The 72089-nt window shown below is 45.8% G+C and overlaps 2 protein-coding genes across 2 annotated transcripts; both read left to right on the top strand.

Moving 5' to 3' along the window:
• Nucleotides 1-34419: 34419 nt before the first annotated feature.
• Nucleotides 34420-41710, top strand: LOC123060949 (proline-rich receptor-like protein kinase PERK15). The gene is made up of 8 exons (XM_044483811.1): nucleotides 34420-34742; nucleotides 35620-36087; nucleotides 36491-36865; nucleotides 37994-38206; nucleotides 39484-39855; nucleotides 40010-40253; nucleotides 40337-40484; nucleotides 41142-41710. Exons 1-8 carry the CDS (start codon nucleotides 34703-34705, stop codon nucleotides 41514-41516), a joined length of 2235 nt encoding a protein of 744 aa, XP_044339746.1. The 5' UTR covers nucleotides 34420-34702; the 3' UTR covers nucleotides 41517-41710.
• A 142-nt stretch (nucleotides 41711-41852) lies between these two features.
• On the top strand, nucleotides 41853-44971 carry LOC123060948 (receptor-like protein kinase ANXUR1). Its single transcript, XM_044483810.1, has one exon. The coding sequence runs from the start codon at nucleotides 42170-42172 to the stop codon at nucleotides 44813-44815; it is 2646 nt and encodes an 881-aa protein (XP_044339745.1). The 5' UTR covers nucleotides 41853-42169; the 3' UTR covers nucleotides 44816-44971.
• The last annotated feature ends 27118 nt before the right edge of the window (nucleotides 44972-72089 follow it).

Raw genomic sequence — 72089 nt, 5'->3', positions numbered from 1 at the left:
TTGTTAGAAGTTTTTTTGTTTTTTAGTTATAGAAATAGTTATAAAAAAGTTAGAAATTTTTCTTTTTTTTAGTTATAGAAATATTAGAAATGTTATACAAATGTTAGTTATATATATATAGAAATGTTATAATTTTTTTTTCTGTTTTTTAGTTATGGAAATATTAGAAATGTTATAGAAATGTTAGTTATATAGCATTGTTAGAAATGTTATATGAATGTTAGTTATATAGAAATGTTAGAAATTTTAGTTATCAAAATCCAATCATTAAAAAATGTTACTTTTTGCGGGCATATAGCTAGTATTTGTTCTCGACGATGCCCGGCCCACATCCTCGCCGTCGACCCGTCCGCGACGACGTCCGGCTGACCCATGTCCAGGACTGGGCTCCGCCGGGCTGGCAGTGGGAGGTGCTGCCTGGAGGGGCGCGCCGCTTGATGAGGAACCCGGCCCCGGGTCCCGTTGTTGACCCTGATCTCGTTCGGTGGCGTTCGCATGGGCCAGTTTCGGTGCGGAGGGAGCCGGCCCCGCCGGAGGTGGTACATCGCCGTGTCAGGGAGGAGGACGAGCACGTCCATCGCTACATGGCTGCGTTAGAGGGCGGCAGGTTCTCCAATACCTGGCAGTTTCTTCAGGGATCTCACTTCAGCTATGATCCTGTGAGGGTTCCTTCTCTTTGGGTGTCCACCACCCGCGCCGCATTAACCACGAGTGTCCTAGATTCTTCTATAGTATTCGATCTTTATTAGCTACCTAGCCAGTGATGTATTCGATATATAATATTCGAGACGATGTATTCGAGATTATATATTATTCGAGACGATGTATTCGAGATTATATCTATTATTCGAGACGATATATTCGAGATTATATCTATTATTCGAGACGATGTATTTGAGATTATATCTATTATTCGAGACGATGTATTCGAGATTATATCTATTATTCGAGACGACGTATTCGAGATTATATTCGATGATGCTTATTATGTACTATGATTGATTCAGTTTTTCCTTATTAATTGATTGCATCCATGCATTGTAATTTGAATATATTTCTTTTTGATTAGTTAAACAAAACCTATGGCGGACAATACCGGCAGAGAGGGAGAAGAGGCCCTGTTCAATATCATACGCAATCCTCGCGGGCCAGATGATGATCAGAATGAAGAAGATTATGACGGCTCCGAATATCTAAACAACACCGGGGAGGGTGATATGATATTCGATCGCGACGACCGAATTGATGAAGTCATGAACTATGAACATGACGAAGAAAATGTTGATCTTGAAACAACAAATACCGGCGAGGTATATATATTTATATAAGCAGGCATCTGGTGATCATCACATGTTTTAAATGACTTGAAGATATATTAATGAATCGATCTTTCTTCTTTCAGCCATCCGGATCGAGCAAATCTTCAGGTAACAAGACGAAACGAGGCCCGAACAAAAAGTTGAAGGAGTGCGTAAAGTACAATATCAAGGCAATCAGACCTAATGGCGAACCATTCACGCCTAAGAAGATTGCGGACAAGTTCATTTGTCAGTGCGGAGTTCTTGTGAAGGACCAACTCCTGATCTCCCTTCAAGAATGGAGAGAGCCAGCAAAGCCACGTCCAGGTGTTACTTTTGTCGACGACAGACAAAAACATTTGCTTTGGGAAACGCTCATGGAACATTTCACCCTACCAGATCATTTCACAGATGCAGATGTGGAGAAAGTCAAGGACGCTGCTCTTAGGAAGATGGCGGTTGCATTCAAGAACCACAAGATTCGTGAATGGGCCAAGTACGTCAAGGAGGAAGGAAGACTCCAGTATTCGAGGGAACACTAGAGAACCAAAGTGCTCATTGGGACGATTTCGTGAAATTCAAGGATTCGGAATTATCTAAGGAACGGTCGAGAATAAACAAGGCCAATGCCGCAAAAAAAGATAAGTTCCATAAGCTGGGGCCAGGTGGCTATGCGGTGGGAATGCCTAAGTGGGATAAGTCTGAAAAAGAGATGCTAGATGCAGGTGTCACTCCAGAAACATTGAGCTGGCCCCCCCAGGTGCAGGACTCGGTTCTATGCGCATGGGGGGGAGTTGGACCCGAAGACAGGCAAAGTTTCGAAGAAGGCATGTCTAGACGGAGCCGAAGATAAGCTACTTGTTGCAATAGAAGAGGCTCGATCCGGGTTGTTCGAGCCCAACAGAGAGAACGACGAGCTTACGCGTGCCCTGGGAAATCCTGAACACCCGAGAAGAACACGAGGCATGGACGCTATTCCGTGGTATGAGGGGTTTTCGGACTGGAACGCCGACTATAGAACCCGTGCGAGAAAGAAGATTGCGGAGGAGAAGAAGAGGAAGATGGAGGAGGAGCAGAGGAAGCTAGACTATGAATACCTTCAAGGCCTAGAATCAGCGCACGCGGACTTGGCAGTCAAATTCCAGCGGCAACAGGAGCAGATCGACTCACTTAGCCAGCAAAGGGGGTCTCAGCAGCTAGCGGATGATCCACCATTGGATAGCACCATCCCATCCATGCCGAGAAGCAGCGTGGGTTCCGCCCCGGGCGACGCATTGCTGGATAGCTACCTAGTGGATGACATCATGGAGAACACTAACTGCGAGCTACACTTCAAAATGAAGAACATATCCATGAAGGTGGCGGACGCCCTTGCTTTTACAAATCCCCCCGAGGCAACCTTCCATTGCAACTTGATTCCAGCGGGCTATGCTCGTGTCTTGATTGATGAGGTGGTGGACCAATATTCGGGGCTAGAGCTTGACATTCCTGGAGGTGACGATGAGCACACACAAGGAGAGGCCAACCATCATATCATCCTATGGAGAAAGGATTGCATCATCTTTCGAAGGCCACCGACACCGCGTCATCCGACTCCTCGTTGCAGTCCGCCACCGAGTCAGCAGACTCCCGCTCCTCCAAGTCCACCAACGCATCAGGCCACTCCTCCTCCAAGTCTGGCACAGCTTCAGGCCACTACTCCTCCTCCAAGTCCGGCAAAGCGTCAGGCCACTCCTCCTCCAAGTCTGGCACAACTTCAGGCCACTCCTCCTCCAAGTCCGGCACAGCTTCAGGCCACTCCTCCTCCTCCAACTCAGCCACGTCAGCCGTCTTCGCCGCCTCAGCAATCACGGAGGAGAGCCGCCTCAGCTATGGTGCGTAGTGGTACAAGTCGAGGTAGTATTGGAGGTACAGGCGGAGGCAAGCGATTTCAATATGGTCCAAGCCTCGCGCCTCTTCCGCAGAGGCCTTACGACAAGTCCGAGGAGGAAAACGTAGCCATATCGAAGGCTAAGGTGGAAGCCCATTTTGCACCAAAACCGCCACCGCCGCCAAGGGAGAAAGTGCCTGTGGAAAAGATTGACCACTTCATTCGTATGGCTAGAGCACCAGCTCCCAAGCCTGTTGACACAGACTATGAGCGCCACATCAAGAAGTTAAATTGAGCACGTCTACAGAAAGAGGCGAGCTCGAGCTCGAGCAAATCAGCTAGCAAAAGGAGCGGTAAAACCGTTCCCCAGCTGGGAGAACAGGCGGCGCAATCAATCCCACCGCTTGTTGTGCCAACAACACATGAGAGTAGGCGCGCCCAATATTATTGTGGGCAAACCATTAATGTTCCCGGGGTGGGCGATGTGGTAATAACCGAGGAGCATATTGCGCAGGCTGAATCGATTGGAATCACTGTTGGACAACTCCTCGATATCGAGCCCATGTCTCCGACTAGAGAGGAGGAAATAAAATGGAAATATGCTCGGGGCCAACCTTTGGTCGAGCCAGAGGAGGTCAATAAGCTCCCAACGAGAATGTATGAATTGCATCAATGGTACATGGACATTACCAAGATTTCCAATCGAGAGTCCCTCATGGTGAATGTCAACAAGGAGCATTACTACCATGAGAAAGTTGTGACCGTTGAGTATTCAGAACTATTTCAGCTATACAATAAAGACGCACTCGACAAATCTATCATCAGTTGCTATTGTCTGTAAGTGATTTCTTTCTGTAATTTAAGTCTCAAGCTAGCTATACTGATCATTTTGATCAATCATTACCTGTAATTATCCTCACTATATTCTTTTCTGTGGTATTATGCAGGATGAAGATTTATGAAATGAAAAAAGGTGGACGCTATGGCATTGGGTTCGTTGACCCAAATACCATTAATGAATACACATGGAAAATAGATCCATATCACGCAAAAAGTGTAGAGGAAAGCATGCTACAGTTCTTCAAGGAACTCAAATACAATGAAGATATACTACTTCCTTACAACTTCCAGTGAGTCACACTGTCTTGTACTACAAATTCTGTTTTTCCCTACTAGCTAGCTACATGTTTTTGCTTACATATGCCCGCTTAATTAAGAAATGCAAACGTGTGTGCATGCAGATTTCACTGGATCTTGTTAATCATTAAAGTTGATGAAGGAACAGTTGAAGTACTAGACTCACTACTTAAGAAAGCAAGTGACTACACCATCGTGAAGGGGATAGTCAATAGGTAATTTCAATCATTATTAACTATATCTCGGCCTATTTAATTAGTTCGTCATTTCCTGATAACAACTATTTAATAACCCATTTATTGATTTTCTTTGTCGGCGGGCAGGGCTTGGGCAAAGTTCATCAGGGCCACTCCAGGCCCATGGAAACGAAATCTGAAATGGTATCGACCCAAGGTAAGTAATTAAGTAGTACTAGCTAGCTGCCATCTCTTTAATTATCATGGTTGATTAATTATTATCTGATCAAATTCCATTCTCGTAAAGGCCCTGAAGCAGGCGCCGAGGAATGATCTATGTGCATACTACGTTTGCGAAAACATTCGCATGATGGCGTCCGAACGGAGCAAATCTCAGAGACAGGAGTGGGTACGATATCGATTGTCAGAATACTATTCACAATTTTTACACCATTATCGATATCTAGTCACACAACTAATACACATGCATATTGATCTCCTTTTTAACAGTTCAAAGAGGTGCGGGACAAGCTCCTAGCACAGGACCGCACAGAAGCAATTCAAGAGGAAATAGCGGGATTTTTGCTCGACCAGGTCATAGATCCCAAAGGAGAATACTATTACCCGCTACCGACCCCATGAACCACTTCCAATTGTTATCGTGCTCCGAACGCACCAATTAGCTAGACTAATGCCACTGGCTCCGAAGGCACCAATTAGGAGAAATTGTATATATATACACATGTGTGTATATATGTGTGAATTAATTAATGGTGGTTGTGAGACATTCGATGATATATATATATATATATATATATATATATATATATTATGATCGGTTCTACTAGAAATTCTATTTATATATATGCATAACGTGTACAATATGTATATCATAAAATACCAGCAAACGAAAAATAATTAAATGGAAAACACAAAATTAAATAAAAAGAAATCATAAACCCAAAACTTCCCCAATCTTTTAATACTGGTTGGTGACACAAACCCGTACTAAAGGGCTCCCTGCCCCCGAAGCTGGCTCGTGCCACGTGGTTGCCCTTTAGCAACGGTTCATGCTGAACCGGTACTAAAGGGGGGGCCTTTAGTGCCTACACTTTAGCGCCGGTTACGAAACCGGTACTAAAGGGCCTTACGAACTGGTGCTATTGCCCGGTTCTGCACTAGTGCATCTCTGAAGCACCGTCATGATCACCATCGTCATCGGCGCAACACCTTGATCTCCATCATAGCATCGTTGTCGTCTCGCCAATCTTTATGCTTCTACGACTATCGCTACCGCTTAGTGATAAAGTAAAGCATTACAGGGCGATTGCATTACATACAATAAAGAGACAACCATATGGCTCCTGTCAGTTGCCGATAACTCGGTTACAAAACATGATCATCTCATACAATAAAATATAGCATCATGCCTTGACCATATCACGTTACAACATGCCCTGCAAAAGCAAGTTAGACGTCCTCTAGTTTGTTGTTGCAAGTTTTACGTGGCTGCTACGGGCTTAGCAAGAACCGTTCTTACCTACGCATCAAAACCACAACGATAGTTTGTCAAGTTGATGCTATTTTAACCTTCGCAAGGACCGGGCGTAGCCACACTCGGTTCAACTAAAGTTGGAGAAACTGACACCCGCCAGCCACCTGTGTGCAAAGCACGTCGGTAGAACCAGTCTCGCGTAAGCGTACGCGTAATGTCGGTCCGGGCCGCTTCATCCAACAATACCGCCGAACCAAAGTATGACATGCTGGTAAGCAGTGTGACTTATATCGCACACGACTCACTTGTGTTCTACTCGTGCATATGACATCTACGCATAAAACCAGGCTCGGATGCCACTGTTGGGGAACGAAGTAATTTCAAAAAAATTCCTACGCACACGCAATATCATGGTGATGCATAGCAACGAGAGGGGAGAGTGTTGTCTACGTACTCTCATAGATCGAAAGCGGAAGCGTTAGCACAACGCGGTTGATGTAGTCGTGCGTCTTCACGATCTGACCGATCAAGTACCAAATGCACGGCACCTCCGAGTTCAGCACACGTTCAGCCCGATGACGTTCCTCGAACTCCAATCCAGCCGAGTGTTGAGGGAGAGTTTCGTCAGCACGACGACGTGGTGACGATGATGATGTTCTACCGACGTAGGGCTTCGCCTAAGCACCGCTATAGTATTATCGAGGTGGACTATGGTGGAGGGGGGCGCCGCACATGGCTAAAAGATCAAACGATCAATTGTTGTCTATGGGGTGCCCCCTGCCCCCGTATATAAAGGAGCAAGGGGAGGAGGTGGCCGGCCAGGGAGAGGCGCGCCAAGGGGGAGTTCCTACTCCCACCGAGAGTAGGATTCCCCCCTTCCAAGTAGTAGGAGTAGGAGTCAAGGAAAGGGAAGAGAGAAGAGAAGGAAGGAGCGGGCGCAGCCCCTCCCCCTAGTCCAATTCGGACTAGGCCTTGGGGGGCGCCCAACCTCTCCTCTCTCTTTCCCCTAAAGCCCAATAAGGCCCATATACTCCCCGGCGAATTCCCGTAACTCTCCGGTACTCCGAACAATACCCGAATCATTCGGAACCTTTCCGATGTCCGAATATAGTCGTCCAATATATCGATCTTTACGTCTCGGCCATTTCGAGACTCCTCGTCATGTCCCCGATGTCATCCGGGACTCCGAACTACCTTCGGTATATCAAAACACCTAAACTCATAATATAACTGTCATCGAAACGTTAAGCGTGCGCACCCTACGGGTTCGAGAACTATGTAGACATGACCAAGACATGTCTCTGGTCAATAAACAATAGCGGAACCTGGATGCTCATATTGGCTCCCACATATTCTACGAAGATCTTTATCGGTCAGACCGCATAACAACATACGTTGTTCCCTTTGTCATTGGTATGTTACTTGCCCGAGATTCGATCATCGGTATCTCAATACCTAGTTCAATCTCGTTACCGGCAAGTCTCTTTACTCGTTCTGTAATACATCATCCCGCAACTAACTCATTAGTTGCAATGCTTGCAAGGCTTAAGTGATGTGCATTACCGAGAGGGCCCAAAGATACCTCTCCGACAATCGGAGTGACAAATCCTAATCTCGAAATACGCCAACCCAACAAGTACCTTCGGAGACACTTGTAGAGCACCTTTACAATCACCCAGTTACTTGTGACGTTTGGTAGCACACAATGTGTTCCTCCAGTAACCGGGAGTTGCATAATCTCATAGTCATAGGAACATGTATAAGTTATGAAAATAGCAATAGCAATATACTAAATGATCGAGTGCTAAGATAACGGAATGGGTCAAGTCAATCACATCATTCTCCTAATGATGTGGTCCCGTTATCAAATGACAACTCATGTCTATGGCTAGGAAACATAACCATGTTTGATCAACAAGCTAGTCAAGTAGAGGCATACTGGTGACACTCTGTTTGTCTATGTATTCGCACAAGTATTATGTTTCCGGTTAATACAATTCTAGCATGAATAATAAACATTTATCATGAAATAAGGAAATAAATAATAACTTTATTATTTCCTCTAGGGCATATTTCCATCACCCTTTGGCCAGGAGATGTTGGGCAGCTTACTCACCATGGCTCCTCCGCACTCCGCGTGCTGGCCATCCACCACCTTCGGCTTCACGTTGAAAAATTTGAGCCACAACCTGAAGTGGGGATGAATGCGGAGGAAGGCCTCGCACACGATGATAAATGACGAGATGTTGAGGAAGGAATTTGGGGACAGATCATGGAAATCTATCCCGTAATAATACATTAGCCCGCGAACGAAGGGGTGGAGTGGAAACCCTAGCCCGCGGAAGAAATGGGGGATGAGTACTACCCTCTCGCTGGGCTCCGGGGTGGGGTCGACTTGTCCCTCGGCCGGCAGACGGTGGGCGATCTCCTTCGCCAAGTATCCGGCTGCACGAAGCTCAGTAATGTCCTCCTCCTTGACGGAGGAGACCATCCACTTACCCTGACCTCCGGATCCGGACATGGTTGGGCGCTAGCTCAAGTGGAAAGGAGACAAAGAACTTGGGTGCTGGAGCTCGATTGGAAAGGCGGAGGTAGAGAGAAGGCTTGGGGGAAGAAGAAGGAAACCTTATCCCCTTATAAATGCAGTAAATATTAAACTCCCCCCACTCGCCTCGGAACTCGCCTATTCCCAAGAAATGTATAAACAGGCACGGTTGGGTTACCCATGCTCGTATTGATGAGAATCCCACAATAAGGGGACACGATCTCTGCTTTGACAAGACGTGCCAATGACAACCGCGTCTCGAAACATGGAACGGCGAACACAAAATGGTCCGAAAATATGACCAGTCAGATGTGATGTCATGTTGTAAAAAAACTGTCAGCAGATTAGATTCGTGCAAGTATTATATTCTCTCTGCAGTTGTGTGTAGTATGTGTTACAGGTCCGGATACAATCATCGTGTCCGAAGACTAACTTGGAGTTTGGAAAATGGGGAACCCGCCTTGCAATGTCGAAGACAATTTGTGCGTCGGACTCCTCGTCATTGAAGCCAGGTTCAGGGGCTACTAAGGGAGTCCTGGACTAAGGGGTCCTCGGGCATCCGACCTGTTATCCATGGGCCGGACTGATGGTCTGTGAAGACATGAAGACCGAAGACCATACTCGTGTCCGGATTGGACTCTCCTTGGCGTGGAAGGCAAGCTCGGCGACCAACTATGAAGATTCATTCTAATGTAACCGACTCCATGTAACCCTAGATCCCCCCCCCTCTGGTGTCTATATAAACCGGAGTGGTTAGTCCAGAAAGGACATACTCATTACCATAGTCATATAGGCTAGACTTCTAGGGTTTAGCCATTATGATCTCAAGGTAGATCAACTCTTATAATACTCAGATTCATCAAGATCAATCAAGCAGGAAGTAGGGTATTACCTCCATAGAGAGGGCCTGAACCTGGGTAAACATCGTGTCCCCCGTCTCCTGTTACCATCGATCCTAGACGCACAGTTCGGGACCCCTTACCCGAGATCGGCCGGTTTTGACACTGACAATCATGTTTACCCTATCTGTTTAACTATAGATTTTTGTCCTCCGATTTCAACTGTTGTACAGTTCTTTCAATTTGGGCCCATATTTGCATGTTACCATATTTTCTTTAACAATCCTACCATTTTCTACATAATATCCCTCGCAATGCAACAAATTATGTAGTGCATGATTTTTCCCTTTACATAGATCAAGGCTCTACGGATGTCATACTGCAAGCAAACCATGGATTTACAATCGTTGCTACTATAAGACTTGGTGAATGTGGTGACTCCTATTTTGGCACTGGCTTTTGGAATGAAATTGCAAAGTTTTATGTACTGAAAGCTGGCACTAAAATTGCACTGCACATAAAAGGCCTGGTCATGAGATATATGCTAACTTCCCCGACAAAATCATCCATCCAGACTTTGTTCGAAGTAAGTTTTCTTTTCAACTATTTGCATATGTTGACTTACCCAACAATGTCCGAATTGTGTAGTATTTAAGCAAACAATTGTTATTCCCTTTTCTTACTATATTCCTACCTAATAACTTCTAGTTACCAATACACTTTTCTATTGCCCTATTTTAACTAAATATTCCCTGTACTCCCATTTCTATCAGAAAGAGACGCTGACAAGGAGACTCCAAAGGTGGAGAATGGGGCTGCCAACAAGCGGAGGCGGAGCGAGCTAGAACCGCAAGCGACTCCAGCAGGCCTAGACTTAATCGGCAGCCTCCCCAATGATATGTTGAGAGTCATCATCTCCCTCCTCCCAATCAAATATGGGGCGCGGACAACCCTCCTTTCCCGATGGTGGCGCCCCCTATGGAACTCCAACCCTCTCGACCTCATCGACACCCACGAGCTCTGCCATGGCTATCGCAAAATCTTGGATGTGTTCTCCAAGATCCTCAGTAGTCACCTTGGCCCAACCAAAGGCCTTAGAATGGGCAAGTTCTGTTCCAACGGCAAGGACCGAGCCAAGCTTGACGACTGGTTCCGATCCCACACCCTAGATTAGCTTGAGGAGCTCACTTTTGATGATGGGCATATGCAGTCGCTGCCAACGTCCGCACTCCGCCTCGCGCCTAGGCTGCGCATCGCCAAGTTCGGAACTGCCATTTCCCGCCCCTTAATGACGTGCCCGCTCTTATTCTACCACGACTGAAGCACCTCGAGCTCGTCGTCGTCTGCCTCTCAAAGGGTGACATGGAGCGCCTGCTCCGTGGCTGTACTGCACTTGAGTACCTTCGTCTTCAGGAGATCAATGGGTTGAGTACCTTCCACATCACCTCCATGACTCTCCGTACTATTTATGTGTGTTGCTGGTGCGGCAGGAAGACATCACAAGATGTGTACCACGGTATGGTCATCTAGGACACACCTGCACTTGAGAGATTACTTGTAGTTGGTCAAGAAGGTCCAACAAGAATCAATGTCATTTATGCGCCAAAATTGACAGTGGTGGGCACTCGTCTGACAAATACTCCGAACGTGTTAATGGATCCACACCCGTTCAGGTACAACAACCGCCTTCTACCTCTCCTTCTACAAATTAATATTATTTCTAATTTTGAAGATGTTTGTTTGTTTGTCATTCAGAAAATGATTCTGACAAGCTTGACCCTGAAACTGCGCACAATGAAGGTCTTGGAACTAGAATCTATCGGGCCCGACCTGGAGCAAGTTGTCAGTTTCCTAAGATGCTTTCCGTGCCTAGAGAAGCTATATATCGAGGTGATGTTCCTTTCCTATTAAATGTTAACCATAAGGGAGTTCAATTTGTGACACCTTTTTCCAAGTTTACAATGACAATGTACTACGATTTCTGAAGGTTCTTTTGGAGGATTTTAGTACATACATGCCCCCCCCATATTGGTTGCTTGATCCATATGGTTACAATCAATAAGCATTTCTCCTTTGGATTCATCTGTACTGGTTTTCTTAGGGAACTTTTCATCCACTCCAACCTCTTGTAAAGAAGGCTACATTTTTCTGAATGTAATCAAATACCCATGTTAATCATGTCAGATCAAAGATGGCATGTTAGTGCATTTCACAAATCCTGCAAACCAAATATCTAGACCTGTAGTAATGTTCAAAACTGCATGTAGGCACTAACACGTTTTCTTCTTTTGCAAATAAGATTAGGCCCAGTGGTGGATAATGTGATATAATATAACAATCATGTCAAATGCCTAGATCTGCATCTCTCAGAAATTGCTTTGAACTCCTACCGAGGGACCTTACCGGAGATTATATTCGCCAGGTTCTTTGTTCTCAGAGCAAGGGTGCTGAAGGAAATGAGGTTTGCCCTATATTTATTTCGCAAAAATGAATGGTTTGTTGATCAGCGCCGGCGCCTGCGGCAGAATGGAGTAGGCTCCAAAAATGCTGAATTTAATTTTGGAACTTTAGATGACAGAGTAATCAAAAGTCATCGTGTCAACCCCATACATGACTTCTCAGTGGCTGGCCCCTTTGCAAAAATTGTGAGGTTTCGAAGCCAGACTTAGAAGCAGTGATATTAGTTTGAACCTCTCTGATATCCATTTTTAGCGGATCAGCACGAGCGTTTGCAGTTGATGAGCTGAATTTCATTTCTAATATCAGTTTGAACCTTGTAATCTTCGAATTTGAGCCATATAACTCTGGAATTTGAACCTTGTAACATTTCAAGCTTTTGTGGTACAATCATTGAAATGGCATCGTATGAGACTCGTATATTTCTAGCACTATTTTGACCTTAATATGCAATGGTCTTAGGTTTTATTAACCATTCTCGAATCAGTTTACCTTGTCGATCTCACAACACACGATCTGTATAGCTAACTCGACTGTGATCTTTGACATTATTGCACACAGTTGGTTTCTTCCACCATGTGCATTGTAGAGCGCATAATTAATTATCGCACTCGAGTGTCTCATCACCCTTCTGTGTAACTATGACCTCATCACCTGTGACAGCTTGGTTTTTGCCCTTTCTTATTTGTTTGAGTTTTCATTTGAAATTTTTTGAAACTTGGAGTTTTTGAATCTTTTCATATGGACTTAAACACTTGGGCATCCTTGGCTTTCACCCAAGTGCTTCACTTCCCTCCTAAATCATCATTTCACTTCTGACCCACACCAAAATAATCTTTGGAATATTTTTCTTAAATGAAAGATATTCATTTTCTCTCAAAAACCCTAAGCCAGATCTGTTTGCTTCAAAGCAACCCCAATTTTTATGGCTCGGAAAATTCTGAGATAATTCACAAATATTCTAGGAACCCTAGGGCACCTCCCTAAGCTATTTCATCACTTTTTGGAATATTTTTCCTACAGAAAATCTTTTCTGTTCTGGACAGAAATGGTGGTTTCTACAGCAACTACCATTTTACTTACTCCTTTTGACCTGAACTTTCTTGTGCTTATTTACCTTAGTAACTCGAAGCTAGCCTCCAAAGCACAGCTCCAAACTCCCAGCCATTTGACCACAGTAACATCACAAAGTTACTGACCAGAAACTTACCTGGCCTGTAAAATCTTCTCTACTGCACCTGGATCCAAACCAAACCATGGTAAACTTCAAAACCACCATGCACAACATGCCAGACATGATTTTTGGACGAAGGCTGGCCTGAGGGGAGAGTTCGCGCGGTGACCACGCGTGACCACGATGCCAGGCATGCGTGTCGACGCGCTCTGGGTGCCGCCGAACACTCTGTTCGCGCGTGCTCGCTTCCCCCGCCTGCCCAACCTTGCCAAACTTCGCCACCATCATCGTCTCAACGCCCTTAACTCCTCCTTGGCACTCGCCGACGCCGGAGTTCGCCGCAGCGAGCATGGGCAAGGTTCGGCCAGCCCAACAGTGCGGAGCGCACTGTGCTCGTCGCCACCCTCTTGATCCTGTGCTCGTCTCCGCTCGCCAACGGTGGCCGCGTGACCTCCGTTGCCTTCTCTCCCTCTCACTGACGCTGCTCGTCACCGGGCGCCATGGACAGGTGTCCACCGGCGGAGCCCGAAGCACCCTCGTCGCTCGCCTATAAATAGAGCCCTCCCCAGCCTCCTCGAGCATCACCCAACACTCACACACACTCCACGATCGAGTAGGAAGCCGTAGGCCGGCCGGGCAGGCCTCGGACCGCCGTCCTCGAGCTCGAGCTCGCCGACGATCCCCTCTGGTCGCCGCAGTAGCTCCAGCCCCTCCCGGGCCTGGGCGACCCCTCCAGGGCCTCCGCCTCTCTCCGGTGAGGCCGTCTCGCCCGCTTGGAGCCCCTGGAGTGGCCTCTGCCTGCCGTCTTCCTCAACTCTGACGACCTCCTCGTTCTGCCTCCGCTTGCGAGCTAGATTCCGACGCCGTCCGACCACCCCTAGCCACGCTACAGGTACAGACAGGTGCGCCTTGACCCCCTCTCTAAACCCCTCCCTCTCATTTTGGACAAGGAGCCCTCGTCGCCGGCAAGAGCTCCGGCGAAGCCGCGGCCGTCTCTGTTTCTCTCTCCCTCTTCCCCCACCTGACTAGCGGGGCCCGCTAGTTAGCCACTCAGTACGCGTGTGAAGCGGTACGAGTGGTGGTGCCCTAGGCTTTACGCCTTCGACGTCACCCCCCAGTCTTTTTCTTTTATTCAAATTCATTTGAATTTACAGAACACTTCAAATGGCTATAACTTTTTAACCATAAGTCCCAATGAATTGATTCTTTTTGCATTGTGTTCTTTGAAAAGAAATCTAGCAGCTCACCAAAGATGAGATTTTTCTGAGCTGTTTAGAATTTCTCGTGATTTTCAGAAGTGTTCTTGATATTTTCTTTTTGTGTTCAAAATTATTTTCAGAAGGTGAGGCTTATCTTGAGGATCACCAGGAGGCTTGTGAACCTCATCTACACTAAGGCAAGCCACAGCAACATTTTCATGATGCCATTGCAATATTTGTGATTTTCTTACTTGAATGAAATGATTAATCCATGCATTTAAATAATTATTGAGTTATTTGTATTCTGTTAAATATTGGTTAGTTGTTATGCATGATTTACAGAATAGTTGAAACTAGCTTAAGTGGGTAAAGCAAGTTAAGATTTATTTGAGGTGATGTTAGAAATAATTTTGTTATGCATGTTAGTAATTATTTAAAGCTTTGTGTTTGCCTTCTTTATTTGAAAAAAAATTGTTAGAAAATATTCTGTTAAATACTTGTTTAAACATATTATTTATCTTACAGAAAGTTTGAACCCAACTTATGGATAAAGAAATTAAAAGTTGTTGATAGTAAAAAATCTTTTTGTCATGCATATGAAAAATATATCGGAGTTACTTGCTTGCGTAAGAAATTAATAATACTTGGTACAAAATGTTTTGGTTAAGTTGTGAGCCATTTTGAGCAAGTAAAGTAATATGAGTGGTTGATTCTTATGCTTGATGTGTATATGGATGACATCGGTCATTTTATCATTATAGGATGCATGTGTTGTTTTACATTTCATGGCATGCTATGACACCAGTCATTTTAGTTTAAAGTTGGACCTGAATATAATTCAACTTGAATATACCGTTGACTGGGTCATGGTGCCGCTGAATCGAGTTTTTTTCCAGTGCAACCACATTTGCCTTTATGGGAAGGCCTTGATGCGATCCATTGACACGGCCTCTGGTCGGTGCCTCCATCTAGGGAAGATTATGTCGTGCTTGCCCTGGCCCGGTAAGCAGACATAATCTTGTGTGCTCGTTGATAAGATTATGGTACCGAGTCCCCGAGTGGGAGTATTTTGACCACGACGGTGGTCGGGGTGTCTTTGGTAGACACGGGGCCACCCAGGACCAGCCTGTTGGGGATTTGAGACGGAGTGGCCGGGAGAGTGTTGTGGCAATGGAGCGGTTTCATCGGAATGTCGTTGGTCCACCCAAATGGGAGTATGAGGCCATGGGTTCTGTGGTGTGGGTACAGTGTGCTACCTCTGCAGAGTGTATAAACTATCGATAGCCGAGTCCACGGTCACGGAAACCTCGTAGTAGGTCCCACCATGAGTCAAAGATTAGTAAAATTTGCACACTAAGCTGTAAACTTTGCATTGTTGAGGATGGCAGAAAGGCCATCGAGGAAGTCAGGACCAGATTTTGGTCATGGTTGTGATCGCCGTAAGGATCACGAGTCTTTTTGCTAAAGACCATGTTGGTGGTGTATTTATGGTACCACTTTGGTAGTGTGTTGTGATCTGAGGATGATCACGGTTGGTATGTTGTCCTAAGGGACGTTCGAGTATGATCACAGCATGTTGACGTATAGTGTTGCATCTTTAATAATTGGTTAAATATCATGATATTGTTTGTCATTATGATTATGCCTGTTGTGAGCTTGCAAGTACATTCAATGTACTGACCTGGCGTGTCATGCCAGATTTCAGGAAAGTATCGTTGGAGAGGAGCGCTGTTCGAGTCTAGATCGTGTCCACATCGGTGTCCCTGTGATATGGAGCTTCCGTTACGACGTTATTCCGCTGCCACATAGTTGTTCGGATCGAGGCCCCTTTATGTTCACTAAATAATGTACATATTGTTCAGCCGCACCGAGTGTGCCGCTTGACCTCGACAGCTGTTGTAATATAACTCTGTTCCGCTAGCATCAATAAAGCGGTTGTTTTCTATACCAATATGTTGTGTGTTGCCAGAACACATGGTCTCTGGGCTGGCAATGTAGGGTAAACCGGTCGCTCTGAGCCGGGGTGCCACAACGATTGGTATCAGAGCCACGCTGACTGTAGGCCGCGCTAGACTACGATGTGTTGACTGGACGCTAGGCGCGAGTAAATTTGAGTGCCGGTAGCAGTTATAGCTTGTTGTTGCATTGTAGTCATTTGATTATTATTGTTATGCTAACCTGCTAATGGTTGTGAGTGTAGATGGCTCCGGTGCCGTATCCGTGTGAGTTGCAGCTGATGCCGTACACGTCACCGCACCTTCTTCGCAACGTGTGGCGTTGGCTGTACCCTCACGGAGACGAACCAGTCTACCGTGTCTACCGGGAGCGTCTAGCAGACTCAGTGTATGAGTATCACGCAATGGTTACTCTACGCACCAGTTCCGATTCCGGCTCTTAAACTCGTACTTCTCAGAGCGGTTATGCCTCCACCGCCTCTCAGGCTGTCCATTTTGCTGCATTTGAGGTCCTTGTCGAGCTTCGTTATGCCGAGGTCCAAATGCAGCACCACCTAGGTTTCTATTACTACCCATCTCTGCACGATAATGGTCATGTCCGTTTTCCTCTCGTTGATCCGGAGTCTGATAGTGTTGCTAGCCATCTTGCTCGATATATCACTGCTAGCTATCTGATGATCCACGAGCTGGCTCGAGAGCTGACTCGTGCCTGTACTTCTCTAGCCACTACTTTGGTCACTGCTAGATCCGCCACTACTCCGTCCTCACTGGGATTTACCCCTTATGTCCCAGTTAGCTCTAGCTCCCCTATTTCGCCGGTAACTCCCCCGAGTAGCACGGGCGCCTCGACCGTGAACCCTCTTAGTGCTCCTGCCGAGTGGGTCTCACTCCTCGCTACTCCTGCAGCCCCGATGCTTCATCCTACCCCTGCCCCAGAGGGAGAGCCCTCGAGGCAGCGCCATCGTGTTACCTTTAACCCGGAGGTTTCCGTTAACCACGTCAATTCAGGATCCGAGACCACTTTTGGGGAGGACACAGCAGCACCAGCAGAGCAGTAGTGTCTTTGAGTATTCGCAGTCGTCTAGACGATGTACGGGTGTAGTTGTACGAGTTATGATGCTTCATGTATGAGAGTAGTGGAACCAGTCATGTTGTTTATCTTTCATGTATGAGTCTATGTATAATTATGTTGGGACTTTAATGGCCGTATTTTCTTCGCTCGTTTGCCTTTTTCGAGATTTGTCGTTGGCTTTTCCCCAACTTTAATTTTTTGGGTGTTTCTCATCTCGATTGTGTTGTCTTGGGAAAAAATTCACAATAGGATGACGCGGGGAGGCAGCAGTAGCAACGTTCGTGAGGGAACTCCTATTCGTCGTTCCGCACGACAGGCAGGACATTCTCCCGAGCCGTACGTTCAGCCACCACCTCCACCGCCTGATCGTCCCTCCATCGAAAAAGTTCTGTGGATGTTTGAAGAGAAAAGGAACAATGATCTGATTGAAATATTGAGAAGTGTGCAAGCTATGGTTGGACAGAATGGAAATCGGAATGGTCATCACTCAAAGCTCTTAGATTTTCAGAGGACCAATCCACCCAGTTTCAGTCGGATTGTTGATCCATTGGATGCAGACGATTGGTTGCGCACCATGGAGAAAAAGCTTGAGATTTCCCATACTGAAGGAAATGATAAAGTTCCATTTGCAACTCATTACCTCGAAGGTGCAGCTGCCATATGGTGGGAAAATACAAAGGCCATATGGCCGATTGAGGAGGAAGTCACCTGGGAAAAATTTAAGGATAAGTTCCGAAAATATCATATCCCTACTGGAGTTATGAAGGACAAGCAGCGTGAATTTCTCGCGCTCGTCCAAGGAAATCAGTCTGTGGCTGAGTATCTGCAAAAATTCAATCATTTGGCCCGTTACTCTCTATATGACGTAGCCACTGAAGAAAGGGAGATTGACACATTTCTTGGAGGTTTAAATCCGCAACTTCGGTGTGCTCTCAGTATGTTTGATTTCACAGATTTCCAAACTCTGGTGGATAAGGCATTCATTGTTGAACGGGAGCACAAGCTTATGTCAGATAATAGGCCTGCTAACAATGACAACAAGCGCAAGTTCGAGCCAAAGAAGGATGGGCAACCTATGCAAAAGGCTCGTACCTAGCAGCAGACTCAGGTGGAATACCGGCCAAATTGGCAGCAGAATGTTAACAGGACCACCACTCAAGTCAAGAATATCATGACCAATCCAACACATGTGGAGCGTCAGTGCAATAATTCTTGTTTCATTTGCGGGCAGCCCGGACATTATGCCAAGCAGTGCCCCAAGAACCACAAGATGAATGCCCTAAGCAGACCACAAGTCAACTTTATGGAGTCAGGGCCAACCCAGCAAAACTTCACTGGGCACGTGCATCATATCTCTGCCGATGAAGCCCAAGAGAAGCCAGTAGTCGTCATTGGTATGTTTTCTGTTAATGACATACCTGCCAAAAATTTATTTGACTCTGGGGCTTCCCATTCTTTTATTTCTCGGAGTTTTGCTGCCCAAAACAATTTTCCTTGCACGATTTTGGGCAAAAATATGCTGGTACAAACGCCGGGATCTATAATCAAGAGCAATCTAGTCTGCCGTGACCTGGAGATCAATATCAATGGAATCTACTTTCCAACATCCCTGATAATCCTTGAGTCTGAGCAATTGGATATCATATTGGGTATGAATTGGTTGACCAAATATCAAGTTTGCATAAACTGCGCAACCCGAGAAGTCAATTTGACCAGTCTGAATGGGCAGCTCACCAAATTCTATGCTAGCAAGCATATACCCAAGCCAGAACTAGTTTGCACCACTATGGTTGAATTGGAATTTATTCCTGTGGTCAGTGAGTACCCTGATGTATTTCCAGAAGAACTGCCAGGCATGCCACCAGATCGGGAACTAGAGTTTGCAATAGATCTTGTGCCCGGAACTGCACCGCTATACAAGAAGTATTACCGGATGCCCTCATCAGAATTAGTGGAGCTAAAGAAACAGCTTGACGAATTACTCCAGAAAGGTTATATTCGTCCCAGCTCTTCACCGTGGGGGTCACCTGCAATTTTCGTGGGCAAAAAGGATGGTAGTCTCCGTATGTGCATAGACTACCGCCAGCTGAATGAGGTCACCATCAAAAATAAATATCCGCTGCCAAGGATTGACGATCTGTTTGATCAGCTTAGTGGGGCTAAAGTATTCTCAAAGATCGATATACGGACCGGATATCATCAGCTCAAGATTAAAAAGGAGGATATTCCTAAGACCGCGTTCACTACACGGTACGGTGTTTACGAATATACCGTGATGTCTTTCGGTCTCACCAATGCCCCTACCTTCTTAATGCATATGATGAACAAAGTGTTCATGGACTTCCTCGACAAATTCGTGGTAGTCTTCATCGACGACATTCTCATTTACTCCAAGAGTGAAGAAGAGCATAAGGATCACCTCCGAACAGTGCTACAATGGCTCTGCAACCATCAGTTATACGCCAAGTTCAGTAAGTGCGAATTTTGGCTCAAGCAAGTTGGGTTTCTCGGACATGTACTATCCGCCGAAGGTACAGCCGTGGACCCAAGCAAAGTAAAGGATGTGCTCGATTGGGTACCGCCCACGACTGTAACACAGATCCGGAGTTTCCTCGGATTAGCTGGATACTATCATCGTTTCATTGAAGGGTTTTCCAAAATTGCTAAACCCATGACGGAGCTGCTCAAAAAGGATACAAAGTTTGAGTGGAGAGAGGACAGTGAGAAGAGTTTTAATGAGCTAAAGACACGTCTGACAACCGCACCTGTATTGACTCTTCCAGACATTTATCGCAGCTTTGATGTGTATTGCGATGCCTCCAGACAAGGTATTGGTTGCGTATTGATGCAAGACAGCAAGGTAGTAGCATATGCATCACGACAGCTACGATCCCATGAGGGAAATTATCCTACTCATGATTTGGAATTGGCTGCAGTGGTTCATGCATTAAAAATTTGGAGACACTACCTCATTGGAAAAAGGTGCCAAATTTTTACCGACCACATAAGTCTCAAATACATTTTCACTCAGCCAGATTTAAATCTACGTCAGCGACGGTGGCTAGAGTTGGTCAAGGATTATGACCTTGGAATAAATTACCATCCAGGCAAGGCCAACATCGTTGCCGATGCGCTCAGTCAAAAGCCCATCAGCTTAAATGTCATGTTAAAATCATTGCCTACCAAACTTCGAGAGGAGATCGCTCAGCTCAACTTGGTCCTCATGGATGCGGGCCTCGCTAATATTTTGGAAATTATCCCCACACTTGAGATGTAAATCCGCAAGGCCCAGCCAGGTGACGCCGAGCTACAAAAACATGCCAAGGGCCATATGGCAAGTCATCCCCCAGATTTCTTCAAGGACAAATTCGGTACCCTCCGATTCCGTGGACGAATTTGTGTACCCAATCAACCGGACTTGAAGAAGAAAATCTTGTCAGAAGCACACGAATCCTCGTATTCCATTCACCCGGGAGGTACAAAAATGTATGAAGACCTTAAACAAATATTCTGGTGGGATGGAATGAAGAAAGACATTGCCTATTTTGTAGCATGTTGCAACATATGCAACAAGGTGAAAGCAGAACATGAGAAGCCAGCCGGACTCCTCCAACCGCTACCGGTTTCACAGTGGAAATGGGATGACGTTTGCATGGATTTCATTACAGGATTGCCTAAGACTCAGTGAGGCAAAGATGCAATCTGGGTTATAGTAGATACCCTCACCAAGGTTGCTCACTTCATTCCGATCAGCACCAGATACAGAGCAGATGAACTTGCACAACTGTATGTATCCAGAATCATCAGTCTACATGGAGTACCCCGAACTATCACTTCCGATCGAGGTTCTTTGTTTACCTCCGCTTTCTGGTCCCGTCTCCATCAAGCCTTGGGGACGGCACTGAAATATAGTACTGCCTATCACCCTCAGACAGATGGACAAACAGAGCGGGTAAATCAAATACTCGAAGATATGTTGCGAGCATGTGTGCTAGCCAACGGAGCTAAATGGGAAGATTGCTTGCCCTATGCCGAGTTCTCTTATAACAATAGTTTTCAGACCAGTCTAAAGATGTCACCATATGAAGCTATGTACGGCCGTAAGTGCCGCACTCCTCTAAATTGGTCTCAAGCTGGAGAAAGTCATATCTTCGAAACAGATCTCATGATGGAAGCTGAGAGACAAGTTAGGGAAATCAGAGACAGACTACAATTGGCCAAGTCCCGTCAGAAGAGTTATTATGATGCAAAGCATCGGCAAGTCAGCTTTGAACCCGGAGAACACGTATACCTCCGAGTCACTCCTATGAAAGGAGTTAAGAGATTTCAGACTCGTGGAAAGCTGGCACCCAGATTCATTGGTCCATTCCCGATTATGTCTCAAGTGGGTATGGTTGCATATCAACTAGAACTACCTCCGGAATTGGCAAACATACACAACGTGTTCCATGTTTCGCAATTGAGACAATGCATATCCCCGCTTGAGAAAAGGACTGCAATAGCTGAGCTAGAATTGGCAAGAGATTTAACTTATGAAGAAAGACCGTTCAAAATTTTGGATCAGATGGAAAGGGTCACTCGCAGCAAAGTCAGAAAAATTTACAAGGTTCAGTGGGAGCATCACACAGAGTCAGAAGCAACTTGGGAGCGGGAAGAATTCCTTAGGGATCAGTATCCAGAGTGGTTTTCCCAAGCAACTAAATCTCGAGGACGAGATTCATTCTAAGTGGGGGAGGTTTGTGACAGCCTGGTTTTTGCCCTTTCTTATCTGTTTGAGTTTTCATTTGAAATTTTTTGAAACTTGGAGTTTTTGAATCTTTTCATATGGACTTAAACACTTGGGCATCCTTGGCTTTCACCCAAGTGCTTCACTTCCCTCCTAAATCATCATTTCACTTCTGACCCACCCCAAAATAATCTTTGGAATATTTTTCTTAAATGAAAAATATTCATTTTCTCTCAAAAACCCTAAGCCAGATCTGTTTGCTTCAAAGCAACCCCAATTTTTATGGCTCAAAAAATTCTGAGATAATTCAAAAATATTCTAGGAACCCTAGGGCACCTCCCTGAGCAAAAATATTTCATCACTTTTTGGAATATTTTTGCTATAGAAAATCTTTTCTGTTCTGGATAGAAATGGTGGTTTCTACAGCAACTACCATTTTACTTACTCCTTTGACCTGAACTTTCTTGTGCTTATTTACCTTAGTAACTCTAAGCTAGCCTCCAAAGCACAGCTCCAAACTCCCAGCCATTTGACCACAGTAACATCACAAAGTTACTGACCAGAAACTTACCTGGCTTGTAAAATCTTCTCTACTGCACCTGGATCCAAACCAAACCATGGTAAACTTCAAAACCACCACGAACAACATGCCAGACATGATTTTTGGACGAAGGCTGGCCTGACCAGAGAGTTCACGCAGTGACCACACGTGTCCACGATGCCAGGCAGGTGTGTCGACGCGCTCTGGGTGCCGCCGAACGCTCTATTTGCGCGTGCTTGCTTCCCCCGCCTGCCCAACCTCGCCAAACTTCGCCACCATCATCGTCTCAATGCCCTTAACTCCTCCCTGGCACTCGCCGACGCTGGAGTTCACCGTAGCAAGCACGGGCAAGGTCCGGCCAACCCAACAGTGCGGAGTGCACTGTGCTCATCGCCACCCTCTTGATCCTGTGCTCGTCTCCACTCGCCCACAGTGGCCGCGTGACCTCCGTCGCCTTCTCCCCCTCTCACTGACGCCGCTCGTCGCCAGGCGCCGTGGACAGGTGTCCACCGGCAGAGCCCGAAGCACCCTCGCTGCTCGCCTATAAATAGAGCCCTCCCCAGCCTCCTCGAGCATCACCCAGCACTCACCCACACTCCACGATCGAGTAGGAAGCCGTAGCCCGGTCGGGCAGGCCTCGGGCCGCCGTCCCCGAACTCGAGCTCGCCGGCGATCCCCTTTGGTCGTCGTAGTAGCTCCAGCCCCTCCCAGGCCCGGGCGACCCCTCCAGGGCCTCCGCCTCTCTCCGGTGAGGCCGTCTCGCCCGCTTGGAGCCCCTGGAGTGGCCTTTGCCCGCCGTCTTCCTCAACTCCGATGACCTCCTCGTTCTGCCTCCACTTGCGAGCTAGATTCCGACGCCGTCCGACCACCCCTAGCCACGCTACGGGTACGGGCAGGTGCGCCTCGACCCCCTCTCTAAATCCATCCCTCTCGTTTTGGCCAAGGAGCCCTCGTCACCGACGAGAGCTCCGGTGAAGTCACGGCCGTCTCTGTTTCTCTCTCCCTCTTCCCCACCTGACTAGCGGGGCCCGCTAGTCAGCCACTCAGTACGCGCGCGAAGCGGTATGACTGGTGGCACCCCTGGGCTTTACGCCTTCGACGTCACCCCCCAGTCTTTTTCTTTTATTCAAATTCATTTGAATTTACAGAACACTTCAAACGGCTATGACTTTTTAACCACAAGTCCAAATGAATTGATTCTTTTTGCATTGTGTTCTTTGAAAAAAAATCCAGCAGCTCACCAAAGATGAAATTTTTCTGAGCTGTTTAGAATTTCTGGTGATTTCCAGAAGTGTTCTTGATATTTTCTTTTGTGTTTAAAATTATTTTCAGAAGGTGAGGCTTGTCTTGAGGATCACCAGGAGGCTTGTGAACCTCATCTACACTAAGGCAAGCCACAGCAACATTTTCATGATGCCATTGCAATATTTGTGATTTTCTTACTTGAATGAAATGATTAATCCATGCATTTAAATAATTATTGAGTTATTTGTATTCTATTAAATATTGGTTAGTTGTTATGCATGATTTACAGAATAGTTGAAACTAGCTTAAGTGGGTAAGGCAAGTTAAGATTTATTTGAGGTGATGTTAGAAATAATTTTGTTATGCATGCTAGTAATTATTTAAAGCTTTGTGTTTGCCTTATTTAGTTGAAAAAAAATTGTTAGAAAATATTCTGTTAAATACTTGTTTAAACATATTATTTATCTTACAAAAAGTTTGAACCCAACTTATGGATAAAGAAATTAAAAGTTGTTGGTAGTAAAAATCTTTTTGTCATGCATATGAAAAATTTATCGGAGTTACTTGCTTGCGTAAGAAATTAATAAAACTTGTTGCAAAATGTTTTGGTTAAGTTGTGAGCCATTTTGAGCAAGTAAAGTAATATGAGTGGTTGACGCTTATGCTTGGTGTGTATATGGATGACATCGGTCATTTTATCATTATAGGATGCATGTGTTGTTTTACATTTCATGGCATGCTATGACACCAGTCATTTTAGTTTAAAGTTGAACCTGAATATAATTCAACTTGAATATACCGTTGACTGGGTCATGGTGCCGCTGAATCGAGTTTCTTTCCAGTGCAACCACATTTGCCTTTATGAGAAGGCCTTGATTTGGTCCATTAACACGGCCTCTGGTCGGTGCCTCCATCTAGGGAAGATTATGTCGTGCTTGCCCTGGCCCAGTAAGAAGACATAATCTTGTGTGCTCGTTGATAAGATTATGGTACTGAGTCCCCGAGTGGGAGTGTCCCTGAGTGGGAGTATTTTGACCACGACGGTGGTCGGGGTATCTTTGGTAGACACGGGGCCACCCAGGACCAGCCCGTTGGGGATTTGAGTCGGAGTGGCCGGGAGAGTGCTGTGGCAATGGAGGGGTTTCGTCGGAATGCCGTTGGTCCACCCGGATGGGAGTATGAGGCCATGGGTTCCGTGGTGTGGGTACAGTGTGCTACCTCGGTAGAGTGTATAGTCTATCGATAGCCGAGTCCACAGTCACGGACACCTCGTAGTAGGTCCCACCATGAGTCAACGATTAATAAAAATTGCACACTAAGCTGTAAACTTTGCATTGTTGAGGATGGCAGAAAGGCCATCGAGGAAGTCAGGACCAGATTTTGGTCATTGTTGTGATCGCCGTAAGGATCACGAGTCTTTTTGCTAAAGACCACGTTGGTGGTGTGTTTATGGTACCACATTGGTGGTGTGTTGTGATCTGAGGATGATCACGGTTGGTAAGTTGTCCTAAGGGATGTTCGAGTATGATCACAGCATGTTGACATATAGTGTTGCATCTTTAATAATTGGTTAAATATCATGATATTGTTTGTCATTATGATTATGCCTGTTGTGAGCTTGCCAGTACATTCAATGTACTGACCTGGCGTGTCATGCCAGATTTCAGGAAAGTATCATTGGAAAGGAGCGCTGTTCGAGTCTAGATCGTGTCCACATTGGTGTCCCTGTGATATGGAGCTTCCGCTACGACGTTATTCCGCTGCCACGTAGTTGTTCGAATCGAGGACCCTTTATGTACATATTGTTTAGCCACACCGAGTGTGCCGCTTGGCCTCGACAGCTGTTGTAATATAACTCTGTTCCGCTAGCATCAATAAAGCGGTTGTTTTCTATACCAATATGTTGTGTGTTGCCAGAAGACATGGTCTCTGGGCTGGCAATGCAGGGTAAACCAGTCGCTCTGAGCCGGGGTGCCACATCACCCAAGGGTAAACTTATGATCGAAGTCATTCCACACACTTCATTTTTACAAAGCTTTTTTCCAATAAACGCCCATGATTTGTCCCTCTTCTAGCCGACGCGTGACCAAATTAGCCGGGCGGGAAGCTTGCGCGGTAAACAGCACGGTAGCGCGGGAACAGGCTCACCAACGATACATTTGGCGCCTCCTCGAGCCCACGCGTGCGGTGCGGTATTGTCAAGCGTGCACTGGAATCCTCCGCTATGAACGCCATGACAAGACGTGACGATTACAAGCCGGCCGGCCCCCATTTATTACAGCAGCCATTTAACCTACCCGTGTGTCTCTTCAACCTTTCGATCACGCCCCACCATTGCAAGAAGCACACCCACCATGAGAAATTCTTAGAGGGTATCCTGCGCGGCTCCAATGGCGCTCCGAGCGGCTACCGAAGACGAGCAGCAGTTCACCAGGCGTGCCGTGGTGGACACCCACAAAAGTTTCATGGACCTCTCGGTGGTTTACACCAATGACCCAGTCTGGGTGGAGCACTCCATCCACATCATGGAGTTGTTGCTTGCCGAGGAGAAGTACAAGGTGGTCGGGTTCACCTCGAGTACGCCCGCGCTCGTGCCGGGTCTCGTCCCAATGTCTCCTTCGCCCAGATGTGCATGTGGCACCACGTCCTCGTCTACCACTACTGTCTGGCCACAAGGCCTTGCGAGCATTTCGCCAGGTTTGTCAATAGCCCCCACTACATTGGACATCACCAATGATGTAAAGGCGCTCGAGAATTCGGGCATCGCCTGCCAGAATCTTGTCGACATCCAGGGCCAATACAAGATCTGGGGCAGCAAGGAGCATGAGAAGGACTCACTGGTTCACCTCGCCCAGGCCATCATCGACCCCTACTACTGAGACATGAAGGATTCGTGCAACAAGGACAAGCGTGTCTGGCACTCGGCCTGGATGGAGAAAATCGACAAAGCTCACATCGTGTACGCAGCCAAGGAGGCGTACACGAGCTACGACGTGTATAGGCGGATCGTTGACATGAGGAAGTGCCTCCTTCCCCAAAACGGCCAGGGATCCAGCCGGAAGCATAGCAATGGCAAGCGTCGTTGCAAAAATAAGTAGATGATTAGATCCTCGTTTCTCCTACTTTAGTATGCATGTAATTGCTTTCTTTGGTGTGTGGAAATGTTATGTGTGTAGTCACTTGTGTAATTTTATGCTTAATTTGGTTATGCAATGCTGTCTTTTTAAGTATATATGTTGATGCTCTGTAGACAGAGCGTAGATGTTGTGCGGAGAAAGAAAATCACATCGCACACGGACTAAACAATGGAACCCGTCGGTGATGTTTTCACCAATCACTCACAATTGTATACCAACAATCGTTTGCTCACAACACACATGGCTTGTTAGCAGTAATCGTCTGTGTTGTTATCGGTCTTCGCACACGTTTTCGATTACAGACCTGTTTGCCTCATATCACACACATCTTGTTCATTTGAACCGTTTCTGTTCTCATGTCTCAACACAAACAATTCATCCGAGTGAACCGCATGCCGTATATCGCACACACCTTTGATCTGGCTGACCATTTCTTTTGTGTTGCCTAATCACAAACAGTTCATCCGAGTGAATCATATGTTGTACATCGCACACACCTTCATCTGGCTGCCCGTTTCTTTTGTTCCTCCTCATCGCAAACGGTTAATTGAGCTGAACCATATGCCCTGCATCACACATGCAACTAAAATCTAAACCGTGTTTTATGCATCCTCCATCGCAAATGTTTTGCACCTTTTTTGACGGTTTTTACACCACTGTTTGCGATTATGGCATTGCACACAGTTTCGCCGAAGGGTCTCTGATTGTAGTGTCACGTTAGCAGCATCCTGCAGTAGTGCATGATCATTGCCTTGGATATCATCATAACTATGCGCTTTTTTATCAATTACCCAACAATAATTTGTTTACCCACCGTGTGCTATTTTCAAAAGAGAAACCTCTAGTGAAAATTATGGCCCCTAGGTCTATCTTTATCATATATTAAAATCCAAAAATATTTTGCTGGAATTTATTTACTGTTATTTTTGTGTTTTTGTTTATCTATCTATCACTACGAGATTTGATCCTTGCAATTAACCGCCAAGGAATTGACAACCCCTTGTTTGTGTTGGGTGCAAGTATTTGTTTATTTTGTGTGTAGGTGCCGTTCACGAGGCGTCGTGTGATTCTCCTACGGGAATGATAACCTTGGTTCTTAACTGACGGAAATACTTATCTCTACTGTACTGCATCATCCTCTCCTCTTTGGGGAAATCCAAACACAGCTCACAAGTAGCACATTGCGAGAATCCATGCTCCACATTTGAAGATTCACATATAAAGATTTTTGACTATTGAATGTGCACATGGTCAAACATTGAGCCAAGGACAAGGACCGGGCGACCGCCATGAAAGGAGACACGGGTCGTGCGTGCTTCAAGAGGAGAGATGCCAATGCCATTGCCATTCTTGTCGCCATCAAGCACGATCCAAAATTTCTTCATACATGTCGGTCTACTCCATGACGAAGAGCTTGTATTCTTCTCCTCTAAGACAAAGAGGATGTCTCTGGTCCGAGGTGGACAAAGAGGATCTCTTCGGTAACCTGGTGGAGGAAGATCAGTCTTCATTCCTGGCTAGAACCATAAGGTGCTCCCCAAGTATGTGCGCATGCAAACTCACATATGATTGTCGCCGCTGCACCGTAGCTCCTCTGGTCGAACTCTTCTGCCATCAATATCGCATCAATATAGAGAATCCACTCAGATGAACAAGAGCTCGAACTGTGTACTTTCAAGGACCAACACAATCTACACCGACCAACGCAAGCCTACATCACGCTCTGTGATTTTTTTTTCAAGTTAATCGCACACGTCTACTCACCTGGATGTCGCCATCCTCCTAGACCTTGTGTTTACGTAGAACCCAGATCGAACAATCTATTCTCGATGACAAACATTCAGTTCATGGTGGCAGTGAGAGAGCTTTGAAGATCGGATTGATTGGAGGCTCACTGATCTGAACTCCTATGGACGAGGCGCACAGAGTGACATGGAATGTTTACATCAGAACAACATTCCGATGACCCCGTCAAAGTGATGCTAGTGCTAGCAACATTCGGTTCACATTAGCGGATGTCATAGATAGTGATGTGTGTGGTCAACGACAATAATAGGAAGATGGACATTGTCTAGGAGGATTGTGACATCCACGTGAGTAGACATGTGTGATTAATTGGAAAAAGAATCATCGACTATGACGTAGGCTTGCGCTCGTTGGTGTAGATTGAACAACAAAATTCGTCCTTCACAATACACAGTTCGAGCTCTTGTTTATCTGAATGGATTCTCTATGTCGATATGGTCTTGATGGCGAAAGGGTTCGACCAGAGGAGCTACAATGCACCGTTTTTGGGCACTTTGCATACTTGTCCCAGTTGGGTCTGTTTGAGCAAATGCAGGCAAAAAACAAACATCTACACATAGTTTGGTTGCCTGCATGTAGGCCGCTGATACGTCTCCTACGTATCTATAATTTATGAAGTATTCATGCTGATATATTATCATTCTTGAATGTTTTACAAACATTTTATAGCAACTTTATATCATTTTTTGGGACTAACCTATTGACCCAGTGCCTAGTGCCAGTTGCTGTTTTTGCTTGTTTTTTACATTGCAAGAAATCAATATCAAACGGAGTCCAAACACTGCTAAACTTTTTGAGGATTTTTTATGGACCAGAACACTTCTAATGGGCCAGAGCAGCACCTGGGGGGTGCCCCGAGGGGGGCACAACCCACCAGGGCGTGCCTGGGGACCCAGGCGCCAGGTGGGTTGTGCCCACCTTGGTGGCCTCCCGCACCCCCTCTTTGGCCTATAAATTCCCAAATATTCCAAAAATCCTTGAGGTAAACCTAGATCAGAAGTTCCGCTGCCGCAGGCCTCTATAGCCACCGAAAACCAATCTAGACCCCATTATGGCACCCTGTCGGAGGGGGAAATCATCTCCGATGGCCATCTTCATCATCCCGGCGGCCACCACGATGAGGAGGGAGTAGTCCACCCTCGGGGCTGAGGGTTTGTACCAGTAGCTATGTGTTTAATCTCTTTGTCTCGTGTTCTTGAGATGTCACGATCTTGATGTATCTTGGGCTTTGTTAATATAGTCGGATCATACGGTGTTTTCCCCTCTCTATCTTGTTGTGAATTGAGTTTTCCCTTTGAGATTTTGTTTTATTGGATTGAATACTTTTATGGATTTGAGAGAACTTGATATATGTCTTGCATATGAATACTCGTGGTGACAATGGGGTATTATTTTGATTCACTTGATATATGTTTTGGCACTCAACTCGCGGATTCCCAGGTGACATTGGGGTAATCTATGCATAGGAGTTGATGCACGTTCTTGTCTTTGTTTCCGTGGTAGAAATCTTGGGGCACTCTTTGAGGTTCTTTGTGTTGGATTGAGTATTATGAATCTGAAATTATTTGGTGTTATTTCAGTATGAACTCTTGGATAGATCGATCGGAAAGAATAGCTTCGAGGTGCTTTCGTACCCTACAAACGATTTCTTCTTATGTTCTCCGCTAGATAGGAACTTTGGAGTGATTCTTCATCGCACGTCGAGGGATGGTTATATGATCCGATTATATTAGCGCTGTTGAGAGATTGCACTAGCGAAAGTACGGACCCTAGGCCTCATTTTCAAGCATTGCAATATCGTTTGTGCTCCATTTTATCAATTGCTGCCTTGCTATTTTTTCATTGTTCTTATTACAAAAATCAATATCTACTATCCATATTACATTTGTATCACCATCTCTTTGCCGAACTAGTGCACCTATACAAATTACCATTGTATTTGGTGTGTTGGGGACACAAGAGACTTTTTATTATTTGGTCGCAGGGTTGTTTGAGAGAGACCATCTTCATCCTATGCCTACCATGGATCGATAAATCTTAGGTTATCCACTTGAGGGAAAATTGCTACTGTCCTACAAAACTCTGCGCTTGGAGGCCCAACACGTGTCTACAAGAATAAAGTTGCGTAATAGACATCAGCCGCCTGCATCAGGGGAGAAATTTTCATCCGGCGTTTGCTTGCGCGCATTTGGCTGAGCTAATGCAAGTGCCCGGTGTTCATGATTAAGAGCTAACAGCTACGCATGACACACATTTATAGTAGAGTTCCTTGACAGTGTGTTCGCGATGGCGGCATCTGTGTCGGCCGTGGGCGAGGAGGCCGATCGGGCGACGCCGGCAGCGGCGCGGGGCACAACATGGCGTCCATCCGGCAAGGTTGACTATGATTAGTGAGAACATAGTGCCTTGGCGAATGCGGTGGACGGTTGACGCGGCCGACGCGACGAGCATGGAATCGCGGGCGAGCGATCCTGTTGGCGGTGTGTTGAACCAATTGCTATTGTCGCCGCTGTGAAGAAAGTCCATGGGGAGAGATGAATAACAGGACGCTGAGGTAGAGGTCAGGGAGGGAAATGTAGTGTGCACGCCATGAACATGAGTGTAGAAGGACGAGGGGGAGGAGCCCAAAGGAATGACACCGGCGATGGCGCTAGTGTAGTAGGACAAGGAAGAGGAGGCCGAAAGGAACGACACCAGTGATAGTGCCAGTGTAGTAGGACACCGGCTAAGAGGCCGAGAGCGAAGGACTAGGCAAAGGAGATTGAGCAGTGTCATTAAAACAGACCACACATATGCATATGTATAGTCCATGAAGAAGATATAGATATACGATTGCCGAAACAGAAAATGTGCAACAGGAAAGTCGTGTGAAACCGTGGGATGAAACTACTGGTCCAAGAAAATTTCAAACTGTCGACCGTGCACAATTCGTCCGAAATAGCTCCAAGCATGAACACAAAATTGAATGTTTACAGTAGACGAAACTACAAACCGATCACCTAAATGAAACAATAACATCGATGCACATCTTTTTCGTATAGAGCTTATCTCGAATCGAAGCACCATTGTGTAGATTAGAAAGTGAAATAGGGTTATACTAAAACACGGACAAACTCAGGTACAGGGTGCACCCAGCCAGCACGAGGTCAACCATGACTACACCACGAGAGCCCACGCACACGCACTCGGTTGCATCGCTGCAGCATGACTCGCTGGAAACAACCGAATTGATGATTCCTACTGACGCAGACTTAGAGCCGCTTTAAGTTCCGCGCGGGCCAAATTTTTTTAATACGACCCGAACAACCAAACAGGCCAAAAAAATTCCGTGCTAGCCTGACTGGGCCTAATGCACACTATCAAACGCACCATGTGACCAAAGGGGTGCTCTTCGTCTAGTAGGAGACCCAAGATGAGCTCTTGGTTCTGGAGATGAAGAAAGACAGGCTCTTCGTCCTGGAGGAGACCGAAAGGGGTTAGGATCAGAAACAAAATTAAATGGAGATATAGTTTGATTTTGTAGAAAAATAATAATATTTAATTGTTTCCGGATGCAGGGTTCACGTACTGTTTCTATACGTAGATACAAAACTAGAGGAGTAAATTCGCTAGGTTAGCACAAAATACTACGTTAAATTTGTGTTGCAGAAAACACCACATCTTGTGTAATCGATTTGCAAAAGGCACTGATCGGCGGATTAGTCTCATTTGAGCGCGTTTATGATAGGTGGGTCCTTATTTTTGCTTAATGTGGCATAACTTTTCATACCAAATGAATTTTTATCTATATTTACAAACTAGTCCCAACAATTTTATATAGACACCCTTTAATAAAAAATCAAAAACGCAATTAGGCCCCCATGGCCTGCGCGAGCAGAGCAGGACCCCATGGGTCTTGTCGCCGATGGGAGGGCGCGCATCGGGGTATGCGAGGAAGGCACCCGCGATGCAGCAAGCTGTGGAGGCTTAGGGCATCGGCTGGAGCGCAACCACATCAAGCTCCTTGGCCGGTCAACTACATCTTGTCGGGGGTGGCCTGCGGAGGGAGCGGAAGGAGTGGTGGCGGCCTGCGGAGGGGGAAGAGGGAGCGGCGGAGGCCTACAGATCGGGTGCCGCACGACGATGGTGGTGGCCTGCGGAGGAAGCGGCGACGATGACCGTGGAGGGAGCGGCAGCGCGGAGATAGTGGGAGCGACGACGCCGAGCTAGTGGGAGCCTGCGGAGGGAGCGGTGGTGGCCTGCAGATCCGGTGCCGGGCGACGACGGCGGCGCCGAACTAGTGGACATGCTTGTGCGAGGGGAGGGTCTGTTTTTTCTTTTTGAGGGAAGGGAAGGGTCTGGTTGGCATGGGAAAAAAAGTTGGGGGCTTTTTTGCTTTAAACCCAAACAGTTATGCCACGTAAGCAAAAAAGGACCCACATGTCATAAACGCGTTCAAACAAGCCTAATCTGTCGATCAATGTTATTTGCCAAAAGATTACGCAAGACGTGGTGTTTTTTGCAAAAAAATATAGCGTAGTGTTTCTTGCAAACCTATCCTTCAAAGTGATGGTTTGTTACAATTTATACTCTAACTAAAGATACATACTAGTGCAAATCTGCTCACATCACAGAGGCAGGCCCGTCATAAGTTAGGAACTCCCATAATTTACTAGCTATCTTGCCAACTTTGCGTGGGTTAGTTTCAAAGATCCCCACCATTTAGGATTCACATATAAATTTGTTTGACTATTGAACGTGCGCAGGGTCAAACATTGAGCCAAGGACAAGGACCGGGCGACCGCCATGAAAGGAGACGCGGGTGGTGCGTGCTTCAAAAGGAGAGATGCCAGTGCCATGCCATTCTCATTCTCGTCACCATCAAGCACGATCTGAAATTTCTTGTTCCAGCAGCGAAGAAACATTAGAATACCATGGTCAAACAATGGCGCTACGTTCCAGGATTAGCCAGGAACTTGTCTATCCTTTCAACTGCTGTATCTCATGGCTGTCGCCGTCGATCATAGAAATATGGGGTGGAACGTCGCCGTCAATTTGGTACGGAAAGAGGCTACATGGATACGTACATGCATAGTACACGAGGGGAAAAGAAAAGAAGATACTTTACATGGCATGCATGTCTGCGCCTACCCGGATTTGATGCGCATTCAAGGCTCACAACTGTAGCCTACCGGGCATCGTCTTGCCTTGTGGGGTAATGGGGTTAAAGTAGACAGCTGGTAGTGTATGAGTATCCTAACCTAGTGATTAGTTTAGCGTGTCCTAGCTTGGTTTTCCTCCACCTACGCTAGGAAGCCTAACCGGAGCACCTTTTTCCCTCCAAATACTCGTCGTCTTCTTTGGGAGTAAGTTTTTCTGAATTATTCAATATGATAGTAAGGAGTTGTTCGGCAGTCCTCCCGCTCCCTGAAATCTCAGGATCTATGGAGCACCTCTTTCCCCGCTCTGTGATTTTCAACTGCTGCTCCACCAGCTCCGGAAGCAGAGTTGTGGAGCGGAGAGACTCCGAACAGGCGAGCGAGAAGTTGATACTTTTTTTTGAGGGAGCGAGAAGTTGATACTTAGGGGGGCTGTTAATAAATAAACTAAGCAGCAACTTGTCTATCCTGGAACTCCTGCTAAGCGCTGTCAAACTCACGCACGGAACGTTCTTAATTCTGGCATCTGGCAGTGAGTGCTCGGACTTGGAGGGAGCGTTTGACCGCGTTCACTGCTCTAGTCTAGTCCCCCTCCCCCCCACCTTCGAGCGCACGCTGCCAACGGAAAGAAAAGTAGTCACTCGCGCAGGCGGAAAAAGCAGCCAGCAGCAGCGGAGGCGCAAAAAGCGAAAACCACCCTCACCGCAGCAGCTCGGCTAGCCTCCAGGTCCAGGCCACCACGGCGAAAGGTGGAGGGAGGAGAGGGAAAACAAAGGGGACACAAATTCGCAGTGCCGGCTCCCCCAAAACCTAGCCCCTCCCCTCTCCCCGGCGTCCCATGTGCCCCGTGTCGCCGGCGCCCCGGCGCCAGCAGTAGATCGCCGCGCCGGGGATGGCGCGCCCCGGGCACGCCATGCGCCGCTCCGGCCGAGGTCAGTCTGCCAGCCCCCCTCGATCTGAGTCCACTCCAAGGTTGCGTTGGAGCACCGGAACCTGTTTGCTTTGCTTGGGTAGGAAATTCGGGCCGTGGCGCGATTATTTAGGGGGAGCGCCTTGAGGTTTAGCGCCGGAGGGACGCCCTCTGTGCTTTGTTGAGGTGACGGCGAGGTTTTTGGGCGGACGGGGCGGGTGCGTGGGACGCCCAATTCAGTGCTCGTGGCGGCGGCTGTTCTGGGATCTTAGTTTCCGCGCTTGTTTGGTAGCTCAATCTGGAGCTCGATTGGGGAGTCGTGGGAATGTCGGACTCACGGCTCGGTTCGGCATCGTGAGTAGGTCACTGGAGTGAGTCGAATTCAGGAATGCTTCAAGAGCTTAGATTGGCTGGTGCCATGAACCGTGCCTTGGATGTAACATTTGCTAGTTCTCTTTACTCGGAGACCCGCTACACTGCTTTTTCTGTCCCTTCTGTGTCAAAGGCTCTGCTTCTGTAGATATATTCATTGGTACAGAGAAGAACTATTTACTATTTTAAGGAATGCTTTGTTGGAAACCATCGATTTGGAATATACACAAGTGTGCCTGTTCTGTTTTTTTTTTTTTTTGAATATGAACTTGTTGCAGCCTCATTTCTCATCGATCTAGTTAATTTGTGTTACCTATAGATGGGTTTATGATCTTGATTCTTGAATAACATTTGGACCTGGCCAGTTTGATCTCTGTGCCTACTGTGTATTGTTTCTACTGGGCTGTTCGCACTAAATTCTGTAGATATGAGTGGATATCAATTAGTTGCATCTGTTTCTGTGCAATTTACAACATGCCTTTGTCTTGAGATGATGCTGACTGGTTAACTGTACTGTTTCTTGGCAGGACTGTTTGAAGATGCCCCAAGGAAACTATCATTTAATTTGTTGGTTGTTATATTGGCTCTGGAATTTATCAGTGAGACCAATTTGATTGCCAAAACATTGGCCCTAAAGGCTGACACTCCTGCTATGCCTCCTTCACAAGGATGGGGTCCAGTTCGGACCATGTTGTCCCAAACCAAAGTTGGCACAAGTGTTGCAATGCATCAGCATAGGCAAAAGAAGCTATATTCATCGCCATCTGCTCTGTCATCTGTGCATCCTCCTATCTCCGCACCGAGTTATAGCTCCATCTCTGGTGCTTCTGACCTCTCCTTGTATTCCTTGGACCTGTTCGATCCTTCGCTGCAGCATAACAGGCGCTTAGCAGAAGATGTTCCTGCTCATGAAAATGCTGCACCCCCTGATGCAGCTTCGAATACTAGTGCAGCTCCTTCTGGATTAGTACAGCCCCCAATATCTCCACACGATGGTAAGTTTTCCTAGAGCCTGAAATAATTTAATTTCAAATGATTTCATTACGTCAAACATGGCTCCAAATTATATAAAAGAAATGCATGTGTATTTTAATCTAATTTGGCATCCTCCTCATTTGAGGAAATAGCACCTCATGACTGATCATAGTACCAGTTGTTGTAAAATTATATAAGTTTGTTGGCTTTTGCTAATTCAAGCATTATAGTTTGGTGCATCAATTTGGAATGGTACTGATGAAATGAACTTTAGGATTGATAGCAGTTTCATAAATAATGAACAGTGATGGATAACATTGACGTCAATCATAGATACTTATGGTTTGTAGTACATCTTGATATTTGCTCTAGATACACTGTCAAACAGTTGATTCCGTTTTAATTCACTCTCTGTTTTACTAGGCTGTTGTGCTCCAAACATGGTACAAAGACGAGGGAGCCAGGACTGCCATTGTGTTTACCCAGTTAGAGTTGAGCTCTTCCTTCACAATGTTTCCTTGAATTCAAATTGGAGCAACGAATTTCTCGAGGAGCTCGCGTCGCAGCTCAGCTTGCGGGTTACACAGTTTGAGATTGTAAATTTCTATGTTGTTGGAACTTCTGGGCTAAATATGACAATGGACATAGCTCCCCACACTGGAAATAGTTTCTCATCTAATCAAGTTACTGCGATGAATTATTCTCTTAGCTCGCATACAGTTCGGATCAATCCGGTGCTGGTCGGGGATTACAATCTTATTAATTTAACGTGGTTCAGGCCATTGGGTCCAGCTCCTGGTAATCCTTTGTCATCTTGACCTTCTTTTACATGTTACAATGATGGTACATCTTTAGTGTCTACGGTAGAGAAAACTAGAATGCACTTCATTTTTAATTATTTTTGTCTGTATTGTGTAGTTTGGTTGGGAGATTGAAGAATATTTGCAGCTCATGATTTTGATGATACTAGTTATGTCCAATTACCTATGGTGTGAACTGTGAAGTACTCCCTCCGTTCCAAAATAATTGAAGTTCTAGGATTTTCCTAAGTTAAACTTTTTAAAATTTGACCAAATATATATAGAAATCATAAAGATCCATGATACCAAATATGAAAATTTATTTCATAATGAAACTAATGAAGTTGATTTGGTTTTGTAGATGTTGATATATTTTTATATAGACTCGGTCAAACTCAATGAAGTTTGACTTACGACAATTCTACAACTTCAATTATTTTGGAATGGAGGGAGTACCAACTTGTTAAAGTAGGAACCTTTTTGACTGATGTGTCAAAGAAGTACTACCTATGTTTCCAGAAACAAGCCAAGTTGACCAAAATTGTTGTAGCATTTGCTTTACAAATCTGCAATACCCAATCTACTGTCTTCCAAATTACCCTGGTTAACTCTAGCCATTTCTCCCACCCTCCCACCTTGTTATTTCTGTTTGCAATATTAATAAAGGGTTTTGGTCACTTGAATCTATAATATAATTCTAGGTGTGCATTATTTGGTAAAAAGTGCCAAGTATGTAGAAAAGGATGGATTATTTAAATATAAAAAGATAGTGTAGATAGGTGCTAGATATTCAACTTCTACCATGCCATGGAATTTTAATGCCCAACTCATTCGGTCCAAAAAGGAGGGAAAGGGAAAGCAAGCATGCAGCCTGTATATAACCTGGGGAGCCGCATTACACAATTAGCCACAGAGGGCACATGTAGATTACATATTGCTTTGCCTTCTAAAGAACTGGATTAAAATCTTTACATACTTTTCTGTGTTTGTTTAAAATCTTCAGATTACGGGTATTCCATCTGCAGAATGTGCCCTTTCTTTTCGTGTGTGTCTTATTTACTATTAGTCCCTCTTTAAAATTAAATTTCTCTCCTAACAGTGTTCTGTCTTCTGTTTCATTTTTTAGCTCCAGCATTCATGATATCACCTAAGGCATCTCCATCTACATCATCTGCCTTACCAAAAAGGAGTGACAACACCAGCAGTAGCAGGCACTTGAGCCTGATCACTGTCATTTGCATATGTATTGGTGCTCTAATTGGTGTCCTGGTGATTGTTCTATTTATTTGCTTCTGCACATTTAGGAATGGAAAGAAGAAGGCGCCTCCTGTTGAAACACGTATGTGTCGAGTTATCTAGTCCTTCCTTTATTCTTTGCATTTAAAAAAATAGTTTTATCTGTTTTATTTTATGTGATGTGATTAGATTATTTAAACTATGCTATATGCAACAACTTCCCAATTTTTGCATTATTGTCCATGCTCATCGTTTTGACTTCGTGCGTAGTTTTCCCCTTATTGAGATCAGTATATGAAGTTATTATGTCTGATACTAGGCTATTGCTTGAATGCTACACTGATCTTCAGTTGAAGCATCAGTATTGTTGATGGTAGAGATATTTTGTCCCTGGTTTGCTGGTGGACAACAACCATGATATTGGAACCCAAGCTATATGTAGGCTGGCAGAAAGAAAACCAGCTATGGTAGTTGATTGGCTGTCACTGACTAGTAGGTGCAGCCTTCAAATAATGGTTGTATGATACATGGAATTCACTCTTGGCCCAAAACTCACCCCTGTCCATCCTATTTTGCATTAACAGGAAGTGAGCAGATGCTACTCTAGGTCCCTATACTTGTTTCGAGCGGTCAAATAAGCTCCTATTATATCTAAGTCCCTGAACATGTTTAAGTAGATGTAGAGCAATTAGGTCCCAGATATACCAATGTGGCGGGACTTCCCTCTCCATGGAAGGGGTGACCAACATTATCGTGGATCTCAAGATCTAAGCCACCCTCACTGCTAATTTCATTCAGCCACAGACAAGGGCTGCTGTCACTATCACTCCTCCTGATCGCCCTTGTCATAAGATCTGAGAGGAGTTTGGTGTGCCGGTGAATAATAATCAATCTACCGTATCAGCACTCTAGTTCTGCATGGTACGTTTGGGGCCTAACATTTGTAAATTGTAACTATTACTGGATCAAATCACAGCATATTGGATCACGGCAGTGAAAGCATTGCAGAGAATTCTCCTAACCGTATTAGCATTGGGAGGATACTTTGAGATTCGGTTTCACTTACGCAAGCGCAATACATTTGAACTAACGTCTTCATGGCTTGTCATGTTAAGAGAAATGCATCTTTCTTACTTTTTTTAGGGTGACTTTCTTACATATTTGTGGACTGTGAAAGGTGATAATGTATTTCTGGTTGTAGTCGTGTGAAAATTATTAGATAAGATGGAAGCAGATACTTTACCCCTAACCCCCTATGATTCATTCAGATTCTTAGTTAATTTCAAATGATCCAGTTTTTGGTTTCTTTCCCAGTGTTTGTTACGTTTGTTTTCATAATCATGTTAATGTATATTAACGTTATCTGTTGTTCTGTAACAGCCAAGCAAAGGACACCAGATGCAGTATCTGCAGTTGAATCACTTCCTCGCCCCACAAGTACTAGGTTCCTTGCATATGAAGAACTTAAAGAAGCAACAAACAACTTTGAGGCTTCATGTGTGCTTGGGGAAGGTGGTTTTGGCCGTGTCTTTAAGGGGATACTAAGTGATGGCACTGCTGTTGCTATTAAGAAGCTTACTACTGGGGGGCACCAAGGAGATAAGGAGTTTCTAGTTGAAGTGGAGATGCTGAGCAGATTGCACCACCGCAATCTTGTGAAACTCATTGGATACTATAGCAACCGTGAATTGTCACAAAGCCTTCTTTGTTATGAGCTTGTTCCTAATGGAAGCCTAGAAGCTTGGCTTCATGGTATGGCTTGCCAACTTTTTCTTTCTGAACCATTGCTGCATAGTCCCCAATTTAGTTGCAACTGTAACTAATCTTTCATTAGATTATTTTTTAAATCTTATTGTAATTTCCTGATGTCCAAAACATGACTCTGACAGCATCTTTCATTTTACAGGCTCATTAGGCGCTGACTGCCCCTTGGATTGGGACACCAGAATGAAGATAGCACTTGATGCTGCAAGGGGATTAGCATACCTTCACGAGGATTCACAGCCTTGTGTAATCCACAGGGATTTCAAAGCTTCTAATATATTGCTTGAGAATGACTTTCATGCTAAAGTGTCTGATTTTGGTTTGGCCAAACAGGCGCCAGAAGGGCGCTTAAATTATCTTTCAACTCGTGTTATGGGAACTTTTGGGTAAGCTGAATGTGTTCTACCCTGAGCTACATCCAGCTATTTCTGTTCTGCTTTTGCTTTTATATGTCTGACGTGTTTTTCAGGTACGTAGCACCCGAGTATGCAATGACAGGACACTTAATTGTAAAAAGTGATGTATATAGCTATGGAGTTGTTCTACTTGAACTACTTACTGGGAGGAGGCCTGTGGACATGTCACAATCTTCGGGGCAGGAGAATCTAGTCACATGGGTTAGATTTCCTTCTATTCCATACCATCTTCGGTTATTTTTGCATTAGTCTCTTTTACTTACATCGGAGTACGAATCTGTCTATTACTATTTTAGTAACTATTGAGCAGCCAACTAGTTGTGAGTGTCCTAGGCATGAACAGTAGTGGTTTATTAATGCCAAAGGCAGCTGGGACAAAACAAGACGGGTAGGCATTAAATCACTGGTGGATGGAAAGCAAAACATTACGCATAACTAGTTGAGTGTTCTACTCACCAACACAGACTGTTGTTATGTTCTGTATCTAGCTTGAGTGACTAGGCTTTGGGTATACTTATTAATGAAGTGACTAGACTTTGTGTATGGTTAGGCTTTGTAAAACAGACTGTTGTTATGTTCTGTATCTAGCTTGAGTGACTAGGCTTTGGGTATGCTTATTAATGAAGTGACTAGACTTTGGGTATGGTTATTAATGAAATTTCAATGTAATCCTTGTCCACAACACTGACAATTATTCGTATGTTTCTTAGTTGCCTTCTGTGGCTTAGTTTCGCAGGAGGCTAGTTCATTAAACCTCAACATTTTGTGTATCTGTATAACTGATTATCAATAAGTATAAAGAGCATATGATGTTACACTTGTGTAATAATGATGTTATTTTTGCTCGACTAACCACAGACACGGCCAGTTCTTCGGGATAAAGATAGGCTACAGGAACTAGCTGACCCCAAGCTTGGTGGACAATATCCGAAAGATGATTTTGTGAGGGTGTGCACAATCGCAGCAGCCTGTGTTTCCCCGGAGGCGAACCAAAGGCCAACGATGGGCGAGGTGGTGCAGTCACTTAAGATGGTGCAACGCTCCAAGGAGTTCCAGGAATCTGTACCGACACCGCCCGCTTGTCCTAATGCCCGGCATACTGCAACGACCTATGAATCTGATGGCACTTCATCCATGTTCTCATCCGGGCCCTTCTCAGGCCTCAGCCCCTTTGAGACTGAAAACATGTCAAGAACGGCGGTTTTCTCGGAAGATCTTCACGAAGGTAGATGATCTTGGGGGTGGTTGGTGAGTAGATGTTTAAGGTAGAGCCTCTAACCGCCCATTCAAAGGCTGGTGGTGTTAATGACCTGGCCGGTCATCGGGAAGCAGTACCTGTAAATTCCATTTTTCGTCACCACCTGCAAAAGACTAGTAGATCGTCACAACATTTGATGGCTTTGTACCAATGAAATGATTTTGCTCGAGGTTTCTGTCCCTAGGTCCTGGCTCATGTTGACACAGTTTAGGCGTGTGTTGGACCTTTTTTGTGGTGCTTGTTGTCAACTTGAGTTGCAACAGGAAGTGGAAGCTATCTGCAGCAGATTTCTGTTGCGTGTGTGGGGAACTGTGGAGTGGAGATCTCCGGAACCTCTGCGCGCGTCCGGTGTACCGGCCTGCCTGCACACGGTGATGTAGTACCGGAGCGGCGACGTGAGGGAGTTTTGTGAAAGCAAAATGATTTCCTGAACAAGCGGGTGTCCTCCAGGCTCCAGCCATGGATGCATGGCATGGCTCCCGGCAAATGCTCCCACTCCCCACACTCTCGTCTTCAGCGCCCCTTCTCCCGCGGTCAAACACTCCCTTTCTTCCCTTTCACCACTAACCTCTCGATCGCCTCTGTATCGCCCCACCTCACTGCTCCCTCCCTCCCTCTCTAGATCGAGATGGCCATGACTGGGCTGCTCGCGCTTCTCGTCGCGGCCGGGGCCGCGGTTGCGGCGGACGCCAAGCCGTACAGCCCGACGGACTCCATCCTGCTCAACTGCGGTTCCACGGCGGACGGCCTTGACGCGGACGGGCGCAAGTGGCTGGCGGACACCAACAACAACATGTGGCTGGGCGACTCCGGCAAGTCGTCCCTGATGGCGGCGGCGGACGAGCTGGACTCGTCGCTGCCGTCGACGATCCCCTACATGACGGCGCGCGTCTTCACGGTGGACACGGTGTACAACTTCACGGTGAACCCCAAGGACCGGCACTGGCTCCGCCTCCACTTCTACCCGTCGTCCTACAACGGGATCGCGCCCGAGGACTTCCGCTTCTCCGTCTCCACCTCCACGGGCCTCACCCTCCTCCGCAACTTCAGCGTGTGGGTCACCACCAAGGCGCTCACCCAGGCCTACATCGTCCGGGAGTTCTCGCTCCCGCGGACGCCCGCGGGGTTCATCGCCGTCACCTTCACCCCCACGCCCACGCCCATGACCAACGTCACCTACGCCTACATCAACGGCCTGGAGCTCATCTCCATGCCCGACATCTTCGAGGACCCCGCCACCATGGTGGGCTTCGCCGACCAGACCGTTGACATCGCCGCCTCCTCCTTCCAGACCATGTACCGCTTCAACATCGGCGGGGGTTACATCCCGCCCTCCAACGACTCCGGCCTCGCCCGCTCCTGGTTCGACGACACGCCCTACGTCTTCGGCGTCATGCAGGGGGTCAGCTACACGGCCGGCCCCCGCTTCCACGTCAAGTACCCCACCGAGGCGTCCGAGTACGCCGCCCCCGTCGAGGTCTACCTCGGCACCCGCTCCATGGGCTCCGACCCGCGCGTCAACCAGAACTACAACCTCACCTGGACCATGGAGGTGGACGGCAACTTCACCTACGTCGTCCGCCTCCACTTCTGCGAGCTCCTGCTCAACAGGCCCAATCAGCGCGCCTTCGACATCTACATCAACAACAAGACGGCGCAGTCCGACGCCGACGTCATCGAGATGACGTCCGAGCGTGGCGTGCCCGTGTACAAGGACTTCGCCGTGCACATGGCCGACGACCCCGGGGATGAGGTCATGTGGGTGGCCATGCACCCCTCCGTGGCGCTCAGGCCCCAGTTCTACGACGCCATCCTCAACGGCCTCGAGGTCTTCAAGCTCAACGACAGCGCCGCCAACCTGGCCGCGCCGGACCCCGTACCGTCCAAGATGCTCGCGGAGGCGGAGCTGAGCGAGAGTGAGAAGGAAAGGTCCAAGAAGTCCAAGGACCAGGCAAACATGGCGACGGTCATAGGTGGCACGGCGGGCGGCGCCGCTGCGGTGGGGATCGTCGCGGCCATCTGCCTGGTGGTCTACCACAACAAGAAGAACAGGGAGCTCACCGGCAGCGACTCGCACAACTCCGGCTGGCTGCCCATGTACCACTCTACAACCAGCGGCAAGTCGTCCGGCCACCTCGCGGCGAACCTGGCGGGCATGTGCCGGCACTTCTCCATCGCGGAGATAAAGACGGCGACCAAGAACTTCAGCGAGTCGCTGGTGATCGGCGTGGGCGGGTTCGGGAAGGTGTACCGCGGCGTGGTGGACGGCGACACCAAGGTGGCCATCAAGCGGTCCAACCCGTCGTCGGAGCAGGGCGCGCTGGAGTTCCAGACGGAGATCGAGATGCTGTCCAAGCTGCGGCACCGGCACCTCGTCTCCCTCATCGGCTTCTGCGAGGAGAGCAACGAGATGGTCCTCGTCTACGACTACATGGAGCACGGCACGCTGCGGGAGCACCTCTACAACAAGGGCAGCAACCCGCCGCTGTCGTGGCGGCACCGCCTCGACATCTGTATCGGCGCCGCGCGGGGTTTGCACTACCTCCACACCGGCGCCAAGTACACCATCATCCACCGCGACGTCAAGACCACCAACATCCTCGTGGACGAGAACTGGGTCGCCAAGGTCTCCGACTTCGGCCTCTCCAAGTCCGGCTCCTCCACGGTGAACCAGGCGCACGTCAGCACCATGGTCAAGGGGAGCTTCGGATACCTCGACCCGGAGTACTTCCGGCGGCAGCAGCTCACCGACAAGTCGGACGTCTACTCCTTCGGCGTCGTGCTGTTCGAGGTGCTCATGGCGCGGCCGGCGCTGAGCCCGCAGCTGCCGCGGGACCAGGTCAGCCTCGCCGACTATGCGCTCAGCTGCCAGCGGAAGGGCACCCTGCCGGACGTCGTCGACCCGACCATCAAGGACCAGATCGCGCCAGAGTGCCTCATCAAGTTCGCCGAGACGGCGGAGAAGTGCCTAGCCGACCAAGGCTTGGAGCGGCCGTCCATGGGCGACGTGCTGTGGAACCTCGAGTTCGCGATGCAGCTGCAGGACGCGTTCGACGGCGCTAGCGGGCGACGGCAGGCCCAAGACGACGGGAGCGGCAGTGGGCGCCCGGTGCTCGAGCCCAGCAACAGCTATGGGAGCACCGCTAGCGTAACGACGATCGGGACGTCGTCCACGTCCAGGGCGCACGACGCTTGCGTCGTAATAGAGGAGGAGGACGACGACATAACCAACCGCGCGGCCTTCTCGCAGCTCGTGCAACCCACCGGGCGGTGACACGAGCCGAGCGGCTCCCTGTTTCCACGGGGCCGTGAAGCGTGAAGAGTGAAGAGAGTGTGCTATGTGTTGTGTTGTCGGTGCTAAATTTTGAGATTCTCTTTAGTACGTAGATCAATGTAAGTTCCAAGGACATGGAGATTTTGATAACTAGAAGCAGACATTAGAGTTTCACTCAGTGTTCATGTAGCTAAGGTACTAGAGAATACAGATGGTTTCACTGGAATTTAATCAAGGATCCATCTAAAACACATCTAGATGACTTCACCATGTTTGCAGCCCTCCTGATCGCTCTGTTTTTTCTCTCGTTTGCTTGTTTGTCACCCGGGCCTTCCCTCCCTTTGGCCCTCATCCTTTTTGTTTGTCGCTTCCAGGACTGGGAAACCCCTCCCCCTCCCCCACTCGCCCCTACCCTTTTGGATAGCTGGTGGGTTTTCTCTGATTGACTCTTTCGCCAATATTTTTTATTTATTTCAAAAATATTCTCCGTGAATTTTCAGGTCATTCCGAGAACTTTTATTTCTACACAAAAATAACACCAAGTCAATTCTGCTGAAAACAACGTCAGTCCGGGTTACTTTCATTCAAATCATGTAAATTAGAGTCCAAAACAAGGGCAAAAGAGTTTGGAAGTAGATACGATGAAGACGTATCACTTCCTTTTCCCCCAAAAAATATTTTGGTCATTTGTTTTTCACAGCCCGTAGCGCTCCCGTATCGGCGACGAGGATTCATCGGGCGGGCTTCCTCCGCCTAGCGGGTCAGGGGAGCGTCTGCTCCCTTCTCCTGCCCACGACGGGTTGAGGAAGGCGACTTCTCAACAGGCCCCGCCTATGCTTACTGTGGGGGATGGCGCTAGCGTCCCTATGGTCGAGGTTGAAACTTCGACCACCAAAGACCCGCTAGAGAAGGACCCCTTCACCAAGGAAGGGGAAACACTGGAGCAGTTGGCGACCTCGGCCCCCATCGAGCTGACGTCACCACGAAGAGGGCCGAGGTGACCCGAACACCCCTACCTACAAGCAGGCGGGCATCCATGGGGTGGCCCGAAGAGATGGAGGTGTCCTCGATGGGCTCCTCCATTGTCGCTGAGCACCGCGTCTTTCTAGGCGCGGCGCTGAGAAATTTCTTGTCCGCGGAGACTAGAATAAGGGAGGCCTTCAAGGGCCTCTATGAAGGCTTTGAGGTAAGTTTTGAGCATCTCTTAGAATTGCGTCGACGCTTAGAGCTTTTAGCACTAGATGTGCCCAACAACCCTTAGCAGACAAGTAAAAAAAATTGTCCAAAGACTTAAGCCACCGCAGACACATATCGCAAGTGTATAACCACAGTAGCCCCCGAGACCTGAGTTAGATTCAAAGATCTTACTCAGGGCTCTTAGAGATAATGAAAATTTTATACGAGCGAATGCACACTAGCCCCTGAGACCCTGATCGGATTGACAAAGCCGACCAGGGGATAGATATCATTCGAGGTAGCTAACCATGTCTTTTGCATGCTTCTGCCTTGGCTTTGGCATCCAACTCGAGAGAATTGGAAGAGCTGAGCTTGATCGGTCCGAGAAGGACATGGATCTGCTCAAGAAGCAGATGGAGCAGGCTCAAGGTAAATACCAAGACCTTAAGTACCATAAAACTGTACTTAAATGATGATGTGGATTCTAAATCATATATGAATATGCATGTAACTTCCACCTCGAAGCTTGAAACGCTCCAGTCCGAGCTGCAAAAAGCTCGGCAGGAGGCCGAGCAGCAAAAGGCCGCGGCAAAGCAAGCCGGTGAAGAGCTGACCAAGGAGAAAGAGGCCAACGAAAAGCATGTGGCCCAGGTTGTGGAGGTCGAGGAAGACCTGAAAGGGTTGTACGGTCAGTGTGACGCTCTTCAGGAAGAGAAGAAGAAACTAACCTCCGAGCTCGAGACGACGAGTTCGGCCTGTAAGGAGGCTATGACCCAGGCTCGGGCGGACCGCAAGGAGCTTCAGCAAGTGAAACAAATTGCCGCTGGTAAGCCATACCTTCTTCGCTCTGTTTTTTATGACATCGGAGTTGCCCATCTTACGCAAATCTAGCGCTCTTCAGAGGCCTTTAGGGACCTGCCGCGGAGTGCTTCGGATGCCGGCTTCTACTATGCTGCCAGTCCTGGTGACTCCTTGGAGAAGGTATTCTAGGCTCAATTCCAGGCGCCAGAGCATGCGCCTCTTCTGAACAATCAGCTGAAGCAGCTGATGGAGATGTTCTTGTAGGATCGAAAGTATGTCTAGAGGGGGGTGATTAGACTACTTGACCAAATAAAAACTTAACCTTTTCCCAATTTTAGTTCTTGGCAGATTTTAGCTATTTTAGGACAAGTCAAGCAATCATCACACAATTCAAGCAAGCATGCAAAGAGTATATTGGCAGCGGAAAGTAAAGCATGCAACTTGCAAGAATGTAAAGGGAAGGGTTTGGATAATTCAAACGCAATTGGAGACACTGATGTTTTTCCCGTGGTTCGGATAGGTGGTGCTATCCTACATCCACGTTGATGGAGACTTCAACCCACGAAGGGTAACGGTTGCGAGAGTCCACGGAGGGCTCCACCCACAAAGGGTAACGGTTGCGCGAGTCCACACACGGCTCCATCCACAAAGGGTCCACGAAGAAGCAACCACCCACAAAGGGTCCACGAAGAAGAAACCTTGTCTATCCCACCATGGCCATCGCCCACACAGGACTTGCCTCACTAGCGGTAGATCTTCACGAAGTAGGCGATCTCCTTGCCCTTACAAACTCCTTGGTTCAACTCCACAATCTTGTCGGAGGCTCCCAAGTGACACCTAGCCAATCTAGGAGACACCACTCTCCAAGAAGTAACAAATGGTGTGTAGGTAATGAACTCCTTGCTCTTGCGCTTCAAATGATAGTCTCCCCAACACTCAACTCTCTCTCATAGGATTTGGATTTTGTGGAAAGAAGATTTGAGTGGAAAGAAACTTGGAGAGGCTAGATATCAAGATTCATATGGTAGGAATGGAATATCTTGGTCTCAACACATGAGTAGGTGGTTCTCTCTCAGAACATATGAGTTGGAATGGTGTATGTGTTCTGATGGCTCTCTCTTCGAATGAAGAGGAGGTGGAGGGGTATATATAGCCTCCACACAAAATCCAACAGTTACACACAGTTTTCCAATCTCGGTGGGACCGAATCAATAAACTCGGTCGGACCGAAAATGTAAACCTAGTGACCGTTAGAGATTTTCGGTGGGACTGACATGCAACTCGGTAGGACCGATATGGTTAGGGTTTGGGCATAACGTAATCTCGGTGAGACCGATTACACAAACTCGGTGAGACCGAATTTGGTAATTAGCTAACCAGAGAGTTGGTCAGGCAAACTCGATGGGACCGATTCGCTCTTTCGGTGAGACCGAAAAGTTACGAAAGGGAAACAGAGAGTTTGCAATCCCATCTCGGTGAGACCGAGATCCCTATCGGTAGAACCGAATTGCTAGGGTTTGGCAGTGGCTTATGACAAGTGAAACTCGGTGGCGCCGGATAGGAAGAATCGGTAGGACCGAGTTTGGCTTAGGGTTTAGGTCAAATGTGGATATGGGAAAGTAGTTGAGGGTTTTGGAGCATATCACTAAGCACATGAAGCAAGAGGCTCATTAAGCAACACCTCATCCCTCCTTGATAGTATTGGCTTTTCCTAAAGACTCAATGTGATCTTGGATCACTAAAATATAAAATGAAGAGTCTTGAGCTTTTGAGCTTGAGCCAATCCATTGTCCTTAGCATTTTGAGGGTTCCACTTTCACATCCATGCCATGCCAATCATTGAGCTTTCCTGAAATAATCATCTTGGAATAGCATTAGCTCAATGAGCTATATGTTGTTATGAATTACCAAAACCGCCTAGGGATAGTTGCACTTTCAATCTCCCCCTTTTTGGTAATTGATGACAACATATAGATCAAAGCTTCGACAAATGATAATAAGCATGAAATATATCATCGCTTTGAGAAGTATGTGATAAGTAAGAGCTCCCCCTAAGTTTGTGCATATTTAAAATTTGCTTTGGACTGCAAATGCACAAGGAGTTAGAGTCATGGGTTACTCTTCCATGTCACATACATCTTGGTGGAGCGCTTAAAATGATAAGAATGAAATACATGCACTCATCACCAAGAATAGTGAATGATTACATAAGATAGATAAGATAATAGCATTAAGCAAGCATTAAGTGTAGCTTATGATCAAACACATGATCATCAATGTCTCACAAGAAATGACATAGTATCTCAAGCACTCAAAAGCAAACAAGTTCGAAAAACCACCAAATAAAGCAAGAGAGAGAAAAACAACACTCTATCTCTCTCGAAGCCTATGATCTATACATCTTCTCCCCCTTTGGCAACAAGTTACCAAAAAGTTCCTAGAAAATGCATAGTGCTAGATCGACGCTCAGGCTTGATCTTCTGGTGGTGGTGGAGTCCGGATCACTCCAAGGACGAAGGCTTCTGTAGATGCTGAAGTAGACGCTGGAGTTGGAGCTGAAGTAGATGCTGGAGCTGGTGGAACTGAAGCTGTAGCTGGTGCAGAAGTGGTGGCTCTTGTGTCAGCAACTGGCACGGCAGACGACCTCGGACCTCGTGGCACTCTGGCAAAGGCATGAGTGGTAGTCCTGCCTCTCCTCTCCTGCATGTCATCCTGGAGCTGCTCCACTGCAGTCTGAATCTCTGTCACCTTGACATCCAAGTCATAGAACTTTTGTTCCATGATCCTCTCTAAGCTTGCCTGGTTCTGAGTTAGGGTGGCTAGTCCTTTCTCAATCCACAGGGTGGATGCAATCAGGTAACCAAGCTGCTCTTGTTTAGTTTTCAAGAAATACTCAGATGCCTCCTCTTGAGTTGGCATCTTGGTAGCTTTCTCCTTCCTTGCCTTCTCCTTCTTTGCTTGTGCTTGGGCAGACGATGGCTCATTCTCAGTCATGACAACTTGATTGTCCTCAAAATCTGGACGGATGGGCAGGTGTTCCTTGTCCAATAAATATATGCCCGTGCCCATCTTAGAGTTGATGAGCTCCTGAATTTGAGGTGCATATCCACAACTCCTCTTCTGATCTGCTGCAGTCCTCTTGATAGTCTCTACTATGAGGCTCATGACCTTGAACTTCTGTGGCACATCAAAGACGTGAAGCAAGTTGATTGCATGGCCTCTGATCATCTTGTGATCTCTAGACTTGGGCAAGAGAGTGTGCCTCAATATCCAATTGATTGTTGGTAGCCCTGACAGAAGATAGTGCACTGAGCCAAATTTGAAAGTGTCAAGAGCTTCATTTGGAATTTCCTTGTACATGTTGGACATTGAGTTATGATCCATCTTTTTCTTGGCATAAATGTCCAATTCATCTGCTTGCTCCTCTGGGGCATTGATCAGTTGAGCCCATTCAACAACTGTAGATTGGTACCTCGTACCCTCAGACATCCAAGTTATCCTCCCATCTGGATAAAAGTGTGCCGTGGAGTAGAATTGCATGATAAGCTCCTCGTTCCACTTTGTGAGCTTCTGCCCAACAAAGTCAGCAACTCCACAAGCACTAAAGCTGTCATACACTCCAGGGTAGTGTTCCTCATTTTCCTTCATGTAGGTCCAGTCGACCCATCTCATGTCACAAACAATGGGCTTCTTATCTAGCAGCACTGTCTCATAGAAGTCCTGCTGTTCCTTGGTGTGAAATCTGTAATCCACAGCAGTCCTTCTCCTTGAAGCATACGGGTCTGATTCTCTCCACTTCCTCAGCCCTGAATCTCTCCTGAGCTTCATGTCCTCAGCCACAGGATGAGCATCGTTGTGGTATGGGATCTTGGGCTTGAGCTTTCTAAGAACTTGCTCTTCATCCTCTTCTTCAGCAATAGTCTCAGGCACTGGGGCCTTGTTCTTCTCAGCTGCAGGAATGCTCCTTGTATTCCTCTTTGGTTTTGGCTTGGAGGCAGCTTTGGGCTTAGATGCAGTAGCCCCTGATCTTATGGCATCACCCATCAGCTTGGGTGCCTTAGGTGCTGGTGCAGCTACCTCTTCTTCCTCTTCCTCTTCCATGATGGAAGCCTTTCCTAGCACTCTGGCTACGGTCTTCTTGACCCTTTACTTCCTCTTCTTGCCTTCTGCAGCAACTGGCTCTTTGAGAGTGGGCTTCTTAGTTGAGGCTCTAGCCTTTGACATAGGCTGCCTGCCTGCTGGCCTTTTGATCTTCAGTCCTGGCTTTGTGCCTTGAGCTGGCTCAACTCTCTTTGATGTGGCCTCTTCCTCTGCCACATAATCTTCATCTTCAAAATCAGAAGTTCTCTTCTTCCTTTGTCTAGTGGCAGCTTTTGGCAGATTGCTTGGGGTACTTCTGCTGCCATCATCTGAAGAGCTGGAGGGACTAGTGCCCTCACTCATCTGCACTTGCTGCTCTGACAAGTTCTGGCTGTCACTCTGATCAGACATGCTGCAAGCTCTGACTGCTAACCCTGTGAATAGTTTATAGATGAGGTTGAATAGATGAGCATCACAAAATGCAGAGATTTTTGCACAAGAATGATCCAAAAACTTAGTTTTAGTTTCCCACTGAAATCATCTCGGATCTACCGATTTTTAAACTCGGTGATACCGAAGCAGTTTTGGAACCTAAACTAGTGAACTCGGTTGGACCGAGTCACAGTTCGGTGGCACCGAGACTACTAGGGTTTCACAGAGTTCCAAAATCGGTCACACCGATAAGTAATTCTCGGTCAGACCGAGTCTCACTTGTGCAATGGCATAAGCCAAATCGGTGGGACCGAGTTTTTCAACTCGGTGGGTCCGAGATGGTTTCGGCGGAAACCTAACCCTAAAATTTTCGAATCAAAGCTAATCTACGGGCGTATTGACTGGATAGGAGTGTTTCAATCGTGGCAAGAATCATGATGATCACAATGTGCTGAGAATTGGATTAGAGAATAGCACAAAGATCGAGTCCATACCCTAGCTCGGCGGAGACTCGCTACGGAGGCAACGGCGGGGCAGATTTCCCGTTGACGGCGACGGAGACCAGCGACTGGAGGCGGCTGGCGGCGAGAAGACGATCCAGAGACCACGTTAGCAGAGCAGGCTATCGCGCGGGCGAAGGGGTTCGGAGAAATTTCCAAATTTTGCCCATGACTATATATAGCCCGACCCTGTCGGTGTGACCGAGTGGAATAACTCGGTGGCACCGAGATTCATAACTGCATGCAGTTACTGAAACTCGGTGTGACCGAAATGTTCAAATCGGTTGCACCGAGATCGAAAACCTAGATCAACTTAATGATCTCGATAGGACCGAAAGTGGGGTATCGGTCAGACCGAGAATCATAAAGAGGTTTTGGAAGTTTAAGTCTATGACGAATCGGGGACTCCGAGCGCTCCTCACACAGAGTGGTTCGAATCTGACTTGATCAAATTTTGTGATGCAGCATGAATAGAGTTTGAGACGAGAAAAGCATAGGTAGCTAGAGGAGGTTCTTAGGCATTCTTGTCCATCCACTTGGCAAAGGAAATAAACCCAAACGATCAAAACAACAAGTGGATGTCCTCGAATGAGTAAAATATGCAACCAGCATGCTCACACAATAAGATAGCAAATGAAATATGTGGCAAGGCATGCACAACCAATTCTAGCATATATCAAGCAATTTGCGATGACAAGGTCATCTATATATGAGTATATTGACTTAGGAGTCAAGTGAGAACACTTGATCATAGGTCATACTCATCGTTTAAGCTCAAGTGGGGTTACCACTTTTACATAAAGCATTGTTGTGTTCACATCTTTAGAGTTGCTTTAGCTCAAGTCTTAGAGTAAAGCTTCCCCTAGATGTGATATCCCCCCTTGGAGGGATGAACTAACCTTGGGTTTCGTCGATGATGACTTCATGTAGATGTTGAAGATGTGGATGCTCAATGTTGATGTAGATCACTTGGAGCTATCCATTTGAGTGAATTGCACTTTCAATACCTACATGGGTTAGTCCTACAAGGAACAAACAAGGATATCCATAGACATAGAGTGATGCACACACAAGATGATGTCCATGAAAACTTTTAGGTTACCTTGTCCCTTGTCTTACCAACAAGAGGGTTTGTGACTCCTTGAACTAGTGCAGGATGTGGAAGTTGATTGCACTTTTTCTTGCCAAAATGATAAGAGTGAAGTATGTTGGCGGAGTCACCCTCAAGGACTCTCTAGTTCTTCTTCTTTTGGATCCACATCATCTTGATGGGAATCCTTGGAGTTGTAGTCGTACCTGATGAAGTGGAACTTGAAGTAGTCTTGGGAATCCACTTGACTAAGGTCTTAGGAGCTTCTTCAAATGCGTCAATTTCCTCTTGAAGCTTGTCCTTGCCTTTTTGCTTGTAGTCTTGTGGTGGAAGATCATCTTGAGCTTGTGTTCCCTTGAAATAAGTATCATACTTCTCTTGTTGAGGAACAAACTTTGTCTTGGGGTATTGATCTTCTTCCCACTCAACTCCATTGGCATTGAACTTTCGTTCAAAACCAACGCCTTGATTCTTCCGGTGCATTCCTTGCTTGCGCACAATTTCCTCGAATTGCTTGCTCCCGGCAAGGCTTTTGTACACTCCTTTCTCTATAATTCCCTTCAATAAGCTATTTTCTTGCTCAAGTGTAACTTGGCTAAGAGAGTCATTAGTGGAATCAAGAGAACTACTAGAAGCAACAATATTGGATTTAGCATGATCATTGTTACTGCTAGAGGAAGAATCTTTCTTGTTCTTGTTACTAGACTTGACTTGAGGCATGTAAGTGGATAAGAGTAAACGCTTGGCAATGTAAGAAGAACTTTTCTTGCGGAGATCATCATTGATTGCTTTTAAGAACTCATGCTCTTGCTCAAGATTGAGCTTTTCAAAGCGTAATTTCTCATGAGCTCTTAAAAGTTCTCGATGATCTTCGAAGATAGTTTCATGAGCTAACTTAAGAGTGTTTAGTTCTTTAGTTAGAGCCTCAATATTTTCCTTATCATTGTCATTCGTTTTATCTTGATTAGCATGATTAATTTACATTTCATCATAGTATTCATCACTAGAGTTGTCAATAAGCAAATCATCACCTAACAAGTCATCTTCATCACTATTGAAATCAACATACTCGGGGTGTGTTACCTTAGGACCTTTGGCCATGAAGCATCTTCCAATTCCTTCATTTGGTGAGTCAAATATGTCGTAGGAGTTGGTTGACACAAGTGCTAGACCGGCAACAGCTTCATCTTGAGTATCTTCGGAGTCGGAGTGATAACTTCTCTCGGAGTGGCTGTCGGAGTCGGAGCCGGATACCCATTCACCAACATGAGCTTGATGTCTTCGTCTTGTGTAGCTCCTTGATGATTTTTCCTTCCTTTCCGAATCCTTGCTTCTCCGTGAGTATCTTCGTTCATAACGATCATCTCTACTCCTTCTCTCTCTTGGTGGTGATTCTTTGCTTCTTCTTTTTGGAGAATCTTCTCTTCTCTTGTAGGGAGCCGTACACTCATTGGAATAGTGTCCGGGTCTTCCACAACTGTAGCAGTTTCGCTCTCGACTAGAAGATCTTTTGTCATTGTAGGACCTTGACTTGAAGCTTCTATCTTTGCTTCTACTCTTGTAGAACTTGTTGAAGTTCTTCACCATTAAGCTCAATTCTTCATTGAAGTCTTGTTTCTCACTTGATGATGTAGGGGCTTCACATGAGGCTTTATAGGCACCACTTGATTTGCTGTGAAGTTCCTCTTTATCCTTAAGTGACATCTCATGAGCAACAATTCTTCCAATCACCTCCGTTGGCTTGAGATCTTTGTAATTGGGAATCATTTGGATCAATGTGCACACGGTATCATATTTTCCATCCAAGGCTCTTAGAATCTTCTTGATGATGAATCTATCGGTCATCTCTTCACTTCCTAAGCCGGCAATATCATTTGTGATGAGAGCAAGCCTAGAGTACATTTCAGCGACACCTTCACCATCCTTCATCTTGAACTTGTCAAGTTGGCTTTGAAGCACATCCAACTTGGATTCCTTGACGGAGTCGGTACCTTCGTGCATATCAATCAAAGTGTCCCAGATTTCCTTCGCATTCTCAAGACGACTGATTTTGTTGAATTCTTCGGGGCACAATCCGTTGAAGAGAATATCACAAGCTTGAGCATTGTATTGCAACATCTTCAACTCATCCGCGGTAGCTTCACGGTTTGGTTCCCTCCCATTAAAGAAGTCACCTTGCAAACCAACACACACAATAGCCCAAACGGCGAGGTTATGTCCAAGAATATGCATTTTCATTTTATGCTTCCAACTAGCAAAATTAGTACCATCAAAGTAGGGACCTCTACGGTGATAATTTCCCTCGCTAGACGCCATACTCTCCTAGGTTGTGAAACCAAGGCTATGACCACCAAAAGCTATGGAGATCAAAGCAAATGGAGACCAAAGCTCTGATACCACTTGTAGGATCGAAAGTATGTCTAGAGGGGGGTGATTAGACTACTTGACCAAATAAAAACTTAACCTTTTCCCAATTTTAGTTCTTGGCAGATTTTAGCTATTTTAGGACAAGTCAAGCAATCATCACACAATTCAAGCAAGCATGCAAAGAGTATATTGGCAGCGGAAAGTAAAGCATGCAACTTGAAAGAATGTAAAGGGAAGGGTTTGGAGAATTCAAACGCAATTGGAGACACTGATGTTTTTCCCGTGGTTCAGATAGGTGGTGCTATCCTACATCCACGTTGATGGAGACTTCAACCCACGAAGGGTAACGGTTGCGAGAGTCCACGGAGGGCTCCACCCACAAAGGGTAACGGTTGCGCGAGTCCACACAGGGCTCCACCCACGAAGGGTCCACGAAGAAGCAACCACCCACAAAGGGTCCACGAAGAAGCAACCTTGTCTATCCCACCATGGCCATCGCCCACACAGGACTTGCCTCACTAGCGGTAGATCTTCACGAAGTAGGCGATCTCCTTGCCCTTACAAACTCCTTGGTTCAACTCCACAATCTTGTCGGAGGCTCCCAAGTGACACCTAGCCAATCTAGGAGACACCACTCTCCAAGAAGTAACAAATGGTGTGTAGGTAATGAACTCCTTGCTCTTGTGCTTCAAATGATAGTCTCCCCAACACTCAACTCTATCTCATAGGATTTGGATTTTGTGGAAAGAAGATTTGAGTGGAAAGCAACTTGGAGAGGCTAGAGATCAAGATTCATATGGTAGGAATGGAATATCTTGGTCTCAACACATGAGTAGGTGGTTCTCTCTCAGAACATATGAGTTGGAATGGTGTATGTGTTCTGATGGCTCTCTCTTCGAATGAAGAGGAGGTGGAGGGGTATATATAGCCTCCACACAAAATCCAACCGTTACACACAGTTTTCCAATCTTGGTGGGACCGAATCAATAAACTCCGTCGGACCGAAAATGTAAACCTAGTGACCGTTAGAGATTTTCGGTGGGACTGACATGCAACTCGGTAGGACTGATATGGTTAGGGTTTGGGTATAACGTAATCTCGGTGAGACCGATTACACAAACTCGGTGAGACCGAATTTGGTAATTAGCTAACTAGAGAGTTGGTCAGGCAAACTCGGTGGGACCGATTTGCTCTTTCGGTGAGACCGAAAAGTTACAAAGGGGAAACACTGAATTTACATTGCAATCTCGGTGGGACCGATTCGCTCTTTCGGTGAGACCGAAAAGTTATGAAAGGGAAACAGAGAGTTTGCAATCCCATCTCGGTGAGACCGAGATCCCTATCGGTAGAACCGAATTGCTAGGGTTTGGCAGTGGCTTATGACAAGTGAAACTCGGTGGTGCCGGATAGGAAGAATCGGTAGGACCGAGTTTGGCTTAGGGTTTAGGTCAAATGTGGATATGGGAAAGTAGTTGAGGGTTTTGGAGCATATCACTAAGCACATGAAGCAAGAGGCTCATTAAGCAACACCTCATCCCTCCTTGATAGTATTGGCTTTTCCTAAAGACTCAATGTGATCTTGGATCACTAAAATATAAAATGAAGAGTCTTGAGCTTTTGAGCTTGAGCCAATCCTTTGTCCTTAGCATTTTGAGGGTTCCACTTTCACATCCATGCCATGCCAATCATTGAGCTTTCCTGAAATAATCATCTTGGAATAGCATTAGCTCAATGAGCTATATGTTGTTATGAATTACCAAAACCACCTAGGGATAGTTGCACTTTCAGTTCCGCACAGAGCGGCCAGTGATGGAGGATCTGTGCATCAACCTCTGGCCGCAAGATACAATGCCGACCAGCTTCTTTGGCTTGGTGCATAAGCTGCGAGATGCCAGCCCCTAGGTCCAAAACTGGAAGCGTCCGACCTGCTTGGAAGGCGCTCAGCGGGCATATGCGTTCGTGATGGTGCACTATCCCAAGATCAAGCTGCTTGAGATTGTGTCCATGCCTTCAACAGGGAAGAATCAGATATCCGAATAGTTTTTGGCCAAGGTTTGGGACGACGTCCTAGACTAGGGGGTACTAACCTAGTCGGCCCATGCTCCTCAGATTGGGCTGGTGAGCCTTGGTTCTTGTTAAAGATGGACTATGGAGGCTGCACGACAGGAAGTGATCTATGTTGGGGAACGTAGTAATTTCAAAATTTTCCTACGCACACACAAGATCATGGTGATGCATAGCAACGAGAGGGGAGAGTGTTGTCTACGTACCCTCGTAGACTGGCAACAGAAGTGTTGACACAACGTAGAGGAAGTAGTCGTACGTCTTCCCGGTCCGACCGATCCAAGCACCGAACGTACGGCACCTCCGAGTTCTAGCACACGTTCAACTCGATGACGATACCCGGTCTCCGATCCAGCAAAGCGTCGGGGAAGAGTTCCGTCAGCATGACGGCATGGTGACGATCTTGATGTTCAACTGTCGCAGGGCTTCGCCTAAGCACCACTATAATATTATCGAGCATTATGGTGGAAGGGGGCACCGCACACGGCTAAGAAAACGATCACGTGGATCAACTTGTGTGTCTAGGGGTGCCCCCTGCCCCCGTATATAAAGGAGCAAGGGGAGGAGGCCGGCCGGCCCTATAGGCGCGCCAAGGAGGAGTCCTCCTCCTAGTACTCCTACTAGGAGGGTGAAGGAAGTGGGGAGGGAGAAGGAAAGGGGGGCGCCGCCCCCCTCTCCTAGTCCAATTCGGACCAGGGGGGAGGAGGCGCACGGCCCACCCTGGCTGCCCCCCCTCTCTCTCTCTCCACTAAGGCCCATATGGCCCATTACTTCTCCCGGGGGGGTTCCGGTAACCCTCCGACTCTCCGGTTTTCTCCGAAATCAGCCGGAACACTTACGGTGTCCGAATATAGCCGTCCAATATATCAATCTTTATGTCTCGACCATTTCGATACTCCTCGTCATGTCCGTGATTACATCTGGGGACTCAGAACTAACTTCGGTACATCAAAACTCATAAACTCATATAACTGTCATCGAAACCTTAAGCGTGCGGACCCTACGGGTTCGAGAACAATGTAGACATGACCGAGACATGTCTCCGGTCAATAACCAATAGCGGAACCTGGATGCTCATATTGGCTCCCACATATTCTACGAAGATCTTTATCGGTCAGACCGCATAACAACATACATTGTTCCCTTTGTCATCGGTATGTTACTTGCCCGAGATTCGATCGTTGGTATCTCAATACCTAGTTCAATCTCGTTACTGGCAAGTCTCTTTACTCGTTTCGTAATACATCATCTCGCAACTAACTCATTAGTTGCAATGCTTGCAAGGCTTATGTGATGTGCATTACCGAGAGGGCCCAGAGATACCTCTCCGACAATCGGAGTGAAAAATCCTAATCTTGAAATACGCCAACCCAACATTCACCTTTGGAGACACCTGTAGAGCTCCTTTATAATCAACCAGTTATGTTGTGACGTTTGGTAGCACACAAAGTGTTCCTCCGGAAAATGGGAGTTGCATAATCTCATAGTCTTAGGAACATGTATAAGTCATGAAGAAATCAATAGCAACATACTAAACGATCGGGTGCTAAGCTAATGGAATGGGTCATGTCAATCACATAATTCTTCTAATAATGTGATCCCGATAATCAAATGACAACACATGTCTATGGTTAGGAAACATAACCATCTTTGATTAACAAGCTAGTCAAGTAGAGGCATACTAGTGACGTTTAGTTTGTCTATGTATTCACACAAGTATTATGTTTCCGGATAATACAATTCTAGCATGAATAATAAATATTTATCATGATATAAGGAAATAAAATAATAACATTATTATTGCCTCTAGGGCATATTTCCTTCAGTCTCCCACTTGCACTAGAGTCAATAATCTAGATTACACGGTAATGATTCCAACACCCATGGAGCTTTGTTGCTGATCATGTTTTGCTCGTGGAAGAGGCTTAGTCAACGGGTCTACAACATTCAGATCCGTATGTATCTTGCAAATCTCTATGTCTCCCACCTGGACTAGATTCCGGATGGAATTGAAGTGTCTCTTGATGTGTTTGGTTCTCTTGTGAAATCTGGATTCCTTTGCTAAGGCAATTGCACCAGTATTGTCACAAAAGATTTTCATTGGACCCGATGCACTAGGTATGACACCTAGATCAGATATGAACTCCTTCATCCAAACTCCTTTGTTTGCTGCTTCCGAAGCAGCTATGTACTCCGCTTCACATGTAGATCCCGCCACAACGCTTTGTTTAGAACTGCACCAACTGACAGCTCCACCGTTTAATGTAAACACGTATCCGGTTTGCGATTTAGAATCGTCCGGATCAGTGTCAAAGCTTGCATCTACGTAACCATTTACGATGAGCTCTTTGTCACTTCCATATATAAGAAACATATCCTTCGTCCTTTTCAGGTATTTCAGGATGTTCTTGACCGCTGTCCAGTGATCCACTCCTGGATTACTTTGGTACCTTCCTGCTAGACTTATAGCAAGACACACATCAGGTCTGGTACACATCATTGCATACATGATAGAGCCTATGGCTGAAGCATAGGGAACATCTTTCATTTTCTCTCTATCTTCTGCATTGGTCGGGCATTGAGTCTTACTCAATTTCACACCTTGTAACACAAGCAAGAATCCTTTCTTTGCTTGATCCATTTTGAACTTTTTCAAAACTTTGTCAAGGTATGTGCTTTGTGAAAGTCCAATTAAGCGTCTTGATCTGTCTCTATAGATCTTAATGCCCAATATGTAAGCAGCTTCACCGAGGTCTTTCATTGAAAAACTCTTATTCAAGTATCCTTTATGCTATCCAGAAATTCTATATCATTTCTGATTAGTAATATGTCATCTACATATAATATCAGAAATGCTACAGAGCTCCCACTCACTTTCTTGTAAATACAGACTTCTCCAAAAGTCTGTACAAAACCAAATGCTTTGATCACACTATCAAAGCGTTTATTCCAACTCCGAGAGGCTTGCACCAGTCCATAAATGGATCGCTGGAGCTTGCACACTTTGTCAGCTCCCTTTGGATCAACAAAACCTTCTGGCTGCATCATATACAACTCTTCTTCGAGAAATCCATTCAGGAATGCAGTTTTTACATCCATCTGCCAAATTTCATAATCATAAAATGCGGCAATTGCTAACATGATTCAGACAGACTTAAGCATCGCTACGGGTGAGAAGGTCTCATCGTAGTCAATCCCTTGAACTTGTCGAAAACCTTTTGCGACAAGTCGAGCTTTGTAGACAGTAACATTACCATCAGCGCCAGTCTTCTTCTTGAAGATCCATTTATTCTCAATTGCTTGCCGATCATTGGTCAAGTCAACCAAAGTCCATACTTTGTTCTCATACATGGATCCCATCCCAGATTTCATGGCTTCAAGCCATTTTGCGGAATCTGGGCTCACCATTGCTTCTCCATAGTTCATAGGTTCATCATGATCTAGCAGCATGACTTCTAGAACATGATTACCGTACCACCCTGGTGCGGATCTTACTCTGGTTGATCTACGAGTTTCAGTAGTATCTTGTTCTGAAGTTTCATGATCATCATCATTAGCTTCCTCACTAATTGGTGTAGGTGTCACAGAAACTGGTTTCTGTGATGTACTACTTTCCAATAAGGGAGCAGGTACGGTTACCTCATCAAGTTCTACTTTCCTCCCACTCACTTCTTTCGAGAGAAACTCCTTCTCTAGAAAGTTTCCGAATTTAGCAACAAAAGTCTTGCCTTCGGATCTGTGATAGAAGGTGTATCCAATAGTTTCCTTTGGATATCCTATGAAGACACATTTCTCCGATTTGGGTTCGAGCTTATCAGGTTGAAGGTTTTTCACATAAGCATCGCAACCCCAAACTTTCAGAAACGACAACTCTGGTTTCTTGCCAAACCACAGTTCATAAGGCGTCATCTCAGTGGATTTTGATGGTGCCCTATTTAACATGAATGCGGATGTCTCTAGAGCATAACCCCAAAACGATAGCGGTAAATCAGTAAGAGACATCATAGATCGCACCATATCAAGTAAAGTACTATTACGACGTTCGGACACACCATTACGCTGTGGTGTTCCGGGTGGCGTGAGTTGCGAAACTATTCCGCATTGTTTCAAATGTACACCAAACTCGTAACTCAAATATTCTCCTCCATGATCAGATCGTAGGAATTTTATTTTCTTGTTACGATGATTTTCAACTTCACTCTGACATTCTTTGAACTTTTCAAATGTTTCAGACTTATGTTTCATTAAGTAGATATATCCATATCTGCTTAAGTCATCTGTGAAGGTGAGAAAATAACAATATCCGCCACGAGCCTCAACTTTCATCGGACCACATACATCTGTATGTATGATTTCCAACAAATCTGTTGCTCTCTCCATAGTACCGGAGAATGGTATTTTTTGTCATCTTACCCATAAGGCACGGTTCGCAAGTACCAAGCGATTCATAATCAAGTGGTTCCAAAAGTCCATCAGTATGGAGTTTCTTCATGCGCTTTACACCGATATGACCCAAACGGCAGTGCCACAAATAAGTTGCACTATCATTATCAACTCTGCATCTTTTGGCTTCAACATTATGAATATGTGTGTCACTACTATCGATATTTAATAAGAATAGACCACTCTTTAAGGGTGCATGACCATAAAAGATATTACTCATATAAATAGAACAACCATCATTCTCTGATTTAAATGAATAACCGTCTCGCATCAAACAAGATCCAGATATAATGTTCATGCTTAACGCTGGCACCAAATAACAATTATTTAGGTCTAATACTAATCCCGATGGTAGATGTAGAGGTAGCATGCCGACCGCGATCACATCGACTTTGGAACCATTTCCCACGTGCATCGTCACCTCGTCCTTAGCCAATCTTCGCTTAATCCGTAGTCCCTGTTTCGAGTTGCAAATATTAGCAACAGAACCAGTATCAAATACCCAGGTGCTACTGCGAGCATTAGTAAGGTACACATCAATAACATGTATATCACATATACCTTTGTTCACCTTGCCATCCTTCTTATCCGCCAGATACTTGGGGCAGTTCCGCTTCCAGTGACCAGTCTGCTTGCAGTAGAAGCACTCAGTTTCAGGCTTAGGTCCAGGTTTGGGTTTCTTCTCTTGAGCAGCAACTTGCTTGCTGTTCTTTTTGAAGTTCCCCTTCTTCTTTCCTTTGCCCTTTTTCTTGAAACTAGTGGTCTTGTTGACCATCAACACTTGATGCTCCTTCTTGATTTCTACCTCCGCAGCTTTCAGCATTGCGAAGAGCTCGGGAATAGTCTTATTCATCCCTTGCATATTATAGTTCATCACGAAGCTCTTGTAGCTTGGTGGCAGTGATTGGAGAATTCTGTCAATGACGCAATCATCTGGAAGATTAACTCCCAATTGAATCAAGTGATTATTATACACAGACATTTTGAGTATATGCTCACTGACAGAACTGTTCTCCTCCATCTTGCAGCTATAGAACTTATTGGAGACTTTATATCTCTCAATCCGGGCATTTGCTTGAAATATTAACTTCAACTCCTGGAACATCTCATATGCTCCATGACGTTCAAAACGTCGTTGAAGTCCCGATTCTAAGCCGTAAAGCATGGCACACTGAACTATCGAGTAGTCATCAGCTTTGCTCTGCCAGACGTTCATAACATCTGGTGTTGCTCCAGCAGCAGGCCTGGCACCCAGCGGTGCTTCCAGGACGTAATTCTTCTGTGCAGCAATGAGGATAATCCTCAAGTTACGGACCCAGTCCGTGTAATTGCTACCATCATCTTTCAACTTTGCTTTCTCAAGGAACGCATTAGAATTCAACGGAACAACATCACGGGCCATCTATCTACAATCAAACATAAACAAGCAAGATACTATCAGGTACTAAGTTCATGATAAATTTAGGTTCAATTAATCCTATTACTAAAGAACTCCCACTTAGATAGACATCCCTCTAATCCTCTAAGTGATTACGTGATCCAAATCAACTAAAGCATGTCCGATCATCATGTGAGATGGAGTAGTTTCATTGGTGAACATCACTATGTTGATCATATCTACTATATGATTCACGCTCGACCTTTCGGTCTCAGTGTTTCGAGGCCATATCTGTATATGCTTGGCTCGTCAAGTATAACCTGAGTATTCCGCGTGTGCAACTATTTTCCACCCGTTGTATTTGAACGTAGAGCCTATCACACCCGATCATCACGTGGTGTCTCATCATGAAGAACTTTCACAACGGTGCATACTCAGGGAGAACACTTCTTGATAATTAGTGAGAGATCATCTTAAAATGCTACCGTCAATCAAAGCAAGATAAGATGCATAAAAGATAAACATCACATTCAATCAATATAAGTGATATGATATGGCCATCATCATCTTGTGCTTGTGATCTCCATCTTTGAAGCACCGTCATGATCACCATCGTCACCGGCATGACACCTTGATCACCACGTTGCATCGTTGTCGTCTCGCCAAACTTTATGCTTCCACGAATATTGCTACCGCTTAGTGATAAAGTAAAGCATTACAACGCAATTGCATTGCATACAATAAAGCGACAACCATATGGCTCCTGCCAGTTGCCGATAACTTGGTTACAAAACATGATCATCTCATACAATAAAATTTAGCATCGTGTCTTGACCATATCACATCACAACATGCTCTGCAAAAACAAGTTAGACGTCCTCTACTTTGTTGTTGCAAGTTTTACGTGGCTGCTACGGGCTTAAGCAAGAACCAATCTTACCTACGCATCAAAAACCACAACGATAGTTTGTCAAGTTGGTGCTGTTTTAACCTTCGCAAGGACCGGGCGTAGTCACACTCAGTTCAACTAAAGTTGGAGAAACTGACACCCGCTAGCCACCTTTGTGCAAAGCACGTCGGGAGAACCGGTCTCGCATAAGCATACGCGTAATGTCGGTCCGGGCCGCTTCGTCCAACAATACCGCCGAACCAAAGTATGACATGCTGGTAAGCAGTATGACTTATATCGCCCACAACTCACTTGTGTTATACTCGTGCATATAACATCAACACATAAAACCTAGGCTCGGATGCCACTGTTGGGGAACGTAGTAATTTCAAAATTTTCCTACGCACACACAAGATCATGGTGATGCATAGCAACGAGAGGGGAGAGTGCTGTCTACGTACCCTCATAGACCGGCAACGGAAGTGTTGACACAACATAGAGGAAGTAGTCGTACGTCTTCCCGATCCGACCGATCCAAGCACCGAAGTACGGCACCTCTGAGTTCTAGCACACGTTCAGCTCGATGACGATCCCCGGACTCCGATCCAGCAAAGTGTCGGGGAAGAGTTCCGTCAGCACGACGGCGTGGTGACGATCTTGATGTTCAACTGTCGCAGGGCTTCGCCTAAGCACCACTACAATATTATCGAGGATTATGGTGGAAGGGGGCACCACACACGGCTAAGAAAACGATCGCATGGATCAACTTGTGTGTCTAGGGGTGCCCCCTGCCCCCGTATATAAAGGAGCAAGGGGAGGAGGCCGGCCGGCCCTATAGGCGCACCGCCGCCCCCCTCTCCTAGTCCAATTCGGACCAGGGGAGGAGGCGCGCGGCCCACCCTGGCTGCCCCCCTCTCTCTCTCTCTCCACTAAGGCCCATATGGCCCATTACTTCTGCGGGGGGGGGGGGGGGTTCCGGTAACCCTCCGACTCTCCGGTTTTCTCCAAAATCACCCGGAACACTTCCGATGTCCGAATATAGCCGTCCAATATATCAATCTTTATGTCTCGACCATTTCGATACTCCTTGTCATGTCCGTGATTACATCTGGGACTCCGAACTAACTTCGGTACATCAAAACTCATAAACTCATATAACTGTCATCGAAACCTTAAGCGTGCGGACCCTACGGGTTCGAGAACAATGTAGACATGACCAAGACATGTCTCCGGTCAATAACCAATAGCGGAACCTGGATGCTCATATTGGCTCCCAAATATTCTACAAAGATCTTTATCGGTCAGACCGCATAACAACATACGTTGTTCCCTTTGTCATCGGTATGTTACTTGCCCGAGATTCGATCGTCGGTATCTCAATACCTAGTTCAATCTCGTTACCGGCAAGTCTCTTTACTCGTTTCGTAATACATCATCTCGCAACTAACTCATTAGTTGCAATGCTTGCAAGGCTTATGTGATGTGCATTACCGAGAGGGCCCAAAGATACCTCTCCGACAATCGGAGTGACAAATCCTAATCTTGAAATACGCCAACCCAACATTCACCTTTGGAGACACCTGTAGAGCTCCTTTATAATCACCCAGTTACGTTGTGACGTTTGGTAGCACACAAAGTGTTCCTCCGGAAAACAGGAGTTGCATAATCTCATAGTCTTAGGAACATGTATAAGTCATGAAGAAAGCAATAGCAACATACTAAACGATCGGGTGCTAAGCTAATGGAATTGGTCATGTCAATCACATCATTCTTCTAATAATGTGATCCCAATAATCAAATGACAACACATGTCTATGGTTAGGAAACATAACCATCTTTGATTAACGAGCTAGTCAATTAGAGGCATACTAGTGACGTTTAGTTTGTCTATGTATTCACACAAGTATTATGCTTCCGGATAATACAATTCTAGCATGAATAATAAACATTTATCATGATATAAGGAAATAAAATAATAACATTATTATTGCCTCTAGGGAATATTTCCTTCAATCTAAACTACGTGTGCCGAAGACTTGTCGTATACTCCAAAACCTCTCCTGCCTCCTTCTGCCTAGATACTGACCTTATAACCCTAGATACCCTACCTGGCGTGTATATAAGCCATAGGCTTTAGCCATAGAGGGGACATCAACGCAATATCATTCACCTAGCCCTAGAGTTAGACCACATCTTATGATGTCGAGGTGGATCAACTCTTTACTCGATACATCTATATCAATATAAACAAGAGCAGGATTTAGGGTTTTACCTCCATCGAGAGGGCCTAAACCTGGGTAAAACATCGTCTCTCTATTCCTGTTACCATCTATCCGAGATTCACAGCTTGGGACCCCCTACCCCGAGGTCTGACGGTTTTGACACCAACACTACTACTTTCATTGAGAGTTCCGCTGTGAGATCGACAGAAGGATCGGTGGGATTGTTGGTCAATGACCCCAAACCTGCAAGCATGATTACCATGGCCGAAACTTCTATCATGGAACCGCCTTCACACGAGCCTAAGGCAAACCGTGACCCTTCTCCGGCTCCTATGGGGAATTCCCCCAAGGATGAAGGGTGGAGGTAATTTTTCGAAAGTGGCCCGAACATCGGACGACTAGAGGCAACCAATGAAGCTGATCTTCAAATCAATCTGACCGGTCCGATGGTCGCAGATCTGACATGGGATGAGGATGATAGGGTTTTGGACCCGTGATCCTTAGAGATTGGAACTCATCCACTCACCTCCCACATAGAGTATCACCCTGATAACTCGGGCCCACCCAACGTCCAGGATCTGGCCTACGTGCAACAACTCCCCGATGAATCGATCAGACAGTTCTGGGCTAGATTCTTGTCTGTCAAAAACAAGATATCAGATTACCTAGACTCCGACATAATCACAACCTTCCAGTGCAGATGCAAGGATAAAGGCGTTTCGAACGCCCTTGCTCATCGCTGTGTTCAAACACTTCCAGAATTATCCGATCTGGTGTCCATATTCTGCACCATTGAAGATGCTTCGCTAGCCAGAGAAAACACAAATTCGATCTGTCAAGACCATCCCAAACATGACAGATCAGTACCTAGGTGTGAGCTTGGTAAGCGAAACACACCGTCCGGGCAACCTCGGAAGAAGAACAAAACCTCCGTCCACCTGGGGACCACCCTTGGCGGCTTTCTGGATAAACCATGCCCAATAGATGCTATTATGATTAATTCCTGCCCGATTCACAGCCTTCGCGATTGTTGGGTGGTTAGGCAGATAACTAAAGGAGGACCTACCCTCCTGGCGAGCACCTCCAGCCACATAAAACAAACCTTGAATGAAGACGAGGTCATGATGATCTATGAAGCCTTCACGTCCAATAACCAGCGCAAATGAGCCCCGTGGGAAATCAATTCCATCTAGCAGGTGCCAATTCGGGGCACATGGATAGACACGCTGATCACTTTTGATATATGCAGATACTCTGGAAAAGATGCACATCGATAAATCACGCATAGAACGGAGTAGCACCGCCTTTAAGGGTATAATACCTGCTACTTGTGAGCTGCATTGGGATTTCGCCGAAGAGGAGGGGATGATGCAGTACAATAGATATAAGTATTTCCCTCAGTTATGAAACCATGGTTATCAATCCAGTAGGAGAATCATGCAACAACTCGTTAGCATCACCTACACACAAAATAACAAATCCTTGCACCCAACGCGAACAAGGGGTTGTCAATCCCTTGGCAGTTATTTGCAAGATTAAATTGTATGGTGATAGATAGATAGATCGAACAAAAATACAAAATAAAATAAATAAGTAAAAGTGCAGCAAGGTACTTTTAGTATTTTTAATATATGATAAAGGTAGACCCGGGGGCCATAGTTTTCACTAGAGGCTTCTCTCTTGAAAATAGCATACGGTGGGTAAACAAATTACTGTTGGGCAATTGATAGAAAAGCAAATAATCATGACGATATCCAAGGCAATGATAATGTATATAGGCATCACGTCCGAGAAAAGTAGACCGAAACGATTCTGCATCTACTACCATTACTCCACACATCGAACGCTATCCAGCATGCATCTAGAGTATTAAGTTCATAAAGAACGGAGTAATGCCTTGCTACCTCTTGAGCTTGCGTTGGATTTCCCCGAAGAGGAAAGGATGATGCAGCAGAGTAGCATAAGTATTTCCCTCAGTTTTTGAGAACCAAGGTATCAATCGAGTAGGAGGCCACGCTCAAGTCCCTCGTACCTGCACAAAACGATAGCTACTCGCAACCAACGCGATTAGGGGTTGTCAATCCCTTCACGGTCACTTACGAGAGTGACATCTGATAGATATAATAATTTTGGTATTTTTGGTGTAGAGATGCAAAGTGAAAACTAAAAGGCAAAGTAAAAAGCAAGGCAAGATTAAAGTGATGGAGATTGATATGATGAGAATAGACTGGGGGGCCATAGGTTTCACTAGTGGCTTCTCTCAAGAGCATAAGTATTCTATGGTGGGTGAACAAATTACTGTTGAGCAATTGACATAATTGAGCATATTATGAGAATATCTAGGCATGATCATGTATATAGGCATCACGTCCATTACAAGTAGACCGAAACGATTCTGCATCTACTACTATTACTCCACTCATCGACCGCTATCCAGCATGCATCTAGAGTATTAAGTTAAAAACAGAGTAACGCTTTAAGCAAGATGACATGATGTAGAGAGATAAATTCATGCAATATGAAATAAACCCCATCTTGTTATTCTCGATGGCAACGATGCAATACGTGCCTTGCTGCCCCTTCTGTCACTGGGAAAGGACACCGCAAGATCGAACCCAAAGCTAAGCACTTCTCCCATGGCAAGAAAAACCAATCTAGTAGGCCAAACCAAGCTGATAATTCGAAGAGACTTGCAAAGATAACCAATCATACATAAAAGAATTCAGAGAAGATTCAAATATTATTCATAGATAGACTTGATCATAAACCCACAATTCATCGGTCTTCTCAAACACACCGCAAAAAAGAAGAAGATTACATCGAATAGATCTCCACAAGAGAGGGGGAGAACTTTGTATTGAGATCCAAAAAGAGAGAAGAAGCCATCTAGCTAATAACTATGGACCCGAAGGTCTGAGGTAAACTACTCACACTTCATCAGAGAGGCTATGGTGATGTAGAAGCCCTCCATGATGACGGCCCTCTCCGGCGGAGCTCCGGAACAGGCCCCAAGATGGGATCTCGTGGATACAGAAAGTTGCGGCAGTGGAATTAGGTTTTTGGCTCCGTCTCTGTTTGTTTGGTACGTAGGTATATATAGGAGGAAGAAGTACGTTGGTGGAGCTTCGGTGGCCCCACGAGGGTGGGGGGCGCGCCTGGGGGTATAGGGCGCACCCCCCTACCTCGTGCCCACCTTGAAGCTTCCTTGGCGTAGGGTCCAAGTCTCCTAGGTAAATCACGTTCCAGAAAGGTTTATTCCGTTTGGACTCCGTTTGATATTCCGTTTCTTCGAAACACTGAAATAGGAAAAAAACAACAATTATGGGCTGGGCCTCCAGTTAATAGGTTAGTCCCAAAAATAATATAAAAGTGGAAAATAATGCCCAATATAGTCCAAAACAGTAGATAATATAGCATGGAGCAATCAAAAATTATAGATATGTTGGAGACGTATCAGGCATCCCCAAGCTTAATTCCTGCTCGTCCTCGAGTAGGTAAATGATAAAAGACAATTTTTGATGCGGAGTGCTACTTGGCATAATTTCAATGCAAATCTTCTTAATTGTGGTGTGAATATTCAGATTAGGAAGATTCAAGACAAAAGTTCATATTGACATAGAGAATAATAATACTTCAAGCAAACCAACAAAGCAATTATGTTTTCTTAAAGTAACATGGCCAAAGAAAGCTCATCCCTACAAAATCATATAGTTTAGTCATGCTCCATTTTCATCACACAAGAATGCTCTCATCATGCACAACCCCGATGACAAGCCAAGCAATTGTTTCATACCTTAATAATTTCAAACTCATAAACTTTCACGCAATACATGAGCGTGAGCCATGGATATAGCACTATGGGTGGAATAGAATATAATGACGGGGGTTATGTGGAGAAGACAAAAAGGAGAAAGTCTCACATCAACGAGACTAATCAATGGGCTATGGAGATGCCCATCGATTGATGTTAATGCAAGGAGTAGGGTTTGCCATGCAACGGATGCACTAGAGCTATAAATGTATGAAAGCTCAACAAAAGAAACTAAGTGGGTGTGCATCCAACTTGCTTGCTCACGAAGACCTAGGGCACTTGAGGAGGCCCATTGCTGGAATATACAAGCCAAGTTCTATAATGAAAATTCCCACTAGTATATGGAAGTGATAACTCAAGAGACTCTCTATATGAAGAACATGGTGCTACTATGAAGCACAAGTGTGGAAAAAAGGATAGTAGCATTGCCCCTTTTTATATATTTTCTCTTTTTTGGGCTTTTTTTTCTTTGGACTTTTTTTTGGGACAATGCTCTATTGAATGATGATCATCACACTTCTATTTATTTACAACTCAATGATTACAACTCGATACTAGAACAAAGTATGACTCTATATGGATGCCTCCGGCGGTGTACCGGGATATGCAATGAATCAAGAGTGACAAGTATGAAAAAAATTATGAACGGTGGCTTTGCCACAAAGACTTATGTCAACTACATGATCATGCTAAGCAATATGACAATGATGAATGTGTCATGATAAATTGGATGGTGGAAAGTTGCATGGCAATATATCTCGGAATGGCTATGGAAATGCTATAATAGGTAGGTATGGTGGCTGTTTTGAGGAAGATATAAGGAGGTTTATGTGTGAAAGAGCATATCATATCACAGGGTTTGGATGCACCGGCGAAGTTTGCACCAACTCTCGATGTGAGAAAGGGCAATGCACGGTACCGTAGAGGCTAGCAATGATGGAAGGGTGAGAGTGCGTATAATCCATGGACTCAACATTATTCATAAAGAACTCATATACTTATTGCAAAAATCTACAAGCCATCAAAAACCAAAGTATTACGCACATGCTCCTAGGGGGATAGATTGGTAGGAAAAGACCATCGCTCATCCCCGACCGCCACTCATAAGGAGGACAATCAAATAACACCTCATGTTTCAAATTTGTTGCATAACGTTTACCATACGTGCATGCTATGGGACTTGCAAACTTTAACTCAAGCACTTCTCAAATTCACAATTACTCTACTAGCATGACTTTGATATTACTACCTCCATATCTCAAAAAAATTTACCAAGCATCCAACTTTTCTTAGTATTCAACACACTCAAAAGAAAGTTTCACAAATCTTGACTACCAAGCATGTTTTTATTAAGCAAATTACCATGCTATTAAGACTATCAAAATAATTTAAGTGAAGCATGAGAGATCAATAGTTTCTTTAAAACAAATCCACTACCGTGCTCTAAAATATCTAAGTGAAGCACATAGAGCAAAATTATAGCGCTCAAAAGATACAAGTGAAGCACATAGAGCAAAACTACTTAGTTCAAAAAGATATAAGTGAAGCAAATAGAGTATTCTATCAAATTCTAATTCATGTATGGATCTCTCAAAAGGTGTGTATAGCAAGATAATTGTGGCACACTAACAAGCAAAGACACAAATAACACAAGACGCTCCAAGCAAAACACATATCATGTTGGTGAATAAAAATATAGCTCCAAGTAAATTACCGATGGAAGTGGACGAAAGAGGGGATGCCTTCCGGGGCATCCCCAAGCTTTGACTTTTTAGTGTCCTTGGATTATCTTGGGGGTGCCATGGGCATCCCCAAGCTTAGGCTCTTGCCACTCCTTGTTCCATAATCCATCCCAAGAATTCACCCAAAACTTGAAAACTTCACAACACAAAACTCAATAGAAATCTCGTGAGCTCCGTTAGAGAAAGAAAACAAAAGACCACTTCAAGGTACTGTAATGAACTCATTATTTATTTATATTGGTGTTAAACCTACTGTATTCCAACTTTTCTATGGATTAT

Source organism: Triticum aestivum, chromosome 3A (assembly GCF_018294505.1).
Source record: "Triticum aestivum cultivar Chinese Spring chromosome 3A, IWGSC CS RefSeq v2.1, whole genome shotgun sequence".
Lineage (NCBI taxonomy): Eukaryota > Viridiplantae > Streptophyta > Magnoliopsida > Poales > Poaceae > Triticum > Triticum aestivum.
The sequence above is the reverse complement of the archived record's forward strand: the minus strand, read 5'-3'. Positions and strand labels throughout refer to the sequence as shown.

What these genes read in the sequence shown, in the direction of transcription:
- LOC123060949 (XM_044483811.1), top strand. Translation starts at nt 34,703, where the DNA reads ATGGCGCGCCCCGGGCACGCCATGCGCCGCTCCGGCCGAG. An exon ending in GGCGCCTCCTGTTGAAACAC is followed by an intron (nt 38,207 to 39,483) that starts GTATGTGTCGAG and finishes GTTCTGTAACAG; the next exon opens with CCAAGCAAAGGACACCAGAT. An exon ending in CGTGTTATGGGAACTTTTGG is followed by an intron (nt 40,254 to 40,336) that starts GTAAGCTGAATG and finishes CGTGTTTTTCAG; the next exon opens with GTACGTAGCACCCGAGTATG.
- LOC123060948 (XM_044483810.1), top strand. Translation starts at nt 42,170, where the DNA reads ATGGCCATGACTGGGCTGCTCGCGCTTCTCGTCGCGGCCGGGGCCGCG.